The 64388-nt window shown below is 36.8% G+C and overlaps 5 protein-coding genes and 1 pseudogene across 11 annotated transcripts; 4 read left to right on the forward strand and 2 right to left on the reverse strand.

Annotated features, from left to right (window-relative positions):
- The first annotated feature begins 1969 nt into the window (after positions 1-1969).
- LOC112175992 (immune-associated nucleotide-binding protein 9-like) lies at positions 1970-3814 on the forward strand. The gene is made up of 3 exons (XM_040510269.1): positions 1970-2260; positions 2396-2689; positions 2955-3814. Exons 1-2 carry the CDS (start codon positions 2015-2017, stop codon positions 2627-2629), a joined length of 480 nt encoding a protein of 159 aa, XP_040366203.1. The 5' UTR covers positions 1970-2014; the 3' UTR covers positions 2630-2689; positions 2955-3814.
- A 6934-nt stretch (positions 3815-10748) lies between these two features.
- On the forward strand, positions 10749-23652 carry LOC112175984 (putative disease resistance protein RGA1). Of its 7 annotated transcripts, none has more exons than XR_005802931.1 (15): positions 11388-11494; positions 14599-14671; positions 14813-14899; positions 15019-15194; positions 15302-15322; positions 15525-15763; positions 16188-16278; positions 16565-16625; positions 16812-16934; positions 17824-17975; positions 18080-18275; positions 18374-18449; positions 19097-19232; positions 22805-22900; positions 23343-23652. XR_005802931.1 is itself a non-coding variant. In XM_024313765.2 (13 exons), the coding sequence occupies exon 1, from the start codon at positions 11201-11203 to the stop codon at positions 13634-13636; it is 2436 nt and encodes an 811-aa protein (XP_024169533.1). In that variant the 5' UTR covers positions 10749-11200; the 3' UTR covers positions 13637-14020; positions 14152-14237; positions 14599-14671; positions 14824-14899; positions 15019-15194; positions 15302-15322; positions 15525-15763; positions 16188-16278; positions 16565-16625; positions 16812-16934; positions 17824-17975; positions 18080-18275; positions 18374-18449. The 7 variants fall into 7 exon arrangements, 5 of the variants coding, with proteins under 5 accessions (XP_024169533.1, XP_024169531.1, XP_024169532.1 ...); XR_002926733.2 differs by having other exon boundaries at positions 14824-14899; XM_024313765.2 differs by lacking the exons at positions 19097-19232; positions 22805-22900; positions 23343-23652 and adding an exon at positions 14152-14237 and having other exon boundaries at positions 10749-14020; positions 14824-14899.
- Positions 23653-27104: 3452 nt separating this feature from the next.
- LOC112178163 (putative disease resistance protein RGA4) lies at positions 27105-35765 on the forward strand. Its single transcript, XM_024316352.2, has 12 exons — positions 27105-29372; positions 29457-29536; positions 29722-29830; positions 30113-30222; positions 30324-30492; positions 30612-30766; positions 31522-31597; positions 33103-33183; positions 33502-34147; positions 34621-34700; positions 34853-34990; positions 35315-35765. The coding sequence occupies exon 1, from the start codon at positions 27132-27134 to the stop codon at positions 28548-28550; it is 1419 nt and encodes a 472-aa protein (XP_024172120.1). The 5' UTR covers positions 27105-27131; the 3' UTR covers positions 28551-29372; positions 29457-29536; positions 29722-29830; positions 30113-30222; positions 30324-30492; positions 30612-30766; positions 31522-31597; positions 33103-33183; positions 33502-34147; positions 34621-34700; positions 34853-34990; positions 35315-35765.
- LOC112178164 (putative disease resistance RPP13-like protein 1) lies at positions 28661-29368 on the forward strand. The gene has a single exon (XM_024316354.1). The coding sequence runs from the start codon at positions 28661-28663 to the stop codon at positions 29366-29368; it is 708 nt and encodes a 235-aa protein (XP_024172122.1).
- Positions 35766-36079: 314 nt separating the features above from the next.
- Positions 36080-39622, reverse strand: LOC112178165 (annotated as a pseudogene).
- Positions 39623-47592: 7970 nt separating this feature from the next.
- On the reverse strand, positions 47593-51226 carry LOC112175395 (signal recognition particle receptor FtsY-like). Its single transcript, XM_040511504.1, has 6 exons — positions 51180-51226; positions 50969-51096; positions 49186-49431; positions 48488-48900; positions 48096-48154; positions 47593-47662 (listed from the first exon to the last, which is right to left on the reverse strand). Exons 1-6 carry the CDS (start codon positions 51224-51226, stop codon positions 47593-47595), a joined length of 963 nt encoding a protein of 320 aa, XP_040367438.1.
- Positions 51227-64388: the final 13162 nt, after the last annotated feature.

Here is a 64388-nt window from a genome sequence, read left to right on the forward strand (position 1 = left end):
CCACGATTATAGCAATCAGGGGGAGATATCGACATCAGGGGGAGTTATGATGTCTACATGTTCGATCTCGAAGAGTGAAGGACGTGTTGTGCTCTTTTTGTCCTTCGACCAGGGTTATTTTTATCCCACAGGGTTTTTGTTACCTGGCAAGGTTTTTAACGAGGCAACGGATGAAGCGTCACCACCAAGTTTGAAGCGGCACAAGGGGGAGTGTTGAAGGAATATCGATTTAGTGTGCCTTATCAAACTAGGAGTAGCAATAGGAGAGAAGGTTCTAGATTTCCCAATCCTACACGGATTGGTATTCCTTGTAACATTAGAACTAGCACTTTGTAATCCCTATATATAGGGCTCCTATTCTCAATAATAAGAACACATCTCTCTCATCAATCTCTCTCAAATACATTATACTTAAACAGTTTGTTCTTTTTCAATAAAAAACTGTTTCTCTTCAAAAAAAAAAAAAAAAATCTGATTACTCGAATCATATTAAAATCCATTTCTTCTCTTCTTATCGTATTGTATTTAGGATATTTGTTATTATCCAAAATCCCTTGCTTACATTTTACTCATTCCAGTGACCTCACTTACATTTTACTCATTATAGTGACGGCCCTTCGCATCAAAGAACAAATAAGCTGCTCGCTAACACAGAAGATGTATCAACAGCAGGCAGCAGCAGATGAACCAACCGATGAGACATCAGAAGAACTAATGTAGAATAGTTGGTTTGAACTGAAATGTAGCATATTTTTGTTAGATCTGTATATAAAGCACAGCTTTAGTTAAATATCAATTTTGGAAAAATGTAAAAACACAAATCTGGCCTCTGTTTAGAATTTTCACTTTTGAAATATGTAAATACACGTCTGGTTAGAATCCCAGCTTTTGTAATCCAATAATATTTAAGGTATATACATATTCAGTATGCAATTTATTACGTATATAATTCAAGATGCAAGGAAACCCGCAGGACGGACTATCAAGCGTACACCATAAAGGAAATTTGGTATATATCCATTTGACCGATTGAAGTGAGGGCTCTCACCTAAACTAGGTAAATGTGATTGACATCTTAAGTTCCATTACTAGGTCCTTAATGTAAGATCCTTAGTAGAGACTCACCCTTCCAACAGAATAGTTCTGGGGCTTGAATATATGTACTTTACCTGTCAAATTATCTAATTTTCTTGGCATTTTTTTTTTCGTTTTAGGCTGAAACATTTTGTTGGTAAATGGACTCTGAAAGCATTTTGTGCAATCTGTGTCTAAATCAGCCACTCTGAAGGATTTGTTGGTCACTCTCAAACTCTGCCAACATCATTGTTATCAAAGGTAAGTACACATAAACACACAGATAGAAATCACTAAATCAGTGGCCCTAAGATTGCAAACATAGCGTTGCATATATATTTTAGCTACAGATTCATGTTTTAAAGTTTAGTACTGTCCGAAGCTTGATTAGAGCATGTGTACTGGGCTAAAATTTAAAGATAGAAAATCCATTGAAGGTAAAAGGGGGTTCAGTAACTGGAGCTGCAGGATTATGTAGGCATAGTGAGTTGTTTCATTCCTTGTACAGTAATTCATGTCTCCTGTGTCTCAAATTCTTTCAGCAACAACTTACTTTTGCTTACGTTACTTTTTCCATCATTTTGATCCCATAAAATTTTCTTTTGTTTCATAGTTCCACCGGATACAAGGTTCCATTAGTGACTTAACATATTATAACTCCTTATGCAAGAAGAAAAAGAAAATTTTGACCATAAACCATTAGAGCTAATTGATATGGAAACTGATTGTTGTTCTCAGCAAAGGTCGAAACTGATTTTTTTGTACTCATATAACTTTTAACTCGTTGCAATTGTGTGCGTGAGTCTTCTAGATATATATTGCCGTACTTTTGTCATTATAAAGCAGTGAGAGAAGATAATATAGACTATATGCTTGCTAGGCATCCTCTTTCTTTTGCAATACTGTTCTCATTATGAAGAACTGACAGAATACCAAATATATGGTTGCAGGTATTCTGATTTATATGATGGGTGGAAGTTCGATTGATGATGACTGGGAGCTTCCCTTTTCTAATGCTGCTCGCACTGTGATCTTAGTTGGACGCACTGGTAATGGAAAAAGTGCCACAGGCAACAGCATTCTTGGCAAAAAATCCTTCAGTTCCAAGCGTAGCTCTAGTGGTGTCATGAGCAATTGTGAATTGAAGACTGCTATCTTGAGAGATGGACAAGAAGTTAATGTCCTGGTAAAGTCTTACTAACGTGTATTTGTTTTGTAATTATGTATATAAAAAATGTCTATAGGAGTAGCCCTACGAGAATATAAAGTAGTTGCATTTAAGTGGTTATTCTTTCCTTTTGATTTGTGTGGTATGCTGCAGGTCTTTTTGAATATTCTGCCAGATCAGACTTTATTGGCAAAGAAATTGTCAAATGCATTAGTTTGGCTAAGGATGGGATCCAATCATCCATGCTGTTCTAGTGGACTTGTGGTTTTCTCAACTAGACCTCGCTTTTCACAAGAAGAGGAGTCTGCAATCCTTAGCTTGCAAGCTCTATTTGGCAGTAAAATCTTTGACTATATGATTGTTGTCTTTACGGGAGGGGATGACTGAGAAGAAAATGATGAGACTTTGGAAGATTATTTCGGCCGTGATTGCCCGGAGCCTTTAAAGGTTAGTAAAATGTGTTTCTTCAATTTTGTTTTCCTTTCCCTAGTTTAAAATGACATGATAACATCACTACTTTTGTTTTCATTTCTGAATGAGCGGGATACGATTTTCTTTCTAACTGTGTGTGTTAATATCATCGTTGTATTGCATTTGGACTCATAAGTTTGATAAAGAATATAGTCAAGTTGGGACATGAGTTTAGAAGAATTGAAGTTCTGTTGAAGCATTCCTGATGGTTCTCCATTTTTTATTTTTCTTTTCTCCCCAGATTTGTTTCCAAATGATATCAAACTCGGTGAAAATGGTTGCCTTCTCTAAACTGAGACAGTTCTTGGGATCTCCTCCTGTTGGGATCCCTCCTTAATTGGAGGAGACAAAGACAAAGGAAAAGTTGCAGAAAACATGCAAAAGGAAAAATAGCAGAAAGTGAAAGCAAAAAGGAAAGGTGAAAGGAGAAAGCATGCAAGGGAAAGAAAAAGAAGGAGACATGCATGGAAACATGGAACGTGAGAAAGGGAAAAGCATGGCTTTGCTTTTCATGTGTTCACACCTATGACTTCACACCTATGACTTTGCTGCCACTCGCTGCATGGTATGTGCATGAAGTGCACTGCCTATATATTGGCATATCGGCAGCAGCAGAAGGTGAGAGAGGGCAGAGAGCCCAAACTCCAGAAAGGAGAGAGCAGAAACAACTCTAAGGGTCTTCGTGTATAGAAGCAAAGTGAGTTGTGTTCAAGAGTGTGTATAGCTCTTGGGGTAGAGTAATCTTCTAGGATTGAGAGAGGGTGTACAAGGGGTATCCGATTGGATACAAGGCTCGGGTTGGGTATAAACTTAAGTGCTCTAGTTGTGTATAAACTTGAGTGGTGTATCTTGTACTTGTGTGATTCTCTCATAGTGAATATGAAAACTCTCTGAGGACGTAGGCATGGATTTTGGCCGAACCTCGTTAAAACTTGTTGTCTTCTTAGTTTGCTTATTTATTCTTTCCATCTCTACTAGTAGTACTTGCGTGACGGGGATTAATTTCCCAACACCTCCCTGTTCATTGCTTACATCAAATGTTAAATGTGTTACCACTTTACCAGAAATATTGTTGTCATTGTCATTTGTTGTTCCAAAAAATAAAATTGGTCTTTATTAATGATGTGTGGTGATATAAGGTAAACTTCGTTCAAAATGAAAAATTTCTCGTTTGAATGAGCAGATGCAGCTTGCACATGATCTGCAGCTTAAACAGATTACTGAGATGATAAATTTTCATCTGCATTTTGTTTGCATTTAATAATTGTCGTCAGCATGTTTTAACAGTTGGCTTGGTTAAAACTTAAAACTACAATTTGCACGTGCTGTCCCAGTTAAGTCTGGGTGGCTGAGTTGGTTTTGGGCCTTTGTGCTTTACCCGTTATAGGCTGTAGTGTTGTTAGGAATGAGCAAACGGGGAATTCCCGCGCCCCCCGCTCCCGCCCCCGCGCACAAATTCCCCCGCGCCCCCGTTCCCCGTCTGGGGATATTATCAGATGGGGGATTCCCCGCCCCGCCCCCGCGGGTAATGGGTTCCCCACCCCTACCCCCGCCCCCCGCATTGGTCTTTTTTTTTTTTTTTTTTTCTTTTTTTCTATTTTCTATCTTTTCTGTTTTTTTTTCCTTTTCTTTTTTGACAAAAAATAATTTTTTTATTCTTTTTATTTTCATCATTGTTTTGGTCGATTGAGTATTTCAAATGCTTGAGACAGTGTTTAAGAAAGAAATTGTTTGTTTAATCACGAGGAAGCAATACGTTTAAAACAAATATTTATTTCTATAAAACAATTTTCACAACCTGGCGATTAAATGTAAAGTAATAAAATCCCGCTGCGTCTTCTCTCTTCTTCTTCTTTTTTGGCAAAAATCCGGCTGCGTCTTCTCTAACAACCAAAATCACATATCACAATTATACGACAATCCAACGGTTTGATCCTCAAGGATCGCCTAGAGGATCATCTTTACCAATTTATACGATGATCCAACGGTCAGATCCTCAGAGATCACCCTTAGGATCACCCTCTCAAAACTATATGAAGATCCAACGGTTGGATTGTCCCGGATCGCCCTTAGAATCATCCTCAAAAAATTATACGACGATCCAACGGTTGGATCCTTAAGGATTGCCTAGAGGATCGTCTTTTCACAATTATACTATGATCCAACGGTCAGATCCTCACTGATCGCCCTTAGGATCATCCTCTCAAAATTATACAAAGATCCAACGGTTGGACCGTCTCGGATCACCCTTAGAATCATCCTCACAAAATTATACGACCATCCAACGGTTGGATCCTCAAGGATCACCTAGAGGATCGTCTTTTCACAATTATACTATGATCTAATAGTCAGATCCTCACGGATCGCCCTTAGGATCATCCTCACAAAATTATACAAAGATCCAACGGTTGGATCGTCCCGAATCGCCTTTAGAATCATCCTCACAAAATTATACGACAATCCAACGGTCGGATCTTCCCGAATCGCTTTGAAGGTGTATTCTGGATGGGAAAGATAAATACCCCGTATAAGTTTTATGTTTTTTTTTTTTAGAATAAGAAAATTATAAAAATGCCACATATGTTGGTTGAAAAATAATAGTTCTCAATTAAAAAAAATGAAAAAAAAAAGATAAACGGGGACCCCGCATGGGTAATGGGAAACCCCCCCCCCCCACCCCCGCGGGGGAAATAAGTGCCCCCGCCCCCGCCCCGCACATGTGATGGGGAACCCCGCCCCCGCCCCCGCTTGATAAATGCGGGGAAAACCCGCGGGTACCCCGCCTCCCACCCCCGTTTGCTCATTCCTACTGGAGATGTTGTAGCCTTTTTTGAGGAGATATCCTAAACCTGAGGTGCAGAGGCCTTTTTTTTTCTTTTTTAATTTTTTTTTTATTAGGAATTTGTTCATGTTGAAGACTTGAAGCTGCTCATCCTACATTGATTGATGTGCATTTAGTCTAAGAACTGGGACTATTTGGAAGTAGTAATTCCATATCTAAGGATATAATGTAGTTTGAGATAAGCCATAAAAAATAGCACTATTGTAATTTTGAAATAGAAGGGGAAAAATCAGGAAGAAGAAAAGAATGATTTTTAGATCATTTCTTGCACTATTGCATATATTATTTCAAATCTCTCTCCAGTGTATTGAATTTAGTACATTCATTTGCAACCTAGTGTTTTACATTTTGGTTTAACTAGTATACCAATTGTTGTCAAATTTCAATCTTTTCGTTAAAAACTCCCTTGAGCAATTTTATTCTCTTAACTATAGGTTGATAGCTATGTGAAGATATTTCCAAAAGTTGCACATGGTTGGGCTGTGAGGTACGATGTTTATGATGCTGCTTCGAGTGCAGAGGAAGCTCATAATGACATGTTGCAGTGGTTTGCTAAGCATGTAAAGTAATTAAATATTTATCTGCTCCTCATTCTGTTTCTGATGAGATCTATATGGATTCTTAAATGGTAGAATAATTCTTGGAACTCTGATCGGTTAAACAGCGACAAGCGTGGCCCGTGGCCCACCATTGTATCGATACTGTCCTAACTTAACCACCCGATATGTGTTAGGTTTTAATCACAAAAGACCTCGGTTCAATTGGGTGAGATCCATCCACTTATAAGTTATATTTTATTTAGAGCTTTTTACCAATAACTACAAAATAGCACTATTATTTACCAATAGCAGAGTCTAAAACTAATATCCCATGCGGCCAACAACTGCAACAGCCTGTTAGACCATCCTAAAGAAAACACTCAAATATTACAAAAATTACTAAACATGCCACTCTCCCAAAATCAGAACATATCCAAAATCCAAACAGTCCCAAAATCCAGATCCCAAAATCAAAACCGTCCCCAAATCTAGATCCTCCCTAAATTGATCTAGGGCTCAGGCGAAGCTAGGTGACGAAGCAGCCTGCCAAGCTCCGACGAAGCAGCCGGCCAAGTGAGCGGCGAAGCAGTCTGCCAAGCTAGGCGACGAAGCTCCGGCGAAGCTAGGAGACAAAGCAGCCGGCCAAGCGAGGCTGCGAAGCTAGGCGACGAAGCAGCCACCAAGCGAGGCTGCGAAGCTAGGCGATGAAGCTCCGGCGAAGCTAGGCGACGAAGCAACCGGCCAAGTGAGCGGCGAAGCTAGGCTGTGAAACAACCTGCGAAGGGAGGCTCAAAGCCGGCGAAGTGAGGAGGCGAAGCAGCCGGTGAAGGGAGGCTGCAAAGAAACATGCGACAGGAGGCTTTTTTGCTAGACAACGAAGCGAGGGCGTGACCCCAGAGGCAAGGCTTCTATGATAGTAGGGCTTGAAGGTCAGTAGAGAAATTTGTAGCTTTAGCTGAGAAATGGTCAGTACCTTCAACCTCATGTTGTCACAGGTTTTGGCATGGGTAAGATATAATGGATTGTGTGTTCAGTAGCTATAGTATGATAATTAGTTTTGTATTGAGGGTCAGTAGCTTTAGTTTCTTATTGCGGGTACTTTCTTATTGGATTGGTGGTGTTGTGTAATGCTTTAGTTTTGTGTTTATGGTACTTTCTTATTGGATTAGGATGGAGCTAATGAAAGCAATGCTGAAGTGAGCAAACGCGAGAAGGCCAGGCTAGTATACTACTGGGGGCCAGTACATTACTGCAGATCAATACACTACTGAGGGTCAGTATACTACTGGGGCTAGTATACTGCTGGGGGTGACATACTACTAATCCTCAGTACACTACTGCTTGTATGTGGAAGCAGCAAAGCCAGAGATAAATGATAGTGTCCAAGTTTCATATTGTAATATGTACAAATAGTTTTTGGAATTATTAAATAAATGAGTTGTTTTGAAGAAAAACAAAGATGGAACGTAGAGATATTCTTTTTTCATAATGTTACTGACATTCAGCAGTGTTAATTCACATTATCCAAATCACAAGGGCAGTTTCGTAATTTACTTGTCAGTAGAAATAATTAAAAAATGTAAGGAATCTGACCGCAAGGGATAATATCTTGCACATGGGCCTTGCATACTAGCATATGGGAATAAAAAAAAACAAGTTTGCTGATGGTAATTTATGGGCTAAAAGTGTAGGTAGTGGTAATTTGCTATTTTATTTATCACTTTTCCAATGCGGGATCTTTCCTCTCAAACACGCCCCCTCACGTGCAACCTAGCTCTAGGTATGCACGTGGAATTAATTGACAAACCCGATTCCACATTGGAAATTGGGTCACAAGTCCCACATTAGAGACTTGACCAATCACATAACAATCCAAAGCCCACATCGGACACTTGGCAATAATCCAATCAGAAACTTCCGATGACCAATTTAATGAACCCAAACTAGGTCCGTGATTGGAGAGGAGATTGGTGAATCAATTAATGAATGAACCCATATCCAGGTCCATGATGACGAAGCAATTGGAGAGAGACCTGCTCTGATACCATGTTAAACAGCGACAAGTGTGGCCCGTGGCCCACCATTGTACCGATACTGTCCCAACTTAACCACCTGTTAGGTGTTGGGTTTCAATCACAAAAGGCCTCGATTCAATTTGGTGAGATCCACCCACTTATAAGTTATATTTTATTTATTATTTTTCTAATGTGGGATCTTTCATCTCCAACATGATCCAATTCGAAGTCATGACATATTAAGTATGATATTTGATACTCTGCATTCGAATGGCTAATTTATTTTAATTTAGTGAAGGAGTATACTAGAGTACTCTGATATGTATATATTCCAAAACAATGTTCTTATTTCAAGTTGGAGAAAATCATATCGTAAGTAACTGGATGTGTAACCCCTTGTGAATGCATCCTCTCATATACACCCGGTTATGACTAAGATGCTGAGTCATGGCCAAATGATACGTACAGTGCCGGCCTTGAGGCTAGGCGAAGCAGGCCCAAGCCTAGGGCCTCATATTTTAAGGGGCCTCAAAAATTTTTATTATGTAGGCCTGCAGATAAAAAAATAAAAATAAAAAAAAGAATCAATCTAAACCACTTTGTGTCTTCGTACACGCAACATGGCCCTCTGTTTTCAATACTTCCATAGTTCCATCAGATTGAGACGCAAAGCAGCAGAGAGGAGATGATTTTCCTCTTTCTAAGTTCAAGTTTTTGAAGCTCTTTCTCAATCCAAGACAAAAATCCAATTGTGATTGAATATCTCAGAAGGTTTCCTCGGTGGCTATCGAAAATCCAATTGTGATTGAGAGGATCAGATGAAAAAGTAAATTCAAGAGATTAAAGAGTTGATTTTATCTTCCAAAAACGCAAAAAGGTAAGATCTTTGAAGGTTTTTATTTTCGATTTTGAAGAAATTTTGGTTTTTTCGTTCTCTATTTGTGTTTTTGATGCTCTTGGCCTCTTTTATTCCATTCCTTTTCAATTTTGGTTTGAAACATGTAATTATGAAATCAGTTAATGAGCATGATGTTTTGAGCAAGCTGATGATCATGTAACTGGTCACGTAACTGACCATGTAACTGACCATGTCACTGACCAAGTAACTGGTCATGTCACTGACCAAGTAACTGGTCATGTAACTGACCATGTAACTGACCATGTCACTGACCAAGTAACTGGTCATGTAACTGGTCACGTAACTGACCATGTCACTGACCAAGTAACTGTAACTGGTTACGTAACTGACCATGTCACTGACCAAGTAACTGTGAGCACACTCTTGTATTACAAGATCATAGCTGTGAGTTTCTTCAAATTGAACAACTCTGTACCTACCACTTGATTTATCCAACTTAATGATATTTAAGCAGATTATAGCAAAGAGAATCCAAGCAGAGAAGCCGTTGTTTTGGGTGTGACATGTTTATATAGTTTATTGAACTTCATCTTCTTCTTTTTTTATAAACCAGGTTTGAGCAATTTAAGACTTTTGAAGAGAATTTTGGGCTTTTGTTTGATTTGGACAAGTTAAGGTCTGCAAATAGAGATAGTTTGAAGAGTTTTTGTGCTAACCTTACAAATTTATTGAAGCATGGCGAGATTTCTGATCTTAATGAAGGTGATCTATATCATGACTTACAAATGTTGAGTGAAGATTTACCCAATAAAACAAAAGGAGCTATTGATGTGTTGAATTATATAAAAGAAGTTGATGGCTGTTATCCAAATGCTTGGATTGCTTATAGGATTTTGCTAACTATACCAGTCACAGTTGCCTCTGCAGAAAGAAGTTTTTCAAAGTTGAAATTGATCAAATCTTACCTTCGGTCTACTATGTCACACGAGAGATTGAGTGGTTTGGCTATGATATATATTGAAAAAGATATTGTTGGAAAACTTGATTATGTAAATTTGATTAGTACCTTTGCATCTAAAAATGCAAGACGAGTCATATTTCAGTGATACTTTGAAATTGGGATATTGTTTTCTTTTGTAATGTTTGAGCATTTATTTTGGGGCCTCAAATTTTTTCCCGCCTTGAGCCTCTAAACTCACAGGGCCGGCCCTGGATACGTAGTTTCATCCATTTAGATTAGATGTTAAGACCTCTGTTTGTCTGAGTTCTGAAATCTTTTGGTTTTATAGAGGACGGTTTATGCGGACATGAGTCTAGAGATTTTAGTGCTATCAGCTTATAGCCTTCTAGTGTAGAGCTTCAATTCATCCGTCTTCAGAACCATGCTATCATACAAGTGGGGCTTCTATGTTTTGCGTTTCTAGTTTCCTCCTACTTGGAAATCATAATACTAATTTGGTTCCGATTACCAAGTAACTGAGGCATTGGAAATTACCATACACATGGAATTGGAAATTAATACTAATATGGTAAGGAATGTGACATTGTATGCGCAATTGACTTTTCATGTGGGGAATTATTAACACTTAATTGAACCTACTGCTGAACAAATAAAACTCGTGTTTGAACAAGTGAAACACTATTTACGTCTGCTGATATACAAAAATTAGCAATATTTGCTGGCATACTCGAGATTTAATTAATTCATTCACTCTTGGTTTCTTGTTAACAATGAACTTCAAATGATTCCTACCATTTGCAATATTCTACCTAATGTTAATTTGTCATCGTCTGCGACTCTGCGTGATGTCTAAATCATAGGTTGATAGGAAAGTGAGATGTTTCCAACAGTTGCACATGGTTGGACTGTAAGGTCACTATTGATAATGGAGCAGCTGTAAAGAGTGCTGAAGAGAAAGCAATTGTGGACCCATCATAAGCTTTCTGTCTTTCTGTCACTATTGATAATGGAGCAGCTGTAAAGAGTGCTGCTTTTCAAATCGTATGGTTTTAGTTTCTTCATGCGTGCAATTATTAAAGAGGAATATTCATAATGCTCTGTTGAACAAATAATTGAGGCACGTTCCTTGGCTCCAGTAGTCCCTAGCTTATCTAATTTCGACATTATATACTTAAGAGGAGAGGCGAGAGCACGGTCATCCAACAATTTCATATTCATCTCTATTCTTTGCTCTTTCAATTATAACCGAGTTCTAAGTTCTATCACGAAAAATGGCTGAGGCACTTATCTCTGTGCTTCTAGAGCAACTGGCTTCAATAGTGTTTGAACACACAAAACGAGCGGTGACACTCGTTTTGAATGCTAAGGAAGATGTTCATAGTTTCCGCAGCAATCTCGAAGCCATTCAAGATGTGCTGGAGGATGCAGAGAAGAAACAAGTGACGGAGGCCAGGGTGAGAGGCTGGTTGCAGAAGCTCAAAGATGTATCGTACGAGATGGACGACGTCCTAGACGAGTGGAACACTGAAATTTTGAAACAACAAGTGGAGCAAGGCAAGAAGAAGGTATGTTTCCCCACTCCCGCCAATTGCTTTTGTTTTGGCCAAGTCAATAAGGCAATTCATCATCATAACATTGCTACGAGGATAAAGAAACTGAATGAGAAACTAACTGTGATTGCTGCTGAAAAAGAAAAGTATGATTTTCATCTATCCACTATACGTGGCACTGATGAACAGCTTACTCAACGGCAGAAAACGTCATCTTTGGTCGATATATCTACGATATTTGGCCGAGAAGAAGAAAAAGAGTATTTGTTGAGCAACTTGTTGAGAGAGAGTGACCAGGATGGGAGGAGGTTCCCTGTCATCCCTATTGTAGGGATGGGAGGGATGGGGAAAACAACTCTCACCCAACTAGTATTTAACAATGAAAAGGTTACAGCCCATTTTGATAAGAAAGTATGGGTTTGTGTCTCGGACCCCTTTGACGAGATTAAAATTGCCAAAGCGATTTTTGAAAGCCTGCTAGATAAAAATGAAAATCAGAGTAGTTCAAATGAGCTGGAAACTCTATTGTTATGTATAAGGACACGTGTTGAGAAAAAGAAGTTCCTCCTAGTCCTAGATGATGTGTGGACCGAAGACAAAACAAAGTGGGAAAATTTGAAACTACAAGTGATAATGCAAAGCTGTGCTCAGGACAGTACAATATTGGTGACCACACGAAAAGAAGGGGTTGCTAAAATGATGAGAGCAACCAGCAGCATGATCCATTTGGACAAGTTGAGCGATAGGGATTGTCTCGCATTGTTCAATAGCTTTGCATTTTTGGATAGGGAAGAAGATGAGGCTAATGGGTTTGGAGCTATTGGTGAGGAAATTGTGAAAAAGTGTAAAGGTTTGCCTCTTGCTGCAAAGACTTTAGGCAGTCTAGTGTGGTATAAGAAAACAAGAGAGGAATGGCGGGATGTTCTGAATAGTAAGATTTGGGAATTAGAAGAAGTTGAGGAACAAGTTTTCCGACCACTGTTACTAAGTTATTATGATTTAGCCCCTGCAGTTAAAAGATGTCTTTTGTATTGTGCAATATTTCCCAAAGATTATGAGTTAGAAAAAGATAATTTGATTGAGCTTTGGATGTCACAAGATTATCTTAATTCAAAGGGGAAAAAAGAAAAGAGAAGAATATGTCAAAATTATTTTGAGAGTCTAGCAATGCGGTCTTTCTTTCAAGATTTTAAAAAAGATGTGTTGGGAAATATTAGATGGTGCAAAATGCATGATATAGTGCATGACTTTGTGCAGTTTCTTACTAAAAAAGAATGCACTATTATAGAAGCAGTCAAGGGTGCTAATCAAAGAGTGGAGCTACCGGGTGATTATAAGGTTCGTCATTTGACCTTGATCAATGTACGTGAAGATCAACTTCCTACTTCATTTGACAACTGCAAAAATATGCGAACCCTCACACTCCTTGATTCAAGCATTACAACCATAAGCCCCGGTTCAATTATGCAAATGAAATGCCTTAGGACATTGAATTTCAGTGGTAACTGGGGATCCCGTAGCATGCTCAATGAAGTTCCAAAAGAGATTGGTAAATTGATTCATTTGAGATATATGAATTTGTCTCATAGTGGTAAATTGAAAGAATTACCGGATGCTGTGTGTGATTTATACAATCTACAAACTCTGGACGTTTCGTGGTGTGGTCGACTTGAGAAACTACCCAAGGCAATGGGAAAGTTGATTAACTTGAAGCATCTATATGTTACGGGTTGTTATGGGCTGAGGTACTTACCGAAAGGGATTGGGAGTTTGAAAAGTCTGCAAGTACTAGACAGGTTTTATGTATGTGAGGGTGATGATGATGAAGCATTGAAATTAGGAGATCTCGGAATCATGGACCAGCTTCAGGGGAGCCTTTCTATAGCATTTTTGGGGAATAAGGATGATGCGAGTGAGATTGAGAAAGCACAGTTGGGGAATAAGGAGCACCTCTCCGAATTGCGAGTAATTTTCCAGAAAGGAGATGAAGAGCAGAGAAAAGGTGATTCAGAAATAGTGAAAGCATTGCAACCACATCAAAATTTGGAATTTTTAGCCATTGGCACATTGGCACATTGGCACCACCGAGTCTCTCTATTGGATCAAGTCTCTATACAATTTGAGAAGTGTTACTCTCGGTGGGTGGAGATTTTGTGAAGTTTTACCTCCTCTTGGAAAATTGCCATCGCTTGAAATTCTGGTGATATGGGGGATGAAGAAAGTGAAAAAGGTGGGAGTTGAATTTCTGGGAATAGAAGAAGAAGAAGAAGAACTGCCAAATTGAAACAACTTACTTTCGAAGAGTTGCTCAACTGGGAAGAGTGGGCCTTTCTTTCTGAAATCACAATAATGCCACGCCTTTCTGAGTTGCGAATTGTCGAGTGCCCAAAGCTAAAAGCACTGCCAAAGATACCAGCAGTGCGTACTTTGGAGATCAAGGGTTGTCCAATTCTGGAAGGAGAATACGAAAAAGGCGTGGGGAAGGAGTGGCACAACATTTCTCACATCCCAAACCTCACAATTGGATGACTCGCTGCAAAGGTATCGATCACCAAATGCAAATTCTGAATGAATCTTTACTTTAGTGTTAATTATCTGAGCATAGTCTAGTTTATAGATTACTACTCTAGTTTAAAGGAACCTTTCTCTGCAATCTGTATGTTAACAAAAAGCAGCCAGCAGGGAGCTCGGTAATTGGTGTTTCTGCAAATGGACCGTTCAAATGCTGCCATTTTCAATCGTTGAAGCCTACTTGAAGGTAAATATATGGTCCAGACATAAAGCACTCTGTTCTATTCTGTTAAGGTAAATATATGCAATTGCAAATATTGTATATGACAAGAGGCAATGCTGCCATGCCGTCTGGTTATATAAATCTGTCTGTCAATCATATCCACATTGTAAGTCTAGCATTTTGATTAATTCAAGACGCTCTAACCTAAGCTATTAGGTAATCTGATATTAACATTGTAAGTAGTCCTATATAATAAGTTTATTTAAACAATCCTATATTATCTATTGTACAAGTGCTTGCAATTGCAATTTCCTGTTGTCCAATTCTAAAAATATTACAAGGTTTGACATCTAGTTTCCATTACATGGATTTTCTTGTCATATAGGCTGAAGTCTCTTGTGGAAATGAAACTGATTGGAATTTGACAAGTGAATCGATCAGACATCCCTTAATCAAAGGTTCGATCTTTCTCAAACTAATATCTGATATGCATCTCTCAAACAGACCTAACATTTTGTACATGCATTTTAGTAGGAGTTGATTCTTGTATTTTGTATGTGAGGCTCATTTCTGCTGTAATTGAGATACTGAAGTTGTAGGTTTTATGCAGAGTAAAAGGAGATTGCTTCTGGCTCACAGTGACATGTTGGAGTGGAATGCTAAGCTTATCAATGGATTACTGACTTGTAAGTCCCTTATTCTCATATACTGATTTCTGTTGGGAAAGATTGTGGATTCTCAAATGGTTGATTAATTATTGGAACTCCAATTATACCCAAGTCTTGATATATTAGAAAGCTTTCAGATATGTGATGGTGGGCCTTTCTTCCTTGTGAATTTTGGGCAGCCCAGTGCTGAAACAATTGCCAGACTTCCTGCAGAAGATAACAGCACTGCATTTGGAGATCAAGCGGTGTCCATTTCTGACATCACAATTGTGAAACTTGCTGCCCAAATACAAGTTTCCATGGAACTGAACAGGTATCACCAAAAGCAAATTCTGAATGGATCGTCACAATGAAATTAGTTTATTTTATAGACTAGTCCTCTAATTTTGCATCTTTTTTCTTTTTTTTTTTTTTTTGCAGACAGATAATACGATCATTCAGGTATTCATATTGTTGGATTTCAACTTTATTGCAAGTTTCCATTATGTGCACATTTTGCAATAAGAATATATTAGTTGCATAGTTATTCTATCTTGTTATTGTAGTTCAACGCGTACAGATGGTTGCTAACTTGTTGAACTTTCAAAGATGATTGAACTCCAGCTGGAGGAATGAATCTAATTTGATGAGCACATTCTTGCAGGAGCGTTTTCCAAGCAGTGGTAAACCTTAAAGGAAATTCGTTACCAATTAGACTCAGGTGGCTCTTACCTGAACTGGGTAATATATTATGTATAGAGTTTATAAGCTTGATCACTTTGTGGTTGTCAATGCCTTATATATATTCTAGTTATGGATTCCATTTAAAATTTTGGTGTCTGAAGCTAGATACAAAATCAGTTCAAGTTGATGGTGGCTCAGATGCCTGATTCTGTGGGACTGGTGAGTTGTTACTTTCCCCATAATTGTTGTATGATGTTTCTGATATTATTCTGCTTGTATTTAATTTTTTTTTTTATTGTGTGCTTATAAAATTTTCCTTCCTTTTACTATATCCCCAACTGGAAACAAATTGAAGTACCGTTAATGACATTACATATTTTCATTTTACAAAGAAAAAAAATAGTTACCATGCTTTTCTGGTGATATTAATCTGTCAATCAATCATATCCACTTTTTTTCTGGTATGTAATATCATTTGCATTATAATATACTGTATCTTATATGATGTGATACCTTCCAAAAAAAAAAAAAAAACAAAGATATAATAATCCTATTGTGACCTAAAAATTCTAAACGAATCTTTACTTAGTTTGAAATTGGCTTTCCCTTCAATTCAGTCCCCTAATTATGTTTTCTCCTACAGAAAATTCACCAAGCTACACTTGTATATGGAACACACTGATTGAAGCTTCAAGAATGGTATTAGAGTTGTGAAGCTGACAAGCAGTACATAGGTATGCTGGCTATATTCCTCAATATCATCACTTTAATGTGTTAATTTCTCAACTGTTAGATTCCTCATATATTCATGTCTATTTGCTACCATTGTTATCTATTTCCACTCCATAAAGGGACATATTTAGATTCAGGTATTCATATTATTAATTGAATTATGAATACTTTGCATTATGTATTCAGAAGTCCAATGCTCTCAGAAGTTCGTTGTTAATTTGTTGAACTGCAAAAGAATTGACTCCTGCTGATGAACTGAATCTTTTTTTATGAACACATTCTATGCAGGAGGGACTATTAGCCATACACGATAAAGGAAATTTGGTATATAGCCATTTGACTGATTGAAGTGAGGGCTCTTACCTAAACTAGTTATATGTGATTAGCATCTTAAGTATTCCATTACTTGGTCCTTATTGTAAGGTCCTCATTAGAGACTCACCCTTCCAATTTAATAGTTTTGGGGCTTGAATATATGTACTTTCTAATTTTCAAATAATCTAATTTTCTTGGCATGTTTTTTTTATCATTTTAGGCTGAAAGATATTGTTGGTAAATGGACTCTGAAAGCATTTTGTGCACACTGTGTCTAAATCAGTCCCTCAGAAAGATTTGTTGGACACTCTCTCAAACTCTGCCAACATCATTGTTATCACAGGTGGGTGGATGTGTGTGTGTGTGTGTGTGTGTGTGTCTTTACTCAATTATGTTAAGCAACATGCCCATGTAGTCTGACCTTGATCGAAATCACTAAATCAGTGGCCCTAAGATTGCAACCATAGCGTCGCATATATATTTTAGCTACAGATTCATGATTTAAAGTTTGGTTCTGTCCGAAGCTTGGTAAGTGCACGTATACTAGGCTAAAATATAAAGATAGAAAATCAATTGAAGGTAAAAGGTGGTTCAGTAATTGGAGCTGCAGGATTATGTAGGCACAGCGAGTTGTTTCGTTCCTTGTACAGTAATTCATGTCTCATGTGTCTCAAATTCTTTTAGCAACAACTTTCTTTTTCTTACAGTACTTTTTCCATCATTGTGATCCCATAAAAATTTCTTTTGTTTCATAGTTCCACTGGATACAAAGTTCCATTATTAAGTTAACATATTATAACTCCTTATGCAAGAAGAAAAAGAAAATTTCGACCACAAACTGTTAGAGTTAATTGATATGGAAACTGATTGTTGTTCTCAGCAAAGGTCGTGACTGGATTAACTAGTGAAGTAGGAGTTCATCCAATTGGATGTGCTTGTGCAATTTCAGGGGTATGGAGCTATGGACTATTCTTCAGTAGCTTAAATGTTTCAAAAGTATATAGCAGTTGCATTATGTTATATATCATAATGTTTCAAGATAGAACTAAATTGTCACATTAGAGTTGCAAAAGGAAAGGAAAAGCTATATGACTTAATTGAAGGGCACTTATTGCGTGAACTGCTTTCTAATTCACAATGTTTATATCTCATGATTTCATTTTATCAGCCTCTTGGGTACAGAAGTTGGTTGTTAATTTGTTGAATACTATCTTATTTGTAAATTTGTCCAGGTGGAGAAATGAATCTGATTTTGATGAACAAATTCTATGCATGACGAACCATGTATCAAGCGGATTTTCACCATAAAGGAAATTTGGTCTGCATTTGACTGATTGAAGTGGCCCTTAACTGAATATGTTATCAACATCTTAAGCAATCCAAGGTATGTAACACTTAAGAGGCTTGAAATTATGCACTTTCTAGTTGTGAAACTAAATTGACTAGGTTTGATATCTAATTTCCATGGCATGGGTTTTTGTGTCTTAGGCGCAAGCTTTTGTGAAATGGACGTTAGTGCTGATTGGGATTTGATTGGTAAATGGGATTTGGAAGATTTTCTATAATCTGCATACTAACAATAAACATGGAGCCCGGTGAGTGCTCTTTATGTGGCTGTACTCAAACTGAAAGATCTATTGGATATCCTCTAGTACCAAACCCTGCCACCTCACCATCGTCTAAGGTAGTGGTCTAGATTCATTGTGTTAAGCTACAGCTGACTAGTAAGAGCTGGTTCATGTTAAAAGTTCAGTGTCTGAAGCTTGGCTAGTGTTTTACTAGGGTAAGGGATTTGAAGATGCAAAATCAGTTGAAGTTAAATGGTGGTTCAGTAACTGGAGCTCCAGGACTCTGAGTGGTGAGTGGTTTTTGTCCCTTATAATTGTTGCCTGGTGTGTCTCTGACTATTAAATGTATTTTGCTTCTTTGTATCAATGTCATAAGCAACTTTAAGTTCTTTTTCATTGAAACTGGTATTGATTTCTAGGGACCTTCCGGGTTAACTGTTATTGATCATTAATGTCCCCTGCTCTCTCTCTCTCTCTCTCTCTCTCTCTCTCTCTCTCTCTCTCTCTTCATAAGATCAAATATTAAAGCTTTTGTATGTCATACTGAATCACTGATGTCTATTTCTTACTGATCGAGATTAGTGGCCATAAGATTGTAAAAATAGCATTGCATATATTTTTACTTACAGATTCATGTTTAAAGTTTAGTTTGTGAAGCTTGGTAAGTGTATTTATACTAGGATAAGGGATTTGAGGATGCAAAATCAATTGAAGGTAAAAGGTGGTTCAGTAATTTGAGTTGCAGGATTATGTTAGTATGGTAAATTGTTTCTTTCCTTGTAATTCATGTCTGATGTGTGTCTCAAATTCTTTCATTAACAGCTTTTTTTCTCATACTTTTTCAATCAAGTTCCCATCAAAAAATTTCTTTGTTTCATATTTTCCACCGTATTCCAAGTGCCATTAGTAACTTAACATATTATTACTCCTTATGCAGAGAAAAAGCAATTTCACAACAATTTGCTACAGTTACTTGATACAAAAACTGTGTTGTTCTCAGCAAAGGTGGCAGTCGAATGAACTTCTGAAGTCTGAGTTCATCCAAGCTGATTTTCTTATGCGGCATGTCGAGGGTATGGAGCTATGGACTATTGCTTTTCTTCATGTGCTTAATAAATGATTCAAAAGTATGTAAGTGCTGCATTGAGTTATGTTTCATGATAGAAGAATTGCATCGATACACTAAAATGTCATTGAAGGAAGGGAACCTTATGAATTTATATTTGGATGTAGCTCATTGAAGGAAGGGAACCTTATGAATTTTAGAAATGTGATTAGTCCTGCAAAAGTCGTACTCGTACCTATGTCTATTATTACCCCCAGTGGGAGCTGATTTTGCTCCTTCAAGCTGAAACAATAATCTTTCACTTATTCATAAGTGGCATCGCCCTTACGAAAGTTAGCTTTTTGTCGATTGTTGTTTGGTTTGTGTGCTCCGACATGACAGACTTGTACTGAATCCTACCTGTTAAATGAACCCATGTTTGAACAAATAAAACTCAATCAGATAAATGAACCCATGTTTGAATAGATTAAACACTATCATGTCTTCTGATACACAAAATTAGCAATCCTTTCCGCTACACCCGGTTTTGTGCACCTGCGAGTTTTGAAATCTGTTCGTTTTATTTTATAGTAGCAGCATGCCAGCAAGAAAGTGATATTGTGAGATTAATGAAAAATTGGTTGACTAAAAAAAAATAGTTTTAGAGAGAGAGGTGACTTGCTAGGAGAAAACCCTATAGCTTTTGGTAGGGGGAAAAAGGCCAGAACCCTTTGGGGTTGTGGGGTGCTAGCTGTAGTTTGGGTGGTCTGGATGGAAAGAAATAAAAGATTATTTGAAAACTATGGAGGGGTGGAGAGGGAAGACATGTGGGAGAGAGTCATGTTCTGGGCATCCTTATGGGTTTCTATTTCTAAGGAATTCAAGGATTATAATCTTTCTTCCATTATTCTTAACTGGCAAGCAGCTGTAGTATAAGCCCCTAAGTTTGATTAGTATTATTAGAAGAGCTAAGCCTATAGCCCTAGCTGCCCTCTTTAGATCTATAAAGTGGACTCCTTGTCCGTCTCCTTGTATCTTGATTTTTTCTTTTTCAATAAAATGCTGTTTCTTTTCAAAAAAAAAAAAGAAAAAAAAATTGGTTGACTAAAAAAAAACAATTTTTTTTCTTTTTCTTTTTCTGAACGTAGAATAGCGGTGATTTGGTGGTTTTTTTAATTTTACACTTTTGTAGTTACGTTTTCAAATTTATATTTTTGTCGATTCATATTTTATTGTCTTAATTTGATAATTATGTTATATAAGGTATTTTTAATCATCTAAATTTGAAGGAAGCTTTTGACACCAAATAAATATTTAGCTTTATATATAGAGATATGAGGCCTTGACCTCATAGTCCAATCAGTTATAATACAACTATCCTATTCATTCATGATGCATGAGGCCCTTGCATAATTGTAGTAGCAATAATGCAAGTTGAAAGTGTCGTCACTATTCTTCCTCAAGTTTCTAAGACTGAGAGTCATATACATCACAATGTGAAACATGAGTTTGAGTCATGTCCGACTAAGTGGTGGTGGTGGTAGTTGTTGCATCACTCAATTCATGCAGTGTCAGAGAATCCAATGCCCCAGTTTTGTCTTGCTTGTCAATTAGTCAATTACTGCTCTTTAATCTTGCTTGTCTGAAATCAGTGCATGATTCCCTTTCTAGGTTGTAATTTTTCCTATAAACGCCATCTTCTTGAATTTGTTTTGTCCAATCATTTTTCCTCCCCAGTCCCTACAATAATTGATCCCAGTTACTGGACAAATAATTGAGGCAGCATCTTTATATCGAGTACTCCCTATCTCATTAGCTTGAAAATTACCTTGCATTATTTGGTACCATGTGATGTGGTACTGATTGATGAGGCTGAGGGCCAAAATGTTAGATAAGTCCAAACAGCAGGATCATATTTATATAAATCAATTCATTGAACTTGCACAGAAATTAAGGCATTACAAAACCGGGTCACAGCAGCATCTGTCATAAGCACTAGTGAATAAAATAGCAAGTCATTGATGTATAATATTACTTGACCAAGTCGGTTGGAATGACGAGCATGATAATATGAGGTTGGTTCATGCTCAAGTAAGTTCCAGTGCTTGGCTTGTCATACCTAGAATAAGAATTTGATCCATGATCATGAGTCATATTATCAAAAAAGGGGTTAAATAATAGTCACCAAGATAATAATGAGTCTAATAGAAGCTGGAGATGCTGTAGCCTTTTTTGAGGAGATATCCTAAACCTGAGGTGCAGAGGCCTTTTTTTTCTTTTTTAATTTTTTTTTTATTAGGAATTTGTTCATGTTGAAGACTTGAAGCTGCTCATCCTACATTGATTGATGTGCATTTAGTCTAAGAACTGGGACTATTTGGAAGTAGTAATTCCATATCTAAGGATATAATGTAGTTTGAGATAAGCCATAAAAAATAGCACTATTGTAATTTTGAAATAGAAGGGGAAAAATCAGGAAGAAGAAAAGAATGATTTTTAGATCATTTCTTGCACTATTGCATATATTATTTCAAATCTCTCTCCAATGTATTGAATTTAGTACTATTCTTCCTCAAGTTTCTAAGACTGAGAGTCATATACATCACAATGTGAAACATGAGTTTGAGTCATGTCCGACTAAGTGGTGGTGGTGGTAGTTGTTGCATCACTCAATTCATGCAGTGTCAGAGAATCCAATGCCCCAGTTTTGTCTTGCTTGTCAATTAGTCAATTACTGCTCTTTAATCTTGCTTGTCTGAAATCAGTGCATGATTCCCTTTCTAGGTTGTAATTTTTCCTATAAACGCCATCTTCTTGAATTTGTTTTGTCCAATCATTTTTCCTCCCCAGTCCCTACAATAATTGACCCAGTTACTGGACAAATAATTGAGGCAGCATCTTTATATCGAGTACTCCCTATCTCATTAGCTTTAAAATTACCTTGAATTATTTGGTACCCATGTGATGTGGTACTGATTGATGAGACTGATGGCCAAATGTTAGATAAGTCCAAACAGCAGGATCATATTTATATAAATCAATTCATTGAACTTGCACAGAAATTAAGACATTACAAAACCGGGTCACAGCAGCGTCTGTCATAACTCATAAGCACTAGTGAATAAAATATCAAGTTATTGATGTATAATATTACTTGACCAAGTCGGTTGGAATGACGACCATGATAATATGAGGTTGGGTCATGCTCAAGTAAGTTCCAGTGCTTGGCTTGTCATACCTAGAATAAGAATTTGATCCATGATCATGAGTCATATTATCAAAAAAGGGGTTAAATAATAGTCACCAAGATAATAATCAGTCTAATAGAAGCTGGAGATGTTGTAGCCTATTATGGAATTCGGGATCAACCGACGCCATTCATGTTATAGTCAGTCACTTGACTGTTTCGTTTGACGGTTTGGTTGAGGTATTGAGAATGTTATGTTTACAGTGCATCCTATATTGCTTGATAATTGTTTTACCTATCATTTGCTGAAGAAACATTACCCCCCTCTTCACAGGTCACTGTATTGTAATAATGACTTTACTATTCTCAAAATTATGCGATGCTAAATGGTAAATGCTTTAATTGATCAGCAGGGGTTAAATCTCCAATTGCTGTACTAGGACCTGAGATTGACAGCTACTCTCCACCAGATTTCATGAAAAAGTTTGAGGAGATATCCTAAACCTGAGGTGCAGAGGCCTTTTTTTTCTTTTTTAATATTTTTTTTATTAGGAATTTGTTCATGTTAAAGACTTGAAGCTGCTCATCCTACATTGATTGATGTGCATTTAGTCTAAGAACTGGGACTATTTGGAAGTAGTAATTCCATATCTAGGGATATAATGTAGTTTGAGATAAGCCATAAAAAATAGCACTATTGTAATCCATATATCAAGATTTGAAATAGAAGGGGGAAAATCAGGAAGAAGAAAAAAATGATTTTTAGATCATTTCTTGCACTATTGCATATAGTATTTCAAATCTCTCTGATTCTCTCCAATGTATTGAATTTAGTACATTCATTTGCAACCTAGTGTTTTGCATTTTGGTTTAACTCGTTTACCAATTATTGTCAAATTTCAATCTTTTCATCAAAAACTCCCTTGAGCAATTTTATTCTCTTAACTATAGGTTGATAGCTATGTGAAGATATTATGTGAAGATATTTCCAAAAGTTGCACATGGTTGGGCTGTGACCTGTGAGGTACGATGTATATAATGCTGCTTCGAGTGCAGAGGAAGCTGATAATGACATGCTGCGGTGGTTTGCTAAGCATGTAAAGTAATTGAATATTTATCTCCTTCTCATTCTGTTTCTGATGATACCTATAAGGCTATAATGGTAGAATAATTCTTGGAACTGTGATCCAATTCGACGTCATGACATATCAAGTATGATATTTGATACTCTGCATTGGAATGGCTAATTTATTTTAATTTAGTGAAAGAGTATGCTAGAGTCTGATATGTACATATTCCAAAACAATGTTCTTATTTCAAGTTGGAGGAAATCATATCATAAGTAACCGGATGTGTAACCCCTTGTGAATGCATCCTCTCATATACATCCGGTTATGACTAAGATGCTGAGTCATGGCCAAATGATACGTAGTTTCATCCATTTTGATTAGATGTCAAGACCTCTGTTTGTCTGAGTTCTGAAATCTTTTGGTTTTATAGAGGACGGTTTATGCGGACGTGAGTAGAGATTTTAGTGCTATCAGCTTATAGCCTTCTAGTGTAGAGCTTCAATTCATCAGTCTTCAGAACCATGCTATCATACAAGTGGGGCTTCTATGTTGTGCGGTTCTAGTTTCATCCTAGTTGGAAAGTATAATATTAATTTGGTACCAACTATCAAATAACTGAGGCATTGGAAATTACCAAGGAATGGAATTGGAAATCATAATACTATATGGTAACGACTAGCAAGGAATGTGTCATTGTATGCGTAAGCGACAAAGACTAACGTTAAAGTGAACTGAACGTTGAACAAATAAAACTCATAAGTGAATTCGTGTTTGAACAAATGAAATTTTCTATTGGAACCTCCAAATTTGCTCACTTGACCTCTATTCTTTTTGGAGAAGTTTTAAATACACACCCCTAATTACTTAATACACACTCCATACTTAATACACCACCTATTTAATTTCTCATTCTAATATTTTACTAATTACACAACCCAAAGTACCTAAAATATCCTTAATCTAAAAAATCATGAAATATCCTACTTTTTTACTATATCAGGATTACTATTTAATACGATTAGTATATTCTATTATATTGACGTTTTGTAAATGACAATATTGATTACTTGTATTTGTTATTGAGAAATCCATAAAGATTTATTATTGTTCCCTTTAAATAGATGTATATAAATAGGTTTTGTGTTATTTGAGCTCACATCCACCAAAAAACCATGTTAATCAAGTATAAAATTATGAGTTGAACATTAAACCAAAACTATATCAGTAGTTTCTCGCTTTCTCCATAGTAGTGGAACTAAAAAGTTGTCATTAGAGGGATCAAACAAATTAACAGTTACAAAGTTTTTTCACATGTGATGTTTTATATTAGAAAATAAATTGATTAATCATAACTCCTAGAACAAAAAAGGAAATTAACTAAAAAATGGGATAAAGTGATATGTTTTAAAAATATTTAATGCCATTGATTTTGAAATTCTAAATATTATGGTTTCTAAAAATTAAATTAGATAGTTTCTAACTTTATTCTTGTATTAAATTGGGAGGCCATGTATAGAAATTTTTTGTGTTTATCTAACTATTTATACATAAATATTTAAATAGAATACTATAAGGAAAATATGACTATTTTTTTCTTCTAGAATGCATAAATGTCTGTTTTTGTCATTTAACCTACTTACAAAATCAAATTTGAAATATAAAATAATAGGGATGTGTATTAAGTGATTAGGGGTGTGTATTTAAAATTTCTCTTCTTTTTGCACTTCCTGTCAAATTTTCAAATACTAAATTTACTCACTATATCTTACTAAAGTTCCTTAAATAACCTCACTCATATAATTTGCAAACAAACTATTATCTTTAAAATAAAATAAAAACTTAGTCATTTCAATGATTAATTACTCTATAATCTTAATTACATATATATTCCTTAATCAGACAACATAAATTTCTTATCCAATAAAAAAAATCAAAAATAATTTCTAATCAACAAGAAAATAACATGAACTATTGTGTGATTTTTTTTAAAAAACTTTTTTTTTTCTTTTAGTTGTGCAAAAAAAAAAAAAGAGTAATAATTTTTTTCTTCATGTTTTTTTTTCTCTATTTTCTGCACCTCATGAATAATTATTTATTATTTATTTTTTAGTTTTTCTATAAATGCTAGCTGTTTTTTTTTTTTTTTTACAAATATAATAGATAGACTTAGATTTAGGTTATAATATGATTTATTTTGCTCTTCCTCACAATATGTGTTCAACATTTTATGTCACATGATCTTAATCATAGTTTTAGTTCTTATTAAATATATATGAATGTTTTAATGAGTATGTAGTGAAATTGAAAAATGAAAATAATAAAGTATGCAATCTGATTATTATTGAATTGGAAAGTCTAGAGAAATAAAAATAATATTTTGTTGATATAATTATTGTCCTTAATTGTCATTTTATAATAGGTTATATATGTAATTTAATAATTCGATTATGAATGAGGTCAAGTGAGCAGATTTGGAGGTCTCAATAGAAACACTCAATGAAATATTATCACGTCTTCTAATACACAAAATTAGCAATCTTTTGCCGGCATATTTGAGATTTAATTACTTCATTTACTCTTTTTAACAATGAATTTCAAATTATTCCTATCATCGTCTGCGTGCTGTCTAAATCATGGGTTGATAGGAAAGCGAGATATTTCCAACGGTTGCACATCATCTAGGCCACTGTAGATAATGGAGCAACTGTAAAGGATGCTGCACAGAAGGACAATATTTATGGTCCCATGACTTCCATCATAAGCTTTCTGTCTTTCGGTAAAGAGTGCTGCTTTTCAAATCCCGTGGTTCTAGCTTCTTCATGCTTGCAATTATTAAAGAGGAATATTCATAATGCTCTGTTGAACAAATAATTGAGGCACGCTCATTGGCTCCAGTAGTCCCTAGCTTTATCTAATTTCGACACTATATACGTAGTAGAAGAGAGGCCAGAGCACACTCATCCAACAATTTCATATTCGATCATCTCTTCTTTTTCTCTTACAATTATAATCAAGTTATAACACGAAAAATGGCTGAGGCACTCATCTCTGTGCTTCTGGAGCAATTGGCTTCAGTAGTATATCAACACACAAATGAAGTGGTGAAACTGGTTTTGAATGCTGACAAAGATGTTAAAAGTTTCAGCAGCAAGCTCGAAGCTATCCAGGCTGTGCTTGAGGATGCAGAGAAGAAACAAGTGACGGAGGCCAGCGTGGGACGCTGGTTGCAGAAGCTTAAAGATGTGTCGTACGAGATGGACGACGTGCTAGACGAGTGGAACACTGAACTTCTCAGACAACAAGCGGAGGAGAAGCAAGAGGTGGAAGGAGATAATGCTCTTGTTACCAAGAAGAAGGTACGTTTCCCCATGTCCTCCGGTTGCTTTTGTTTTGGTCAAGTCACTAAGGTCATTCATCATCATAACATAGCTAGAAGGATAAAGGAACTGAATGAGAAGTTAACTTTGATTGCTGCTGAAAGAGAAATGTATGGCTTTCATCAATCCACAATAGGTGGCCATGATGAGCAGTTTATTCAACGACAGACTTCATCTTTGGTCGATATATCTGCGATATTTGGCCGAGAAGAAGAAAAAGAGTATTTGTTGAGCAAGTTGTTGAGAGAGAGTAATCAAGATGGGGGAGGTTCCTTGTCATCCCTATTGTAGGGATGGGAGGGATGGGGAAAACTACTCTTTCCCAACTGGCCTATAACAATGAAAAGGTTACAGCCCATTTCAACAAGAAAGTATGGGTTTGTGTCTCAGACCCTTTTGATGAGGTTAAGATTGCGAAAGCGATCATTGAAAATCTAGATAGAACCCAAAGCGGTTCAAATGAGTTGGAAATTTTATTGCAATCTATCAAGAGAAGTGTGGAGGATGAGAAGTTTCTCCTGGTCCTAGATGATGTGTGGACCGAAGACCATAAAAAGTGGGAAAATTTGAAACTACCAATTATAATGCAAAGTTGTGCTAAGGGCAGTACAATACTGGTGACCACGCGAAAAGAAGGGGTTGCTAAAATGATGAGAGCAACCAGCAGCATGATCCATTTGGACAAGTTGAGCGATAGGGATTGTCTAGCATTGTTCAATAGCTTTGCATTTTTGGATAGGGAAGAAGATGAGGCTAATGGGTTTGGAGTTATTGGCGCGGAAATTGTGAAAAAGTGTAAAGGTTTGCCTCTTGCTGCAAAGACTTTAGGCAGTCTAGTGTGGTATAAGAAAACAAGAGAGGAATGGCGGGATGTTCTGAATAGTAAGATTTGGGAATTAGAAGAAGTTGAGGAACAAGTTTTCCGACCACTGTTACTAAGTTATTATGATTTGGCCCCTGCAGTCAAAAGATGTCTTTTGTATTGTGCAATATTTCCCAAAGATTATAGTTTCAAAAAAGATAATTTGATTGATCTTTGGATGTCACAAAATTATCTTAATTCAAAGGGAAAAAAAGAAAAGAGAAGATTAGGTCAAAATTATTTTGAGAGTCTAACAATGCGGTCTTTCTTTCAAGATTTTATAAAAGATCATATGGAAAATGTTTATAGATGCAAAATGCATGATATAGTGCATGACTTTGTGCAGTTTCTTACCCAAAAAGAATGCACTATTATAGAAGCAGTCAAGGGTGCTGATCAAAGAGTGGAGCTACCGGGTGATTATAAGGTTCGTCATTTGACCTTAATAAATGTACATGAAGGTCAACTTCCTACTTCATTTGACAAGTGCAAAAATGTGCGAACCCTCACACTCCTTGATTCAAGCATTACAACCATAAGCCCCGGTTCAATTATGCAAATGAAATGCCTTAGGACATTGAATTTGAGTGGTAACTGGACATCCCCTAGCATGCTCAATGAACTTCCAAAAGAGATTGGTAAATTGATTCATTTGAGATATATGAATTTGTCTTATAGTGGTAATTTGAAAGAATTACCGGATGCTGTGTGTGATTTATACAATCTACAAACTCTGGACGTTTCGTGGTGTGGTCAACTTGAGAAACTACCCAAGGCAATGGGAAAGTTGATTAACTTGAAGCATCTATATGTTTACTGTTGTGAGCAACTTGAAGCATCTATAAGTTGATTAACTTACCGAAAGGGATTGGGAGTTTGAAAAGTCTGCAAGTACTAGACTGGTTTTATGTATGTGAGGGTGATGATGATGAAGCATTGAAATTAGGAGATCTCGGAATCATGGACCAGCTTCAGGGGAGCCTTTCTATAGCATTTTTGGGGAATAAGGATGATGCGAGTGAGATTGAGAAAGCACAGTTGGGGAATAAGGAGCACCTCTCCGAATTGCGAGTAATTTTCCAGGAAGGAGATGAAGAGCAGAGAAAAGGTGATGAAGAAATAGTGAAAGCATTGCAACCACATCAAAATTTGGAATCTTTATCCATTTTGTATTGCCAAATTGGCACCACCGAGTCTCTCTATTGGATCAAGTCTTTACGCAATTTGAGAAAACTTAATCTCCTTGACTGGAGATTTTGTGAATTTTTGCCTCCTCTTGGAAAATTGCCATCGCTTGAAATTCTGGAGATAGACGGGATGAAGAAAGTGAAAACGGTGGGAGTTGAATTTCTGGGAATAGAAGAAGAAGAAGTCTCAAGAGATCTATTCCCCAAATTGAAACGACTTGAATTTAGATTCATGGAGAACTGGGAAGAGTGGGCCTTTGTTTCTGAAATCACAATAATGCCACGCCTTTCTGAGTTGCGAATTGTTCGGTGCCCAAAGCTAAAAGCACTGCCAGAGTTCCTCTACAAGATAACGGAACTGCGTACTTTGGAGATCAGGGATTGTGACATTCTGGAAGGAGAATACAAAAAGGACGTGGGGAAGGAGTGGCACAACATTTCTCACATCCCAAACCTCACAATCCAATCTGGAAGGAACTGAACAGGTATCGATCACCAAATGCAAATTCTGAATGAATTTTTTATTCTGAAAAGTTATGTTGTGTTCTCACTTGAAGGGTGTTCTTTAGATACACTTGAGGACCGCATTGAAGCTTCTAGGACTAAGAATGTCATTGGAGTTGTCAAGCTGTTGAAGCTCTCTAGATAGGTATGCTAACTAAATACACCTCAATATCATTCCTCTGCTTTCTCTCCCCCTTAGATCAAATCTTCAAGCTTTTTTTTTCTTTATATTCATGTCTCTTTTCTGACTCCTTATGCCGAGATGAAAAAGAAAATTTTGACCTTAAACTGTTACAGCTAATTGATATCGAAACTGCTTGTTCTTCTCAGCAAAGGTCGTCACTGAATTAACTTGTGAAGTTGGAGTTCATCCAATCTGACGTGCTTATGCAACATGTTGGGATATGGACTATTCTTCAGTCGCTTAAATGTTTCATAGGTATAAGTTGCATTATGTTATGTTGTATATAGCAGCTGCATTATGATATATTGTAATGTTTCAAGATAGAACAATATTTGCACGCTAAAATGTCACATTAGAGTAGTAAAGGAAAGGAAAATCTGTATAACTTGGTGGAAGGGCACTTACAGTATTGGGTGAACTACTTGCTAATTCACAATTTTTATATCTACCGGAGTTGGTTGTTAATTTGTTGAACTGCCCAAATGTTAAAGTCCAGGTGGAGAAATGAATTTATTTAGATGAACACATTCTATGCAGGATGGAATATGTATCAGGCGGAAGTTCACCACAAAGGAAATTCCGTATGCATTTGACTGATTGAAGTGACCCTTAACTCAATAATTTATCAGTATCTTAAGCAATCCAATGTACGTAATACTTAAGGCTTGAAATTATGCACTTCTGGTTGTGAAACTAAATTGACTAGTTTTGATATCTAATTTCCATGGCATGGGTTTCTGTGTCTTAGGAGGAAGCTTTTTGTGAAATGAACCTTAATGCTGATTGGGATTTGGTAAATGGGAGTTGAAAGATTTTGTAATAATAAACATGGAGCCCGATAAATGGTGTAAACTCAGACTTGAAAGATTTATTGGATGATTCGCTGCCCAAATACAAATCTCCATGGAACTGAACAGGTATCAGCAAATGCAAATTCTGAATGAATCTTTACATTTAGTATGAATTATTTGAAGATAATCTAGTTTATAGATTACTACTCTAATTTCGTATTTTTTTGCTATAAATTTCCATTCAGGTATTCATATTGTTGGATTTCAACTACTTTGCAAGTACAGTTTGGTGTTTGAAGCTTGGTAAGTGTATTTTACTAAGGGAAGGAATTTGAAGTTGCTGAATCAGTTCAAGGTAATGGTGGTTCAGAAGTTGGAGCTGCATGATTCTGTTGGAGTGGTGAGTTTTCTTTCCTTGTAATTGTTATCTCATGTATCTGATATTTTTCTGCTTATTTTAGATTTTTATGACCGTGTCCTTATAAAAATTTTCTTCCTTGTATCCTTATAAAATTTTACCTTCCGTGTATCATATATTCAACCGGACATGAAGTTGAGTGAGTAACATTACATATATACTTTGTGTAATTGAGCCTCATGAATACAAAGATATATAAATCCGGGGTATCATACTTGGGTTTCACATATATACTTTGTGCATCATAAGACTTTTGATTATGTAGTCTTTGTAAAGTTTTACTGAAACGTTCTGCTTACTGAACAGAGATATGAAATAATGGGGAAGGAACAAGAAATGATTTGCATGTGTGAAAAGGCTGAATGCCAGAATGTTCAATATGGATGAAAGAATTATGGTCTTTGTTCATGTATGATCAACTTTCTATTACTTCGATAGCTAAAAGCTATACAATCTTATAATAGCTATGAACATATTTTGAACTGTTGCATGTGTTCAGAAGGCAGAGTGTTGATGATAAAGTTCAGAGATGAGGACATATGACATATAGCATAATAGTCTCAACTTGTTGAATGAGAGCTGGACTTCAATGCAGCCTTTTATATACTTAAACTAGTATATGATATGCATCTATCAAACATTTTGTACATTCATTTTAGTAGGAGTGATTCTTGTATTTTGTATTTGAGGCTCATTTCTGCTGTAATTGAGATACTGAGGTTGTAGGCTTTATGCAGAGTAAAAGGAGATTGCTTGTGGCTCATAGTGACATGTTGGAGTGGAATGATAAGCTTTTCAAGGGATTACTAATTTGTAAGTCCCTTATTCTTATATTCTTATTTCTGCTGGGAACGATTATGGATTCTTAAATGGTTGATTAATTACTTGGAACTCCAATGAAACCTAAGTCTTGATATATGAATTTGATAGTCAAACGGATTTAACAATCTGTCTGGAAATTTATTTCAACAGCTTGAGAGTATATTAAAGTCCTATATGTGTATTCTCCAAACTACATTATACTAATGTTCTTATTTCAAATTGGAGAAAAGTTGTAATAAGATATATAGACTCAGCCCTCAATGCAAGACCACCCCACAGGGACCTGTTCTGACTAAAAGTTTCTGAAGACTCCTGTCTAGAGACTTAGAGAGTTCCATGCTAATTACATATAAGAATTTGAGTACTGAAATCTGTTGGTTTTCTTTTATATAGGAAGCCTTGAACTTACAGTACAAGTGTACAACCAAGGTTACAGTAAAACCATGCTATTCATGATTCCCTTGAATTATTGTAGTGGCAGATGGGGTTCCTATCTTCTGGGTTGGAAATTACCATATATTAATTGAAGAGGAATTTCTTGCAAGTAAAAACTTGTGTGCTTCCTGAGTCAATGCATGTGGAAAATGTCATCTATATTTTTCTTTAGGGTTGAAAAAGTCCTATATATTACAATGTGAAACTAGTCCTGACCTCCTTCTAGACTCTGGTGGTGGTGGTGGTTGTATCTCTCACTTTATGCAGTGTCTCTGCATAGAATCCAATGCTCTAATTCCATTAGTAGTCTTGTTTTTTTTTTTTTCAAGGTTAAGTTAATTAATTAGTAAATTACCTGCTCTTTGGTTGTTAGAACATGGGCTTTAGCTCAGCAGTTTCAACAGCCAATCCGCACCATGTGATTTATTTCTCCAATGCAGAAATTAGGTATATAGCAGTGTACTAGGCAGCTAAACCTTAATCCTAGTCTCTCTCATCCATAGTTTTCCATGGTACAAGGTATATATATATATATATATATATATATATATATATATATATATATATATATATATATAGTTTCATGGAACTCCATTGTGTTAAGCCACATGCCTATATACTCTGACCTTGATCAAACTCACTAAATCAGTGGCTTAAAGATTGTATATATGTTTTAGCTACAGATTGATGTTTTAAAGTTTAGTGTCCAAAGCTTGATAACTACATACTACGATAAAATTTAAAGACAGAAAATCAAGTGAAGGTAAAAGGTGGTTCAGTAATTGGAGCTGCAAGATTATGTATGTATAGTGACTTGTTTCATTCCTTGTACAGTAATTCATGTCTCATGTGTCTCAAATTCTTTTAGCAACAACTTTCTTTTGCTTATGTTCTTCCATCATTTTGATCCCATAATGACTTCTTTTGTTTCATAGTTCCACCAGATACAAAGTTTCATTAGTAACTTAACATTATTATATATCCTTATGCGAGAAGAAAAAGAAAATTTTGACCATAAAGTGTTACAGCTAATTGATATCGAAACTGTTTGTTGATCTCAGCAAAGTTCGTGACTGGAATAACCAGTGAAGTAGGAGTTCATCCAATCTGATGTGCTTATGCAATGTGTCAGGGGTATGGAGGTATGGACTATTCTTCGGTAGCTTAAATGTTTCAAAAGTATACAGCAACGTTTCATTATATAGTAATGTTTGAAGTCAGAACAATTGCACACTAAAATGTCTCATTATTTTACTAAAGGAAAGGAAAAGCTATACATATAACCTAGTTGAAGGGCACTCATTAAGTGAACTGCTTGCTAATTCACAAAATTTACGTCTCATGATTTCAATTTATTAGCCTCTTGGATACAAGAGTTGGTTGTTAATTTGTTGAACTGCCTAAATATTTAATTCCAGGTGGAGAAATGAATCTGACTTTGATGAACACATTCTATGCAGGATAGACTATGTATCATGCGGACTTTCACCATGAAGGAAATTTGGTATGCATTTGACCGATTGAAGTGACCCTCAACTCAATATGTTTTCATCATCTTATGCAATCCAATGTACGTAATACTTAAAAGGCCTGAAATTATGCAGTTTCTAGTTGTGAAATTAGATTGACTAGGGTTGACATCTAATTTCTAGGGCAAGGGTTTTCGTGTCTTAGGCGGAAGTTTTTTGTGAAATCGAAGTTAATGTTGACTGGGATTTGATTGGTGAATGGGATTTGGAAGATCTTGTATAATCTGAATCTAAACAATAAACATGGAGCCTGAATCTTGTAAAATCTGAGAGATTTATTGGACATCCTCTAGTAGCAAATCCTGCCACCTCACCATCATCAAAGGTAGTGGTCTACATCCATTGTGTTAAGCTGCACCTGCCTTGATTGAGAACTATGGCTCTAACGTTGCAAATTTACACACACAAACACACACACACACACACACATATATATAATATTCTTGTTACAGGTTTTTGTTAAAAGTTCAGTGTCCGAAACTGATAAGTGTTTTACAAGGATACGGGATTTGAAGATGCAAAATCAGTTGAAGTTAAAGGTGGTTCAATAACTGGAGCTACAGGATTCTGTTGAGTGGTGAGTAGTTTTTGTTCCTTGTAATTGGATACTCCAAGATTATGAAGAATGAAATTCACAATCCCTAATTTGCAATCCACACTCCTTTCCTTTTGCGTTTAAATTCTTACAAAAAGACAAAATTTAAGGTACTAAAAAATGAAACATGGAGTGTGGATTGTAAAATTTATTTTGCTTCTTTGTATCAAATATCATATGGAACTTTAAGTTCTTTAATTTGAAACTGGTACTGATTTCTAGGGACCTTTGGTGTTAACTGTTATTGATTATTTGATTGTTAATGTCCCCTGCTTTCCCTCTTCATAAGATCAGATATTAAAGCTTTTGTATATTATACTGAATCACTGATGTCTATTTCTTACTGATCAAAATCAGTGGCCATAAGATTGCAAATATAGCATTGCATATATTTTTACTTAAAGATTCATGTTTAAAGTGTTGTTTCTAAAGCTTGGTAAGTGTATTTATACTAGGATAAGGGATTTGAGGATGCAAAATCAATTGAAGGTAAAAGGTGGTTCCATAATTGGAGTTGCAGGATTATGTTATTATGGTAAATTGTTTCTTCCTTGTAATTCATGTCTGGTGTGTGTCTCCTATTCTTTTATTAAAAGCTTTGTTTTCTCATTTTTACTTTTTCAATCAAGTTCCCATAAAAAAATTTCTCATGTTTCATATTTTCCACCGGATTTACTCCTTGTGCAGTGAAAAAGAAATTTCACCACAACTTGTTACAGTTTGTTGATATAGAAACTGTGTGCTGTTCTCAGCAAAGGCGGCTACTGAATGAACTTCTGAAGTCCGTGTTCATCCAAGTTGATTTTCTTATGCGGCATGTCGATGGTATGGAGCTATGGACTATTGCTTTCTTCATGTGCTTATAAATGATTCAAAAAGTATATAATTGCTGCATTAAGTTATGTTTCAAGATAGAAGAATTGTATCGATACATTAAGATATCGTATGTTATGAAGAAGATTTGGTGAACTGCTCGCTAATTTACAATGCTCACTATATCTTATACCCCATTTCATCAGCCTCTAGTGTCCTGTCTAAATAAAGATTGCATATTCTAGCCTCTAGCATAATGCATTTGATTGCATATTCTAGCCTCCAGCATAATGCATTCGATTTTTGTCCATTGATTTGATGATGATACTGTATCAGGCTTGGGACAGCTAAATGCAGAACTAAGAGCTTGTTGCGATTGGCTCGCCATAGGCTTCATGGATTGAAGTCCCGCTGCAATTAGACTAAGAAAGAGGATGAATTACAGATCGGGGGTTTTGCGACTGGTCACCATTCCTTCCCAATTTTGACTGGTTTAGGAATCTGAGTTGGCCCAAACTTGTAACAGTTGTAAACCCACCCCCTATAGGTGTTCGGATGCATAGAAAACATGAGTTTTCGAAGTACTACATTATTATTATTTTTTTTGGCAAAGCCAAAGTATTACATTAAGAGCATCAATTATAAGCTGCCCAAAATATTAATGGTGGCAATTGTAAGTGTGTGAGACAAAGATTGAGATTCTAGGGCTGGGAAACAAAGGTATTGTGAGAGAATTCTTGCTGGAATTTTTTTATATAAAAAAATATTTATCACATTTTTGCCGAAACCTCATTTTTTTATACTTAATTGTGCATCATTGTTTGCAAGTTGACAAGGCTTCACATATATGACATCTGCCACATATGACACCTGCTGGAACGGTCTCTGGAGTTTTGATTGACCACAATGAAGTCGGATTGATAACCCAACCTAACATATAGTGAAGCCTCCCAGGAGTCCAAAGCAATTAACAGTTCAATTGTGGTCATTGTAAGAAACTAAGAAATTGTGATACTCAAAATTTCACCATCCTTTCAAAAAAAAAAATTTCACCTGCATACCTGTTTGAAAAAATATAATATAACTTGCAAATAAATGTTGACTTCATCATCAATTGATATTCCTAATATAACAGACAACATTGTCCCATATCCTATCAATGTAATACATTAGAGTGCTAGGAGAAGCAAAAGATAACGTCTAAAACACAAAAAAAAAAAAACCAGAATGAACGACCTCTGAAGAAACCCCCTGAAACGTTACAGCTACCTCTTCGAACACCTTTGTCTCATCACTTGAAGCATTTGGCATCCAACAAAGCCTCCCCCGTCAAAAGGCTCGTGATCTTCAATCATCTGGTTCACGCGCTCCTTTTGATCCTCATCAGTTATATCAACCTTACACCAATCATACAGTTCCATGTCATAACATTCATCAATTATGAACTGGGGAACCTCTTGCCCACGGAACAGCCACAAGCCTTTCACCTTGAAAGGAGGATCAGACCCAATCACCAACATCTTTCCAAACGCATATTTTGCGAGCCAAATCCATCCACTGCAGAAAACCGCCCACCTTGTTCAAAGTCACAAATGAAACTGTATTTTCATCGTTGTAATTGTAATTGCAAAACCAAAGGGAGTAACCCTCTGGATCATACATGTCCCAGAAGCCTGTAAGATAAAGTGAATGTTAATATAACAAGAGAGAAATCATGAAAATCCTGATTGAATGCTAAGGCAGTTAGAAAACCAGGTTCCAGATAATTGCCATTCAGACGCAGAATTTTACAACATTTAACAATGTGGCATGCTCAATTCTTAGTTTCTTAAAGGCATCAAGTTCAAAAGCTGTCACACGGACTCAGACCAGTATTATTGTATTAACAGATACAAAGATGATGCATTGCTTGCCTATGAGAAAATGAGGAAACAAAGCAGCATGCATTGTAAGAGGATGCATGTCAGAGAGTCCTTCAAAATTGTACTTTCACCCAAATATTTTGGCAAATGCATTAAAGTTCCATTGAAACCCGAGTATAACTTACAGCCACAAAGTATTTTCACTATTGCGACAAAACATTTATTACGAATTCTGATTTGGCACTAACCAAAAGTTATTATGTTTAGGAGAAAATGTTACGAGTAATTCCCGAACTTTGAGCTATTCTAAATTTTCATACCTCATGTTTGTAACCTATCACTTTGGTACTTGAAATCATTGTCTGATTAGCATTAATACCTGCCGTTCATAAAGGCGTTAAGTATAATCACATGCATGAGCTGCCATGTGCCATTTGTTCAAGGGTATTATGGGAAGGACAAGGTTCCTCTTCTCCAAAGCTTCCCCTTCTTTCTCAATCTCACAATATCATGGTTTCTCCTCATCTATGGGTTGATTGAGCCGCTGATCCAAAACCCACACCCCATTTTTATTACCAGTCTTCATGAGCAAGCATTTGCAAGTTTGCAACTCAGTCATTCAAGAAACCATTCCAATATAATTTTCACCCCTGATTGGCTAAAAATTTGAAACCGAAACATAAAGTTCAATTGGAAAAATCTCAGCTTCGATTTGGTATCTAAATAAAAAATAAACTGCCTCATTCAAAACGAAGATCAACCTAGATGCACTAACTCCATCAAAGCCATAATCCCATAATACCTCCGAGATAAATCAACAACATAAAACAACAAAAGACCAAATCCAGCTTTGGCGTATCAATTAATGCATATAAAAGATTGCATCAAAACCCAATGTTGAAAAACAAAAGAGAAGGAGCAATCCTCAGGCTCCTGCTCCTATACAGCATGCTGGAAGGGACAAAAGCTTATACAGGTACTGGAATCCGATTGCAGGTAGCATGCTTTTGTTTTTTTTTTTTCAATCACTAATTTTTATTGCACATCTCTGCAGCTCAGGATGATACGCCACTAATGAAGGTAGTTTATCAGATTTACAATAGGTGGACACTCATGGAAGTTATGGAACTCATTACCTTAGTTTATGAGTCACCAAAATACCCTTGGAAAAAGAGTACACGTGATCGCACGTGATTTGATTTAACAGCGTTAGAGATGGCAGGTATGAATTGTAGTCAAAGATGAGAAATTCAGGTACCAAAGTAACAGTTTATGAAGTTGATGTATCAGTGTCAAATGGCCTAAAATCTGGGTTTGTCAAATTTTTTTTTTTTGGCTGAAATAAGTTAGGATGTTGATATAGCATATATAAAAGACCAACCGGAAGGTACAGTTAACTATCTGATTGACATTAAAGGTTTCTATTTACTGGCCTAAGGAAGAGTGTGATTCATTGACTTGCCAAAAGCACTGGTATGCTTTTATTGAGGGCTGACCAAGAGAAGGCCATATAGTTTTCTGTGGACTACTTTCTACCTAGGAAAGCTCTATTTCACATAAAAGATTGAAACCAAAACAATCCCACAACTCAAGACCCCGACATTCAAACTAGAATTAAGAACGCCCTTTGTCATGAACCAATAAATATACAAAATGACCAAATTCCATCTCAAAGGCCAACAAGTAACTGAGCTGAAGAGTAAAAACAATACAGGGAACAGTACATAATGTAAATTGAATATTTAAATGATAACATTGCACAAAAGAGAATGCATGAGGATGCTATATGTTGACTGGAAATGGAAGACCACATGCATACCATAAAGTCATAAAGGTTTGTGATAAATTAAAAACAAGATCTGCTTGAATGCATGAATAAACAGAGTCAATAAGGAATCACCTTTGACAGCAACCTCACGGAAGTTGGTCTTTGTGTTTGAATAAAGCCTTTTCCATTCATCCAGAATCATCAAATAGAACTCAAGACCCTGACATTCAAAATTCGAAGAACGCCTATAGAATAGCTACTGGTGTGTTTGTCATGAACCAATAAACATACAAAATGACCAAATTACATCTCAAAGGCCACCCAAGTAATTGATCTGAAGAGTATAAACAATACAGGGAACAGTAAATCATTTAAATTGAATACTGTAAATGATAACATTGCACAAAAGAGAATGCATGAGGATGCTACATGTTGACTGAAAATGCAAGACCATTATAAATTAAAAACAAGATCTGCTTGAATGCATGAATAAACAGAGTCAATAAGGAATCACCTTTGACAGCAACCTCACGGAAGTTGGTCTTTGTGTTTGAATAAAGCCTTTTCCATTCATCCAGAATCATCAAATAGAACTCAAGACCCTGACATTCAAAATTCGAAGAACGCCTATAGAATAGCTACTGGTGTGTTTGTCATGAACCAATAAACATACAAAATGACCAAATTACATCTCAAAGGCCACCCAAGTAATTGATCTGAAGAGTATAAACAATACAGGGAACAGTAAATCATTTAAATTGAATACTGTAAATGATAACATTGCACAAAAGAGAATGCATGAGGATGCTACATGTTGACTGAAAATGCAAGACCATTATAAATTAAAATCAAGATCTGCTTGAATGCATGAATAAACAGAGTCAATAAGGAATCACCTTTGACAGCAACCTCACGGAAGTTGGTCTTTGTGTTTGAATAAAGCCTTTTCCATTCATCCAGAATCATCTTGCTAGGAGGCAAAAGATCAAGAGGATTCTTTGCCTTGGAAGGACATTACTTTCTGCACTGACAGAAGTGAAGATGCCTGATCATAAATATCTCTAGCATTAAGTTTTAATGCAATCACAAAAGATGACCTATTTCTACATCCAAAGTCTCCTCACAGTAGATATTTAACATCAAAATGATCTCATAAAACTTGGAATCCAAAAATGCAGACAAACGAACGTTAAGGAGACATACAGAAACTTTACAAATAAAAGAGTAACTGCAGCAAGTGAAAGCATACAATAAAAGTTCCAATCTGACAATAAATTCTATATACAACTTCAATATCCTAACTTCGAGCCCTCACCAGCTCAACATGTCGCCAGAGCCGCCGGAGAACCCGAAGCTTTCCCCGCTTCGATTCTTCTTCCTCATCCAACGTATGGATGATCCAAGACCACCAGGAGGTTACAATGAAGAAAGCAGCCCAACGGCACTAGTGCTCAGCCGTTTCGTCGCCGGACAGAGGAGTTCCGGCTGGGTCGCCAAAACGGGTCGCGTGTCCTGAGATTTTCGGGTGAGCTCTGGTTCCTGTGATCTGATTTAGTCATTATATAGTCCTCATTTGAATGATCTTGACGGCTCCGGTGAAGTGGTGGTTAATTTCAAAGGGAAATGATGGAAAAGGTCACATTAGAGTCTGAAATGATAAAAAGATCACATAGTTTCTCACTTGATAAAAAGGTCTACTATAAATTGTTAGTAATATTAATTTAGTCATCATTAATAATAGAGTGATGTTAAAAAAGGTCAGTTTTTAATTTTTTTGATTCTGATTCTGCCCCTACAATAATAAACCTTTATAACCTTCCATTTCAAAATCTGCGAGCTCAAATTTTCTCTCTCCTTTGATCAGAAACCTTCCGATTCGATTTGTTCGGAGATCTATTTCCGAGATTTTTTCTTCTCCTTCCTCTCCGTCGGAAGCTTCCGATTTAGTTGTGTGCCTCTGCGACGATCTGAAATCTCTGTTTTGAGTGGTTTTGGAGCTTCCGCGGCTCTTCTCTTTTTCTGGATCTTTGTCTTCGTCGGTGTTCGTCTTGATCACGTTATTGTGTTCTTCTTCTTCGTCGACTCAGTGCTTAGTTACGGTCTCTGTATTTCTTCCTCTCTCTGGTTTTCTCTGATTTGATCTGTAAGCCTTCTCTCTGTGAATTTGTTCGTTTTGGATTTTGCAGTGTTTTTTTGTTGTTTGTGTTAAATTGTTGAATTGTTCGTTTTGGATTACTGTGTTCTTCTCCTTCGTCGACTCAATTCTATGTTGAATTGTTGATGATGTTTTGTGCTATTGCGGTACTATATTTGTTCTATACTGTGTTTTTTTTATCAGTGACATGGCCAGTTACATTTTAAATACTGCTGTTTTGTTCAGGCTTTAACAGTTACTTTGGCAGTGACTTGTTTGTGTTGATTCTGTTGATTTTCTTAGTAGTGACATGGATAGTGATTTTGTTTTATTCTTGTGCAGTTGTTATGGATACTAGCTATGTTGTCAAGTTTATTTATTCTGGTGAAGCAGCGACAGTTCCATTGTTGCATAATTGGTCGTTTGTTGACCTATGCAATTCAATACGCTCTCGTTTTCCAGATTTGATTCAAGGAAATTTCATGTTGAGGTACATTATTCCTCCGGATTCTAGTTCTTGTTTTCTAGAGAGTGAAGTTGATATGAGAATGATTTTTAGGAATTTGGTTCGTTACAATTCTGATTTCGTTGAAGTGTTTGTGACTGATTTGCCTTCTATTAGTGAAAGCGTGGTGAGTAATACATTGTGTGAGGATTCTAGTACCATGCTTGAGGAGAATGATTATTTGGGGTGTTATAGGGCAGAGGCACCGAAGAGTTATATGACGAAAGGTTGGGAGAGTTATATTCATTCTGAAGGCCAAAAGTTTAAGGGTGGGGTTGTTGAGTTTAGAGATAAGCTGCGTAAGTATGCCATAGAAATTGGTTTTTCATATGAGTTTGTTAGAAATGACAAGGTTCGTGTTATTGCTCAGTGTTCTAAGAAACATTCTCAGGGCTGCAATTGGCTTGTGAAGGCTTATTTATGCAGGGTTAATGGTTTCTTTATGATTAAAAGGTTGGTTAATGTTCACACTTGTCATGGTGTGATTCGTTTGCAGAAGAGTAAGATGATGGGATCCAAGGTTGTCAAGTCTATTGTGCTTGATAAGATTCGTGCGAATCCAAACAAAAAGCCAATTGATATAGCTGATGAGATCAAGAGTGATTATGGTTTGGATGTTCCTTATCATACAGTTTGGTATGGTACGGAGTTGGCAAAAACAGCCCTGCATGGTGATGAAGCTGAGTCTTTTTCTCAGCTACTTTGGTTCAGTGAGTCTGTTATGAAGTCAAACCCTGACTCTAGGATAGTGGTTGAGTTTCATCGAGAAACACACAGGTTTCAGCGTATGTTTGTGACCTATGGTGCATAGATGAAGGGTTTCCAATTTTGTAGACCTATTCTTTTCATTGATGCTACATTCATTACCAACAAGTACAAGGGGCAGATTATTGCTGCATCGGCAAAGGATGCCAATCAAGGTTGAATCTCCTTCATTATTTCTAGTTTTTTATTTTTCTTGCTACTGACATTGTCAGTTACATGTTCATTGACAGTTACATGCCCAATGACTTAAATGTTCTGTGATTTTGAATGACATGTCTCTGGCCATGTCACTGTCAAGTAATATGCAGTTATGTCAGCGACATGGTCAGTGACATTAACAGTTACATGACAGTGACATCATTTTGTTTTTGTGTTCAGGCTTGTATCCAGTTGCTTATGCTATTGTCGATTCTGAAAATGAGAGTAATTGGAGATTTTTTCTTGAGGTTTTGGCTGAAGAGTTTGCAAAACACCCTATGAGGAGGGTGACGTTCATTTCTGATCGTCATGTTGGGCTTGTTAGTGCTTTCCCTAGTGTGTTTCTCAATAATCCACATGGGTTTTGTTTTAGACATCTGATGGCTAACCTTTCTGACAAATTTCCAGCTGGTTCTTACCTTAAGGATCGGATTCCTTACTTGTTTATGTGTTGTGCTTATTCTCGCACACCGGAGATGTATGAGTTCAATATGGAAATCTTGAGGAGTGAAGATGGCGACATAGTTGCTCAATTTCTGGAGGATCTTCCGAAGGAGAACTGGTGTATGGCGTACTTTAACGGCGAAAGATTTGGTGAAATGACAAATAACTTGGCTGAGTCTTTCAATAATTGGGTGTTGCCTTTGAAGAGTCTTCCTATTCTTGATATTAATGATGGGATTAGAGTGAAGTCCATGGCTTCAATTGCTGCTCGGAAGCAGGATGCTCAAGAATAGTTCTCTGAGTTGTGCCCGGTGATTGAAAAGAAGCTTAAGGAGAATTTGGAAGTCGGAAGGCATTGGAGAGTGAGCAGGTCTGATACCTATGTGTATGAAGTTCATTGCCAGAAGTACAATAGCATGGTAAATTTGGAAACTCACTTTTGTTCGTGTGGAGAATGGCAGCTGTATGGCTTCCCATGTTCCCATGCCCTTGTAGTGATCCAACAACATGGTTCTTCCCCCCCCCCCCCCCCCCCCCCCGTATTTGTATGTCAATGAGCTGTACAAGGTGGAGAAATATCAAGAAACTTATTCTTTCCCAATTAATCATCTTCCCTCTATTTCGAAGCAAGTGCATGATTTTGGTAGAGATGCGGTGATATTGCAGCCTCCTTTGATTAGAAGACCACCGGGAAGGCCTAGAAAGAAGAGGTTCAGAAAAAGGAGCGAGCAAACCAGGATGATCAAGTGTGGTAGGTGCGGAAAATGTGATGGTCACAACAGAAAGAGTTGTACAGCTCCGATATAGGTTCTATTCGGCTTACATGCCTTTAACAGTGGCATGGCAAGTGACATAGCAAGTGACTCCAATACAGTTTAAAGTTTTGTTTTGATTTTTCATTTTTTTCAATAAATGATAAGAATTGCTTACTCATTGCAATTTTTTTTTACTATGAGACAGTGTACCTGCTTTCTTCTTTTATAAATTCTTCAATATTCTGTGTCCTATAGTTTTTTAATAGTTACATGTACAGTGACATAACCATTTTATTTAGATTTAGATTGACTTGTCTATTGACATTAGTTTTTAGTTATCTTGGTAGTTTCTTGTTCAATGACTTGTAGTTGGATCACTGCTTATAGATTTGGTTATTGGCAGCGGAACGCTGCCGTTGCAGTGCAGCGGCACGCTGCAAAATAAAAAAATTAGCTGTAAAACTTTTTTTTTTTATTTTTGCAGTGCAGCGGCACGCTGCAAATATTAATGACAATTAAAAAATGAAGTATCTACAAACTTTGGTTTGTTAATTGGTAGCGGAACACTGCCGTTGCGTTGCAGCGGCACACTGCAAACTGAAATAGAAATATCATTTTGGTTGTCACTTCTCTAGTGACTTAGAGTTTTAATGTTTTTTTGTCCAGTTACATATTCAGCTACATGATTAGTTACATGTTCAGTTACATACATTGTCAGTGAAGTGTAAGTAACGTAGTTTGTGATGTTGGTTATTTAACAATCACATTGCCAATGACTTGGCCAGTGACTTCACTTGCCCAACTCATTGGCCAGTGACTTCCTCATTTACATGGACAGTGACTTGGCCTGCGACTTTACTTGGCCAGTTACTTTGTCAGTTACATGGACAGTGACTTGGTCAGTGACTTTACATGGCCAGTGACTTCGCCATATGCATGGACAGTGACTTGGCCAGTGACTTCGCCATATACATAGACAGTGACTTGGCCAGTGACTTAGCCATATACATTCCACATTTACATGGACAGTTACTTTGACACTGGCCAAGTCAGTGACTTGTCCTATGAATTCAGAAGATGCATTAATCTTGAATAAAAAGATCCATACAATTCATAGTCTGAACTAAACAACAAATTTCTGAATTTCTGAAGTAAACAAACAAATATCTAAAATTCTTAATTTGCTGTGTTCCAGCTTTGCTTATGTTCAGCAAATTTTTTGAATATTTGAGCTTTGAATTTCATGATCTGAGCTTTGTTGACTTTGTTTGGCATCTTCTCCTCTTTTGCCATTTTGTCCATGTAATACATTACAAAAGCTCCGCAATCTAATCTATTGTCAATTAAAAAGTTTTCATGTTAATGATTTTGACCAACTTAGTAACAGTAAAGTTATCATTTAAAATTTTTGAATATAGACTTACGATCCTTCGTCTTGTTGGGGGCAGATTCTGGCATGGTTCAAAGGGATCATTCCACCGTCATAATTTTCCTTTATCTACCTTATTGTTCTTATCTCATCATCGCTCAAACTACTTTCAACCATCTTTAATTTTGTGTGGGTGCTTTGACTCTTGTCAAATTTCATTTGGCAGCCTTGCTGCAGCATATCGTCTGCTTGATCTTTTACTGCTCTCATCCACAGCTCGACCATTTCAACCTGTATTTTTTAACAGATTAGTGAGTGATAGTTACATGGTCAGATACATGGTCAGTAAGAAGTTTCTTACCAATTTTTTTATGCTTTTAAAGCACTGTCCTGTTCCTGCTCTTCTTGGTTTCAGTGAATCAAAATGCAGCCATTGCGGTATGTCCTTGTCAAAGACCAATAGTGTGTGGTGAAATTCTTCATTATGGGTAATTGGGAAGAAAAGCATGTTGCATTTTCCCATGTTTTGGAACAGCAGCTCACATAAGTATTGATGGAGGTTTCTCACAGTTAAATGTATTGTCGAATACTATTTAAAAAAAGAAAGAAAGAAATACATAGAACGAGTTATAAATAAACAAAGAATGAGAGATAAGGATTTAATTTTTATAGAAATTGCTCGTCATACTTACCCAACACATGGTATGCATAAAAGCAGATCTTCCCAAATTTTGTGAACTTTCATTTTGCATTTCATCCTTCAATATTTCCCCATAGAAATCAATCCAGTTGTTTGCTATTGATAGATTGTTTATGAACATTTTGACATCTGCCCTTGTGATTTCGCTTCCAGGCTCTTTTCCCTCCCAGAATAATACGCTGCATAACATAGAACGGTGTTAGTCCAATGACTTAGCCAGTTACTTTACACTTGCCAATAATCTGGACATTGAGTTGGCCAGCCCAGCTACATGGAAACTGAAAATGATCTGGACAGTGACTTGGTCAGCTACATTGAAATTGAAAATGATCTGGACAGTGACTTGACCAGTGACTAGGCCAGCTACATCTCAATTGCCATGATCTGGACAGTGACTTGGCCAGGTACATGGCAATTGAAAATGATCTGGACAGTGACTTGACCAGTTACTAGGCCAGCTACATGGCAATTGAAAATGATCTGGACAGTGACTTGGCCAGTGACTATGCTAGCTACATTGCAATTGAAGTCACTAGGTGGTGGGCTGTAACATGAAATTTTACCTTTGTTATGCCTTGTTCCAGTACTTCTCTAATTTGCTTTTATTTGGCATGTCAAGTAGGTTGTACAGTGGTAGCTTTTGCCAATCTATGACTTCAATTTTGCTTTTTTCTGTTTCTTCATCGTCATCCACTTGAATCGTCAAATCATGTATCACTTCCTGCTCTGGCTGCTGTTCAGCTGTCTGTCCTTTTTTCTTTTTCAGTGCTTTGATTCTGGTCATTTTCGCCCTCTGCCTTTGCTCTTTCACTTCGTCCCACCAGAAAATATGATGTTTTTTTTGTACTGTCTCGTTTCTCTTCGTCCTAACCACATAACAATATAGGCCAATAGATTCTGAGTCCTGCCCTGATATGTCATCTAATATTGGCTTGGTGAACTCAGCTCTTGTCATCTGTTCCCTATGAGGACAGCAACTGATCGGTTCAACGTCAAAAACAGGCTGAACTTCTGGTGATACAATGATCTGATACTTGTGTGGCTCCGCTTCCATATCTTCCAAATGGACTTTTCTTGAAGGTGGAGTTTGTAACGCGCCTGGAGGTGGAAACACAAACAATGCATTAACCCAAGCTGTATTCGGTGTGCAAGCATCTTCCGTCATTCTCAATTTAACATCAGGAGAGGTTGGTGAATGAACTTGTGCAGCTACTTGGGCAAGGCATTCAAGTGGTGACTGATGTCCTCGGTCAGTAGAGTGAGGTTCCCCAGATCCGCTTGCTGTGGAGTCGGTAGGTTGTGATTGAGTTCCCTGAATTCCACTTTAAGATTTTGTGTTTTTGGAGTGCTTGCTGTCAGTTGGCTTGTCCTGAGGGGCCTTTGATTTTGGTGGAGGGAAACTAGGTGGTGGGGGAGGAGGAGTTGAGTCGTTGTCATCACCTGGACGTGCTATTGGCGACTCATACTTCTCAGTTAGTGTCATTACTATGCCCTCCAATTGCTTCACTCTTTTAATCAGTGAGGCTTTCTCAATTTTCAACACCTCATTTTCCAATAATGTATCCTCCTTCTCTTCGTTTATTTTGGCAATTTCCTTTTCTTTCTCCGCAACTTCTTTTTGCAAAGCACTTAGCTCTTCTTCCTTTCCCTCGAGCTTTGTCTGTAATTCATTCTTCTCTTCATCGGTCTTTCCTATCTCTGTCTCCATCTTCTCATTGTTAATGTTGTCACCTTTCTTTTCTCTTGTTTCCAGTTCTTTCTCCAATTTCCTTATTTTTTCTTTCAAGACTTTTTTCTCTATTTCCACCTCTCTCAGCTCTTCTTCCTTTTTCTGAAGATTTTTCTCTAATTCTTTCTTCTGTTTATCAGTCGATGCAGTCTCCGTCACCATATTTCCACTGGTTCTAGTTTCAACATTTTCTTCTTGCCCATCATTCTTTTTTTCTCTACTTTCTGTGTCTGTATTAGACTCAGAATCTTCTTCCTCTGCATCTTCTTTAACTTTATCAAAGATTTTCTTAAACAAAATTACAAAAGTTGTTAGTGACTTAAGCAGTGCCAGAAATAAAACAACAACACAATCATAGACATGTAAAGTTACATGCACTGTGACATCAAAATATAACAATAACATGAGCAGTGACATAGTCAATGACTTGCTCAGTGACCTGAGCAGTTGGAACCCTACAACATTGGATATAAGTAACTGATCATGTAACTGGCCAAGTAAGTTACATGCACTGTGACATGAAAATATAACTATAACATGAGCAGTGACATAGTCAATGACTTGCTCAGTGACCTGAGCAGTTGGAACCCTACAACATTAACAAGACCAGTGACCTAGTTTATCTACATCAAATTAACATACCTTCAACTTCCCCATGGTGTTGAAATCCCCTTTTTTTCTATCAGGGTCTTTAATTGCCACTTTCTTATTCCATGTTTTTCAGTTTCTCTTCCAGAGATTGGCGGCACTACTCCCGTCTTGTGGCAAAACCAGTACTGTTTGGAAAATAAAAAATAAAAATAGAAAACTAGTTAGTTATTTTTCAAACAGCTGCTTAGCAATATGAATATCACAAACATAAGCAATGACATATGCAAATACACAAACAGTGACATTGTCAGTGACATAAACTTGACAGTAACATCAACAGTGACCTGGCAAGTTACCTGTCCAGTGACTTGACCAATGACATGACACTGATCTAGTTTTTGTACTTATAACAGCATACATAGTTAATTATGGGACAGCAAAATGATGCATAAACAAATTTTTAACAAGGTACGGGAATTTACCATCACCAATATCACGCAACCTGCCATGTTTTGGGATTCTTTTCCTTTTCGTTTAATTGATTTTTTAAGGAAGTCGCCAACTTCCTTTGCCCAGCTATATTTTCCCAGACTTTCCACCTCTTCACAGACTCTTATATAGTCCCAAGATATTGTTCCTCCAGAGTTTGGGAACAGCAGTTTGATGAAAAGGTTCAGGAGTATTAATACGGCAACATTTCTGTCCCGTTTTGTTTTTTCTTCCCCTGTTTCTGGAGTTTCTGCCAATGCCTTCTTCAAAGCTTCCTCTGCAGCCGCCTTGTTGATCCTCTGCTTTTTGTCAAAGTATTTAGTCACGAACTCAGATTTGTATGCCCCTTCTTTGGTCTTTGGTATTGATAACCCGGATCCCGGCACTCCTAAAATCATAGATATATCACTTGTTGACATTCTGAATTTCCTGTTTCCAAACACAAAAAGGTCTGTGTCGCTGTCGTATGCTTGTAGCAGAAGTGTGATTAAATCATCTGATTTCTTTGTATCCTTTTCTTTAATTGAACCTCCATGGAATGCATCTAACAGTGTTGCAGAGGGAGTTTTCTGCAGCAGCTCTAAAGTCCCTTCAGTCAGGTTATTTTTGTTTTCTGCAATTGTTTTCAGAAAATAAATCATTGTGCAGCGATATTGCACATAACCCTCTTTTACATATCTTTTCCTTTTCCCTGGGACTTTTTCCTCTACATCATCCTTTTTATCTTCTTCCTCGTCAGTTTCTTCCTTCTTCTTTGTACTCTCTTTTTTTGCCTTCCTTTTATCCATTTTCTTCTTCTTCTTGGCAGGAACTTCTTCTCCATCAGATTCTTCTTCTTCATCTTCAGTTTCTTCCTTGTTTCTTCTTTTCTTCTTGTTATCCTTCTTCGTCTTCTTACCCCGGACTTGTTCTTCATTAGATTCTTCTTCAACTTTAGTTGTTTCTTCCTCATCTTCACTTGATTCTTCTTCATCTTCAGTTTTCTGCTTTCGCCTTTTTCTCTCATTTACTTTATTCCGTTTTATCTGTTTTAACTTTTCCGCAATTGTTTCTTCTGAACTTTGTTCTTCAGATTGTTCTTCTCTGGATTCCTCACTTTGTTTTCTTTTTAGTTCGGCCATTCCTCGAACTTTTTTAAAAAATCCTGTAAACAGTGAAGAAAATTAGAATTCAATAGTTATTTTGATAGCTACATAACCAGTGACATATTTATGCACATGTTTATGATAATGATTCAATAGTTATTTTGATAGTTACATAACCCGTGACATATTTATGCACATGTTTAAAGTAGTGACATAAACAGTACGTGACATGATCAGTGACATGACCAGTTACATTATCATAGCCAGTGACCAGTGCAGCGACATGGGCAGTGACAAAGACATTGAACTTTGACAAAATGCTGAAATTTTATGGCATCATCCCACATGTAATTCAAACAAAACTAACGTGGAAATTCATTTTCTCATCAAATCCCACATGTAATTGAAACAGAAAATCATCATTTTCTCATCAGATTCCACATGTAAGTCAAACAAATCTCAACATTTTCTCATCAGATTCCACATGTAAGTCAAACAAATCTCACCATTTTCTCATCAGATTCCACATGTAAGTCAAACAAATCTCGCATTCAATTTCATTTTCTCATGATACTCCACATTTAATTGAAATATCTTTTCTAATTCAAACAAAACGCATGCTATTCAAATCGAAATTATATGAAAGAAGTAGGAGGAAGTTACCGGCGGCTGTCTGACGAGCACAGATTTTCAAATATTTTCGGTAAATTTGTAGAACCGTAGAATTTGGGGCTTAGTCGGTGAATCACTCTTGCTTACCCACGGTTGACGATGGCGGAAATAAGTCGTTGTCCATTGTTTTAGCCGGAGAGAAAATCTTTGAGCAGTTTCTCTGTATTTTGAAATTGTGAAAAGATATTGTAAAATGAACCAAGAGATATAGTCGCCCTCGGGAGGATAACTGCCAGTGGCAGTTTTCTGGAAGTTGAAGGGTTGGGTAGGTAATTTGAAACATAGACAGTGACATAAGCAGTGACTTCAATTTTTACAGTTTCTTGTTCTATTTATTGGCTCCTGACATTATTTTTTAAGTTACTTGGCCAGTGACTTGGGCAGTTACTTTATAATGCATGTAAGGATATGAGTTTTTTTACAGTTTGTTTTGTGCAGCGGAACGCTGCAGTCGCGGTGCAGCGGCACGCTGCAATTAAAAATTAAAAGATCAGTTTGGTATTGTCTTGTCTTTTGCTAGTGAGTGACTTTGTCAGTTACTTTGCCAGTGACTTGGCCAGTTACTGCCCATGTAACTGGCCATCTAACTGGCCAAGTAACTTACATGCATGTAACTGATCAGTGACTTTGCCAGTTACTTGAGACGGACAGTGACTTGGCCAGTGACATTCAGGTCGCCATTTCCAGTGACATTCAATTTCTCTGTAACTTAGCCATTTACTTACTTTAAAAGGTATCATATCAGACAAAATTTTATATACTGAAGCAATATCTGCAAGAAAATATTAAAAAAAGGAAATTTTTTAATATTTGGAAATGACTATATAACCTATATAGTCATTTCCTATATAACCTATATAACCTATCCTATTCCCTAAACAAATTTCTACACTTCATTATGTTGTGAGTTCCAGCAGTGCCTACTCTCTGCAAATGACTTTACCACATGAGCTCTAAATTTCAAAATATCATCCTTTGTGAGCTTCTTTGGAACTGTCCCTTTGTTCGAAATTTTCTCCATTGTGTACATTACAAAAAGTCCGCAATCCAATCTGTTCATCATATAAAAATTCAAGTAAATGATTTAGAACTTTATAATGATTATATTGACATTTTTAAAGAGCTGTGTACTTACGAATCTTCTCCTTGCTGAGGGTTGTCTTTGAGTTCTGTCAATGTCATTTTTCGTTTGTAGTTATCCTTGATCCACTTTTTGCTTTCTCTCTCTGTTTCAGTCAGTGGAACTTCTATCATTTTCAGTTGTTCTTCTGAACTGTTCTTTTCATCAAATTTCATCCTGCAACCTTGTTCTACCATGTCATCTGCTTGTTCTTTTACTGCAGTCATCCAAAGCTCTACCATTTCAACCTGCATTTCCAACATCGTGACATAATCAATAATATGCTTTCTGCTTAAATTAAATATATGAAATTAGTATGACGAAGGTGTTTCATACCATTTTTTGAACATTTTGAAAGCATTTTCCAGTTGATGATTTTTTTGGTCTTTTTGAATCAGAGTGGAACCATTTCTTTAATTCCTTGTCAAAAATGAGCAGTGTATGATGAAATCCTGATTCATGTGAGATTGGGAAGAATATATATTGGATCTTGCCAGATTTTCGAACAGTGGTTCGCAGAGGTACATATGTACGTAATACACAGTCAAATTTTCTGCAGAATGCTGTTTGTAAGAAAAAAAGAAGACTAGTTATTATCAATTAAGAATTATTTGCTTTGATTTTAGATTGATAATCGTTCCACTACTTACCCAGCATAACAGATTCATAAAAGTTGGGACATCCAAGCCTTGTGATTCTTTCTCCAACAACTGATCAGTCAAGAGAATTCCATAACATTCGATGCAATTGCTTGCTATCGGTTCATCCATGATTATGTCTTTTAAATCCTGTCTTGAAACCTGTGCTCCAAACCGTCTTCCATCCCAGAAGTATACTCTGCAAAGAATGAAGTGTAAGTAATATAGTTTGTGATGTTGGTTATTTAACAATCACATTGCCAATGACTTGGCCAGTGACTTCACTTGCCCAACTCATTGGCCAGTGACTTCCTCATTTACATTGCCAGTGACTTGGCCAGCGACTTTACTTGGCCAGTTAATTTGTCAGTTACATGGACAGTGACTTGGCCAGTGACTTGGCCAGTGTCTTCACATGGCCAATGACTTCCGGATTTACATGGACAGTGACTTGGCCAGTTACTTTGTCAGTTACATTGACAGTGACTTGGCCAGTGACTTCACATGGCCAGTGACTTCGCCATATACATGGACAGTGACTTCCGCATTTACATGGACAGTGACTTGGCCATGGACAGTGACTTGGCCAGTTAGTTTGTCAGTTACATTGACAGTGACTTGGCCAGTGACTTCACATGGCCAGTGACTTCGCCATATACATGGACAGTGACTTCCGCATTTACATGGACAGTGACTTGGCCATGGACAGTGACTTGGCCAGTTACTTTGTCAGTTACATAGACAGTGACTTGGCCAGTGTCTTCACATGGACAGTGACTTCGCCATATACATGGACAGTGACTTGGCCAGTTACTTTGTCAGTTACATAGACAGTGACTTGGCCAGTGAGTTCACATGGACAGTGATTTGGCCAGTTACTTTGTCAGTTACATGGACAGTGACTCAATAAGTTTAAAATAGAAATTTAACTTAATTAAATTATTACCCTGATGGTGCATTTTGCTAGTATTTCTGGACTCTCCTCTTGGTGTCTTGGTCCATAAAATTGTATACTTTGCTCTCCTCCCAGTTTACGACCTCAGCAGGTATCTGTTTCTCTTCTGGCTCTTTATTGATTTGTGCATTTTCTGTAGCGTCCATCTCTCTTATTGCTTCCAGAACATCCTCTGGTAAATCGTCCAATTTCTGTTGTGCTACCATCTGTTCTAGTTTTTTACGTTCAGCATCTGGCAGTGAGGCCTTCATCTCCTTTTCTTTTTCTCTCTTTTCAGCATCTTTCAATCTCTCTTCAATCTCCTTTGCTTTCTTCTGTCTTTTTTCTTTCACATCTCCCCACCAGTAAATGTTGTCCTTTTTCTGTGTTCTTCTCCTATTCTTTAATCTCACAACGTAAGAGTAGAGACCCATTGATGATATCGTTTCACCTGAATGTTGCTCTGTAAGGTGCATTGTTAACTCTCCCTTTTGGCTCTACTCTGGTGTCTTCTTCTCTTTCTCTATGCTCAACTTACGAAGTTGAAATGCTTCTTCAACTATAGGACTTTTCACTATCTGACACTTGTCAGCTTGTTTTTCCATTTTTGCCACTGTGAGCATGTGGACTGTGGGGCTCTGGAACTGTGACTCCTTATGTGATGGAGGTGTCGATTTAGTTTCTTCTGCCACTGTGCAGTGAGGTGGAGATTGAGATGCTGCTGCTTCTGCAGATTCTTCGACTGTGCAGATCCCATGGGACTGACCTTCCTCAACAGTCGATTGATCTTTCTCTTTTGTTTTTTCAGCAGCCTTAGATGCAGCTTCATTTAATTCATTTTTTCCTTCTGTTGAGTTAGGAGGTGGGGAGCTGTGCTGCTGAGCTGCTGTTGAGGTGTGAGTCTTTGGGCTCAACATTTGCTCCCATTCCTTCAATTTTATCTCTAACTCCTTCACCGACGATGCAAGGCAGAAATTCTCGGTCACAAGTGTAGAATTTCTTTCCTCCAGATTCACCATGTCCTCTGTGATTTTCCTTAGTTCCTCTTCCTTTTCATTCAGCTTTTGCTTCAAATTATCTTTCTCTACAATCATATATCTTATCTCCTCCTCCTTTTTCTGAAGCTCTTTCTCCCATTTGTTTTTTCCTGAAGTTGTTTCCTGTTCAGCCACCAGAACTTCTAGGTTATCTTCTTCGTTTTCACAATTCTGATCATCAGCTCCTTTTTCCTCTCCTTCCGGAACTGTCTTTGCTTCATCTGATCTATTCTCCTCTTCCTCTGATTCTGATTCCTCTCTATCCTCCTTCAGGCTTTCAAAGATTTTCTTAAAGAAACATATTCAATATGTCAGTGACATGCTATGTGGCATGTTACTTTGTCAGTTACATAGACAGTGACTTGGCCAGTGTCTTCACATGGCCAGTGACTTGGCCAGTTACTTTGTCAGTTACACGAGCAATGACATGTTTACAACAGTTATGAAGCCCAGTGACAGAAGTGTGACTTGGCCATTGACATGCAGTGTGACAGTGACTTAATCAGTGACTTTTAACCAAGATAGTTACTTGGCCAGTCACTTGTCCAGTGACAACTACTTTGACAAAGAAGAAAATACCTCTATTTTTTTCAAGCTGTTAAAACTTGGCCAATTCTTTATCAGTTTCTGGATGTCCCATTTTCTCATCCCATGATCTTCGTTCTCCCTTCCAGATATTGGCTTGATTTTTCCAATCTTTTGGCAGAACCAATACTGCTTGCACAGTTTGACTTGTTCAGTGACTTGCCCAGTTACATTTCAGTCTGACAGCAACTTACCAGTATTATCAGAACACAGCCCCCTGTATTACTACTATATGGGCTGCTTGACTCCTTTTTCTTTTTCAAAGTCTTTATAGACTTTTTTAAGAAGCTTCCAACTTCCCTTGCCCAGTCATAAGATCTGATCTTATCCAAATTTTCGCAGGCTTTTACGTAGTCCCATGAAATTGTTCCTCCTGCATTTGGGAACAGAAACTTGATGAACAAGTCCAGCAAGATTAATCTTGCCACATTTTTGTCCTTCTTCTCAATCCCTTCTTCTGTTGTTGCATTCTCTTTGAGCGCATCTTGCAGAGCTTTCTCCACGGCTCTCTTGTTAATTCTCGCTGTGTTTGAAAAAAACTGCTGGATAAAGTCGGACTGATATGCCCCCTCAGAAGTCTTTGGGACCAACTGATGCGGCTGGAATAGCCTCACAATTTAACCCTGCAAAATGTAGTTGTCAGTATAGGATAAGCAGGGATCGTTCAGTCCGGGGATTGTAGGGTACACCTACACAAAAAGGTCAATTAACAAATAAACGAATAAAAAGGGGGGTTTTTGAATTTGGTTTCTAATCTACTTAAAATAAAAACAAAACAAATAAAATTATCTACAATGATCGACTTCCGTAACCTTGACCAATACCACTAAGAAATTACTAAGTGTAAAAACAGAAAATCCATTTCAACATGCTACAAAAATGTGCCCATCTTAAATGCCTAGATAAGAGCCCAAATGAAAAGCCTCAGCGGATCAATCCATTTATCTGATTCGTTCCAATGTAGGTTTGGATCGGAAAAGTCCTTACCAAGCCTAATACTACTAATTTTCGAAAACACTCAGCGTAGTTCTCTTAACTAGTAGTATTATCTAACCCTCGAATCAACTCACACGTGCAAATTAACCATTAGACATAGAATTTAACACGTAATTTCCAGAATCGTTTAACCATTGAACATAGTTTTTACCACTTTTTAGAACTAATTGCTACTTGTTTAACTCAGCGTCTTAACAAATAACAATTACTCTTGGCAAATTAAGAAAACACACAAGAACTCTCACCGTTATTCTAGCATGTAAACTTATGAACCTAACTCTGAAAATTACCTAAACACGTAAAAGGGCACAAGATTGTAACATGCATCATAAAAGAATTCTCAAAATTAACTCAATAATAAACTGAAAATCTCAAAAATATTAATAAAAATATTCTGAAAATTTCATGTCTCCAATTACACAACTCACAAATTGAAACACACAAAACCGAAACAAAAATTATAAGTAGAGTCATAGTTACACTTTGAAGCTTTCCTCAGCGGCTTAGCAACAAGGTGATGAACTTGTCTCTGCTTTGGTGGTGGAGCGTCCTTGACTCAGCGCCTTAGAGCTTTGTAGATTGATGGATGGATGGTGGTCACGGTCTTGTAAGATATGGAGGTTTGAGGAGTGAATTGGGTAGTCTTGGAAGTGATCTTGGCTGGGAAGTGATCTTGGCTGGGAAGTGATCTTGGTTGGGAAGTGATCTTGGCTGGGAAGTGATGCAAATTCAGTTCTGGACGTTGCCTATTTATAGGGTAGCATTGGTTGGCTTTTCCAGCTGAAACATCTCCTTTATGGCCTTAAATCCTCTCATAATGGGGCAATTCTTTTAATTTCCAAGCTGAAACGTCTTTCTCTTATTTATTTTCCAGCTGAAACATCTCTCTCTTTTATTCCTCAACTGAAAACGTCTTTTCTCCTTTATTCCCCCAACTGAAAACGTCTTTCTCTTATTTATTTTCCAGCTGAAACGTCTTTCTCTTTTATTCCTCAACTGAAAACGTCTTTTCTCCTTTATTTCCCTTCTTCATTGCTTGGTCAAATATCTTAATGCTTTATTTTATGACTCCATCATTGCTGTTTCCAATAGTTCCACCAGGCAACGTTTCCTACAACAAGCAGGAGAATATCAGAATTTTCTAGAGAAAATAAAATGTAAAGACCGCAAAAATAGTCGACAGCGAGGAATCCTGATCCAGCTAGGATTTTTCATGAATTTTACTTTTTCCGCTTATTTCACTCCAAACACTCAACAAGACTCTAAAAACGACTCAATGACTCAAAACACTAAACTTAAGGGAGAAACAAGGCTAAAATGACGCACATATTCAATAATATTGTCACACTTTTTGCTCCTATCAACTACCCCACACTTAGCTTTTGCTAGTCCCTTAGCAAAACAAAAATACAAAACAAAACAAAACAAAACAAAGACTCAACGAAAAGCAAGTAAATGACTCTATTACTCCTAACTGTTGTCTCAGAGACTCCAAACTCATGGCTTTCACGTTAAACACTTAATCAAAATCGCATAGATAATTCCATGGTTAATAAACATGTGACACTCATATGACTAAGCAAGATATGGAGAACTTAAGTTATATAGTGAATGATAGCATGTTTCGAACAAGTCCAATCCAAACTCACAAGGCATACTCTCGATTTTTCTCTCAGAAATGGCTATGCTTAAAAGCTTCACACTCAAGTATATGCAAGAGAACAAATTGTAAGGCAACAAACAGCTTGCATATTTCATCAATAAAAGCATTTTGTGAAGATTTATTAAAGACCTCATGAAATGACTAAGTGCACAAATGGACCTAAACCATAAGCTCGACTGCGTAACTGACTCCACTAACCAAAGACTGCCCATCTCAAGGATCAAGTTAGCACTTAAAACAGGTTGTAATGGGGCTAAGCTAGGGTTCTCGAAATGAAGATTAAGGATACAAAAATCCTAAGGACCTAGCAGAGCACATAAGGACCACCTTATGTCATCATTTTTGTAGACCAAATATCATTGTTTTGGGCCAAACCTTCACTCTAACCAACATGGGAATGGACAAAGGCATAATTTTCAACTTTGAGCCTTCTACAAATTTGAAAGTCCAAAACCACACTTCAACAATTTCCCAAGAGTTTTCTTTTCAATTTTTCTTCTATTTTGCCGCTTTTCTTTCTTTCTTTTTCATTTTCATTTTCTTTCATTTTTTTTTTACGGCAAATTTTTTCTTTCTCTTCTTTTTTTCTTGGATTTTCCCCACCCCACACTTGTCTTTCATCGTCACCCCTACACACTATGTCATGCTCTACTAAGTCCCTAAGACAAGGGTAGAGATATCCTGTACTAAGCTCATGGTAGGGTAGTGAGGGTGATGAAACAAAGGTTTTCAACGTAGGCTCAAAGGGGTTCATTCTAAGGAGTCCCACGACGGGCACAATTGGGGACACATGCTTGTTTGGCTATGGTGGTTACCCTAATGCCTTCTATCCTATCCAGGATCAGGGCATATTATGGCATACAAGTTTTGACAGTCACAACAGCCGAGTTCTAGTACTCTCTAGTCCATTAAAATCTATGGCACATGATCATTGGATTTCCAAGAATGATGAGGTTTTGCAAATATAGCCATGAAATTATGAATTTATCAATAAGCACTCGAAAAGAAAGTATTTTAGCTCAACAGCTCACTTAGGGTCAAATGAATTAGACTTAATCCTAGCATGCTTAATGAACCAAGTTACAATCCTATCTCAAATCTTCATACAAGCATCACAATGTCGATTAACCACAGAATCCAATTAAGTCCTATTTTGATTGTGAAAACCTTCAGCCATGAATTCAGAGACATGTTCATCCTAGACGTTAGGGGCATCCTAAGATTCAAACAAACAAAGACTCTATAAAACCAACGATTTTTTTTTTTTTTTATAACTAAAGTAAAGGTGTAAACCCACCCCACACTTAGAATCTACATTGTCTTAATGTAGGCAAAAATATGGTATATAGACCCTAAATATGGGGGGCTACGAAAATAAGGGAAGGGTAAAATAAACAAACAAACAAACAAAGACCCAAGTACAATTCAACCTAAGCAAGTGAAGGGATAGAAATGTCAAACTCTCGTTGATGGCACCTCCACAGCTTCGATTGAAATGGGTTGCCTCCCATGCAGCGCTTAATATTTATAGTCCTACAGCCTGGACTCTTCTCCTTGTTCACACGTGCTCATTCCTTGGGTCAAGTGTTAGTAACATATACAAGGTTAGGAATACAAACATTATGCCTTTCCTACTATCTAAGTTACTTTTACATTTACATACTTAGGTACTGGAACAGAGGACCTCAGTGTGCAATGGGACTATAGAAACAGCTACCCTCGATAAGGTCATGTTTAATCCAATATACCTTAAGCAGGTCACACAACAATTTATTTTTTTTTTATTTTTTTTTTTTATTATAAACATAGTTAATATCTCAATTGATTCCAAGTTGTAAGTCGAGCCCAATAGAAACCACTACTATTGGTGAGATACGATATAGGGATAGTCGCCTAGACATAAGTCTCTTTCCTTTGTTTCAGAAGGCCGGATGGCCAGATTAAGAAGTAAGTGAGAGGGAGGACTCATTTTAGTGATACTACGGAGGCTACTCCCTCATTAAGGTTTAGGCCCCTATCGGCTACTCCCACATAGTGGTTTACGCTCATTCTATAGTATCTCTGAGATCCAATTGAACCCATCACCCAGCGTCCCAATCTAAGACACCATCCGTATGCCCCTTACTCAGCTGGGAAATTAACTTATGTGTTAGACCGTTCTCCAAGTGCTAATAAAGGCCGCCCTCAACCTCAAGAGACCTGAGTAAGGTACTAATGAAGGGTTTAGGCCAATATTAACAAAAGGGCCCTTGTCTACTCATACGATTTTACACACTTACAACAATTAAGTATTTAGCTAAATTCATAACCTAAGTATATTAATCTAAGTGAAACACATACAATTTACAACATACTAAAAAAAAAAAAACTCATTCTACAATTTACAATATACTGAAAAAAAAAAAAAAAAAAAAATCTAAGTGAAACACATTCAATTTACAATATGGTTAAAAAAAACATCTTCTACAAATTGTACAACAATGATAAAAGACATGCTTAATTTTGTAACACTCATAAAACTTAAACTAAATCACAATTAAAGCTTGGCCTAACCGAAATCGCAATTTGTCACCATTCCACAAGTGTAGTACAAAAATTAGCATGCATTCTATATACAACAAAATCGATGACACTTTAAGTGCAAGGGATTTTAACAATCCCCGGCAACGGCGCCAAAAATTGATGCGGCTGGAATAGCCTCACAATTTAACCCTGCAAAATGTAGTTGTCAGTATAGGATAAGCAGGGATCGTTCAGTCCGGGGATTGTAGGGTACACCTACACAAAAAGGTCAATTAACAAATAAACGAATAAAAAGGGGGGTTTTTGAATTTGGTTTCTAATCTACTTAAAATAAAAACAAAACAAATAAAATTATCTACAATGATCGACTTCCGTAACCTTGACCAATACCACTAAGAAATTACTAAGTGTAAAAACAGAAAATCCATTTCAACATGCTACAAAAATGTGCCCATCTTAAATGCCTAGATAAGAGCCCAAATGAAAAGCCTCAGCGGATCAATCCATTTATCTGATTCGTTCCAATGTAGGTTTGGATCGGAAAAGTCCTTACCAAGCCTAATACTACTAATTTTCGAAAACACTCAGCGTAGTTCTCTTAACTAGTAGTATTATCTAACCCTCGAATCAACTCACACGTGCAAATTAACCATTAGACATAGAATTTAACACGTAATTTCCAGAATCGTTTAACCATTGAACATAGTTTTTACCACTTTTTAGAACTAATTGCTACTTGTTTAACTCAGCGTCTTAACAAATAACAATTACTCTTGGCAAATTAAGAAAACACACAAGAACTCTCACCGTTATTCTAGCATGTAAACTTATGAACCTAACTCTGAAAATTACCTAAACACGTAAAAGGGCACAAGATTGTAACATGCATCATAAAAGAATTCTCAAAATTAACTCAATAATAAACTGAAAATCTCAAAAATATTAATAAAAATATTCTGAAAATTTCATGTCTCCAATTACACAACTCACAAATTGAAACACACAAAACCGAAACAAAAATTATAAGTAGAGTCATAGTTACACTTTGAAGCTTTCCTCAGCGGCTTAGCAACAAGGTGATGAACTTGTCTCTGCTTTGGTGGTGGAGCGTCCTTGACTCAGCGCCTTAGAGCTTTGTAGATTGATGGATGGATGGTGGTCACGGTCTTGTAAGATATGGAGGTTTGAGGAGTGAATTGGGTAGTCTTGGAAGTGATCTTGGCTGGGAAGTGATCTTGGCTGGGAAGTGATCTTGGCTGGGAAGTGATCTTGGTTGGGAAGTGATCTTGGCTGGGAAGTGATGCAAATTCAGTTCTGGACGTTGCCTATTTATAGGGTAGCATTGGTTGGCTTTTCCAGCTGAAACATCTCCTTTATGGCCTTAAATCCTCTCATAATGGGGCAATTCTTTTAATTTCCAAGCTGAAACGTCTTTCTCTTATTTATTTTCCAGCTGAAACATCTCTCTCTTTTATTCCTCAACTGAAAACGTCTTTTCTCCTTTATTCCCCCAACTGAAAACGTCTTTCTCTTATTTATTTTCCAGCTGAAACGTCTTTCTCTTTTATTCCTCAACTGAAAACGTCTTTTCTCCTTTATTTCCCTTCTTCATTGCTTGGTCAAATATCTTAATGCTTTATTTTATGACTCCATCATTGCTGTTTCCAATAGTTCCACCAGGCAACGTTTCCTACAACAAGCAGGAGAATATCAGAATTTTCTAGAGAAAATAAAATGTAAAGACCGCAAAAATAGTCGACAGCGAGGAATCCTGATCCAGCTAGGATTTTTCATGAATTTTACTTTTTCCGCTTATTTCACTCCAAACACTCAACAAGACTCTAAAAACGACTCAATGACTCAAAACACTAAACTTAAGGGAGAAACAAGGCTAAAATGACGCACATATTCAATAATATTGTCACACTTTTTGCTCCTATCACCAACTCACCTTTTTCTGGCATTCCTAGGATCTTTGAAATATCTCTTGTCGAGATCCTGAATTTCTTCTTTCCAAAGAAGAAGAGGTCATTTTCATGGTCGTAGGCCTGTAGGAGGAGTGTAATGAAATCATCAGATTTCTTGGCTGACTTCTCCTCTATGTAGCCACCATGGAATGCATCGACAATATTTCCAAATGGTGACTGCCTGAGCAAATCTAATGCTCTTGTACTGAGATTCTGCTTGTTATTTTTAATTGTGTTCAAGAAACTTATTAAAGTGCACGTGTACTGCACATGTCCTGGTCTCACATTTTTTTTCCTCTTTGGTGCTGCTTCAGGTTTTTCTTCTACTTCTTCTTGCACTTCAGAATCTTTTACCTTCTTTACTTTCTGTTTTTTGCTAATAACTTTTGAAGAACCCTTCTTTGGTGATTGTTCTACTTCTTCTTCTTCTATTTCTTCTTGTCTTTTTTTTTTTGATTTCAATCTCTTCGGTGATGGTTCTTCTTTTTATTCTTCTTCTTCTTCATCTTCTGTTTCTTCCTGTCTCCTTTTTTTTTTATTTCTTCAAGCTCTTCTTCGAATTCTTCTTTGTGTGTATCGTTTGATTGTCTTCTTCATCTTCTAATTCCACCTCTTGGTAGTCTTCGTTATCATCACTTGGTTCCCTTTCTTTTCTTTTTGTTCTTGCCATTTCTGATGTTTAAATTCTGTTGAAAAAATAAGAAGGTTAGCATTGAGTTTGCAGTTACATAATCAGTTACTTGGCGAGATACATATATTGTAAGTTACATGATCAGTTACATGGTTAGTTACATGGTCAGTTACAGACTTACAGCTCATGTCAATTTCAACGTCAGTTACATAAACAGGTACTTGGCCAGTTACATATGTTGTAAGTTACTTAATCAGTTACTTGGCCAGTTACATAATCAGTTACTTGGCCAGTTACATGCATGTAAGTTACATGGCCAGTTACATGATTAGTTACATGCATGTAAGTTACATGGCCAGTTACATGGGCAATTACATGGCCAGTTACATGGCCAGTTACATGGGCAGTTACATGGGCAGTTTACATGATCAGTTATATACATGTAAGTTACATGGCCAGTTACATGATCACTGACCAGTTTCATTATCTGAGCCTATAAAATAGGTATTTGCAGTAGCAGAATTTCCATTCAAGTAAAGCCTAAAGCCTAAACAGCATCACACACAGTCATTATCTCCACATAAATGGTAATGACTATGTATCAAATCACACTAATATGGAAACAGAGCCACTCCAAAATGAAATGATACCCACTCAGTAGCCTATGTCACTGGCTATGTCACAGCATCAAACTAAATTTTTAAGACAGTCACTGATCATCTCCACTCAAAAAAGCTTTAAATCTTCACTCAAACCAAACCAAAACTTGGAATCGAATTGTTTTGTTTCAAAATCAAATGCAGAAATAATTATAAATCATATTCGACTTATAATTTCAAAACTAAACACTATCTCAATGACTCAAAATTAAGTAAGAGAAGTTTCTGAGAATCGAGTCTGAAAGATTACCCATTCGAGGTAGACGATTCGAGTTCTGCAATTCTTCAAATCCCTAAAATTTGGGGCTTTTTCTGTGAAGTACTTTTGCACAGTCGGCGCTGCTTCACCGTTGAGCAAAACAGTCGTCGGAGAATGTATGTGTCTCAGAATGTGGTAGCCGGAGATGAAGAGGATTAAGAATTCTCTATTTCGGAGTAGGGTTGAGTGATTTTTTGACGTTTGAAATCCCGAAACAATATGGAGAAGATGAACAAGTTTTACTTTACTGGCCAGAAACTGCCAAAGAAAACTGACGGTGGCAGTTTTGTAATTAATTTGAAATGCAATGGTAGATCGTGAACAGGTGACCTAAATTATCATCGGAACATTCGTGGTGTTTAAATTATAATATGACACTTCAAAATGACCTTTTTTATCATTATCCCTAATTTGAAAGGCCTAGATTACACCGTAATAATTCTTTTTATTTAAAATATATTTCCATAATTCTTAAATTTCAGAAATTCATCGTGTAGCGTACTTAATTATTGGACCCTTAAATTGAGGATTCCACTTTGTGAAAAATTTCAAAAAATATTCCCAAATATTTTATTAATTTTCAAGATCGTAACATAATTCCTGAATTTGGCTCGATAAATTTTTTGAATTGCAATCTAATTTAGAATGACAACATTAGTGTTGGCCGCCAAAGGCACAATGTAGGCGTGGCCAGTTCAGAGTTTGAGCCTCATTGTTCCCATTTGCTTTTTTGTTCCATTTTATTTTTTTTACCTCAAATTTTGTTGGTTGCCCAAAAAAAAAAAAATTTGGTTACTGTTTTAAACGGAACATAACATAAAAATAAATTAAAAAAATTTGAAATTGAATTGTTGAATTAATTTTTAAAATGGATGTTGACATGTTCATTATTTTTGTTCTAACCAACAAGATGGAATAAATTAAATTTATCAAAATCGATAGTTGGATGTTATCATGATAAGAAGAAATTGTTATGCTCAAAATTTCAGCTATTTTAGTCATCGGTTCCCAAGACATCCCTGAACCCCAAATATAACATAAAATTAATATGCACATAACTGCTCACTTGCAACTTCTTTTTTTGATCTGTTAGCTCTCACACTCTCGTGGATATGAGATATATCAACTAATGTAAAAATTTTAAAAGTTTATCTCCTCGTGGTTCAGCACCCCTTAGGAAAGTATAAGAGTAAAACCGCTTTATTTGATGTCTAAATGACGACGGATCGGGGTCTTGAAAGACTCAGGGTCAGCCCTGTTCAACGATGGTCTTGGCTTGTGCAAGTAGATCCAACAACTCGGGCATCACACCCTCCAGAATCCAGATAGGTT

This window comes from Rosa chinensis, chromosome 7 (genome assembly GCF_002994745.2).
Source record: "Rosa chinensis cultivar Old Blush chromosome 7, RchiOBHm-V2, whole genome shotgun sequence".
In the NCBI taxonomy this organism is placed as follows: Eukaryota; Viridiplantae; Streptophyta; class Magnoliopsida; order Rosales; family Rosaceae; genus Rosa; species Rosa chinensis.

Bases quoted from the DNA above. Each gene is read 5' to 3' on its own strand.
- LOC112178164 (XM_024316354.1), top strand. From the start codon at position 28,661: ATGGACCAGCTTCAGGGGAGCCTTTCTATAGCATTTTTGGGGAATAAG.
- LOC112178163 (XM_024316352.2), top strand. From the start codon at position 27,132: ATGGGAGGGATGGGGAAAACTACTCTTTCCCAACTGGCCTATAACAAT.
- LOC112175395 (XM_040511504.1), bottom strand. From the start codon at position 51,226: ATGACATTGACAGAACTCAAAGACAACCCTCAGCAAGGAGAAGATTC. The intron at 51,097-51,179 runs GTAAGTACACAG...TATGATGAACAG, and splicing joins CCTCAGCAAGGAGAAGATTC to ATTGGATTGCGGACTTTTTG. The intron at 47,663-48,095 runs GTTTGTGTATTT...CCAATGTTGTAG, and splicing joins ATGTCACTGACAATGTCACT to GGTTCCAACTGCTCAGGTCA.
- LOC112175984 (XM_024313765.2), top strand. From the start codon at position 11,201: ATGGCTGAGGCACTTATCTCTGTGCTTCTAGAGCAACTGGCTTCAATA.
- LOC112175992 (XM_040510269.1), top strand. From the start codon at position 2,015: ATGGTTGCAGGTATTCTGATTTATATGATGGGTGGAAGTTCGATTGAT. The intron at 2,261-2,395 runs GTAAAGTCTTAC...GGTATGCTGCAG, and splicing joins GACAAGAAGTTAATGTCCTG to GTCTTTTTGAATATTCTGCC.